The sequence below is a fragment of the Miscanthus floridulus genome, chromosome 14 (genome assembly GCF_019320115.1).
Source record: "Miscanthus floridulus cultivar M001 chromosome 14, ASM1932011v1, whole genome shotgun sequence".
NCBI classification, from domain to species: Eukaryota; Viridiplantae; Streptophyta; class Magnoliopsida; order Poales; family Poaceae; genus Miscanthus; species Miscanthus floridulus.
Window position 1 is genome coordinate 36,497,890 of NC_089593.1, and position 72,089 is coordinate 36,569,978.

The 72,089-nt window shown below is 44.6% G+C and overlaps 1 non-coding gene and 1 pseudogene across 1 annotated transcript; both read right to left on the reverse strand.

Moving 5' to 3' along the window:
• Positions 1-14,937: 14,937 nt before the first annotated feature.
• Positions 14,938-46,452, reverse strand: LOC136505397 (4-hydroxy-7-methoxy-3-oxo-3,4-dihydro-2H-1,4-benzoxazin-2-yl glucoside beta-D-glucosidase 2, chloroplastic-like; annotated as a pseudogene).
• LOC136506293 (small nucleolar RNA R64/Z200 family) lies at positions 26,103-26,198 on the reverse strand. Its single transcript, XR_010771508.1, has one exon. It is a non-coding gene; the product is annotated as a small nucleolar RNA R64/Z200 family (small nucleolar RNA).
• Positions 46,453-72,089: the final 25,637 nt, after the last annotated feature.

Below are 72,089 nucleotides of genomic sequence, written 5' to 3' on the forward strand. Positions count from 1 at the left end.
GAAGCCTACATCCTTGGGACCACAAATACTCGAGAGGAGAGGCCCAAGGTCACAAGATGACCTCGCTGCCCCATGCGGTGAGTGGTCAATGACCCACTCAAAGCCTACATCCCTAGATCCACAAATCCAACCCCAACCAAACAGTTTGAGACTCAACGGCACCTCACAATGGGTCATGAGATCGCAAAAAAGAGGACCTTAAAGCTTGCATTCGGAAATCACGATTGCAAGGCGAATGCGGCCTAGATGAATGTAAAGAAAAAGTCGAGTACCCAACCAACCACGGCCAAGGTGCTCAGGCACAAAGGCCCAAGGTCACCAAACGATCTCGTTCCCCCATGTAATGAAAGGTCGATGACACGCCAAAGAGACCTTGATGAGCCCAAACCCGACCAAATAGCCTAGGGGCTCGCCATGGTTTCGCAAGAAACCGCAAAAACTCCAGAAGGAGGATTCCTTGGTCTTGTATTCATGATTCGTGATTACAAAGCAAAGTGTGGTAGATCCATACACAAGGAATAAAAATCGATACCACCCTAGTGGTGGTATCACTAAAAGGTCTTCTGGGAGCACACTATAGGGGGAGGTGAGGTGAAGTAAAAAGCGACTAGCAAGCCCTCCTGCAGCGTCGCAACACCCAAGGGATAGAGCGTGGGGAGGAAGAAAATGATAGAACTGCCTAGCTCCAACAAGCGTCTTGGCAACCACTCTGGTGCCAAGAAGGAGCAAAAGGGAGGCCAAAGTGCAGCCATGTCACAAAGGCTGCATGACCCCCTACATGGCAGCCATGCTATCCTATCCTTCCCACTTGCAAACTTCCTTCTAGCACCAGTTGTTGGAAAGGGCACCGCTAGCTTCTGGCCACCACAAACAGCCCCTAGTGGGTTGCTTGCTTAGAACCTCACAGTTATCTCTTGAATTCTCTCCCTTCACCTCTTTCAAACTCAGCCTTTCAAAAAAAGACTAAATATGTAGGAATGGTCGAAGGTGGTTCAAATGGCAGGATGGTCCCTATTTATAGGACCAAGGGCGGATTGAGTAGCCTGAGACCCCCGCACCACGTGCCACATAACGGGAGGCCACAACCAATGTCAGATGCCCACGTGAGGTTGGGGAAATCGAGATCCTCCTAAAGGCGGAGCCGGTACAACGTCGATAAGACCGCTCGGCCCCGCCTGGGTCATGAACCCCGATACACAACACACTGACATGGCAGGGCTCAGCAGTCGCATACCGCATCATCAAGGCATCCTAACAGGGCGGGACGTAACAACCACCTACCGCATTGAACACACTAACCCGCAAGGGGTCGAGTGACAAAGCTCGGACAGGCCATGACTATGAACCTACACTCAGCACGCGCACATCTCAGCGCTTTCACGATCACTTCATGATCGCAAAAATGCCCGGGGGCTATTGTCGGGGATATGATACCCCAGGTATCTCAAGTCACTGATTAGATAACCGCTCGGGCGGCCCATTATATGTCGGTTAGTATAAGCCTAAACGATTGAGACCTAGCTAAGCTAAGCGGACCGGGCCAAATGCTAAGGTCGGGGTCTGCCACGACCCTCCATCTGCCTCAACCACATGCCTCACGAGGACACACGACCACTCCATCGTCCTGGCCCTTGGGAGAAACGGTGAGAGACTGGGTCTAGCCAAGCATGCCTGCTCTAACAGGAGCAGGCATGCCGTACTGACCCTGCAAGGACCGAGGGGATAGTGGTCACCTTGGTCTGGTTAGACACCATCCCTATGCTACGCAGCAGAGACAAGACAACACCGCCAAGCAGTGACGGCCAGTACGGTGACCCACTATCCAAATACAGCCTGACGAGACACACGTATTACTCCACCCACTATAGGATGGGATCCATAATGGTGGCCTTGACTTAGAGGCCATCCAAGCCAATAGGGGCCACGACCCTAGAGCCTGGGATCATGGCCACCAACTCCACAGGCTAACAAAACGACTAACGACCAGGGGGCGGCTACCAACTCCTGTACGACGCCCCCGAGAGATCAGGAAGCGATGATGAAGGCCATGACAAGGATCACATCGTGTAGGATAGCTGGCGAAACACCAACATGCCAATAGTGCCACCATGAATGGCACTATGGCGCCACATCACACCATGCCGCGACGTGGACACAAGATCATGACGACAACCACGTCAAGACGTGCACCACAAGATGGCATTACTTGCAAGCCATGTTAGCTAGGTTCTCTCCCTTAGGATCATAACCTCTTGGTCAGGAGAACCTCCTTCTTTATATGTGACCTGGCCCCGGTGAAAGGTCCTAATGGCTAGAGGGGGGTGGATAGTCTATTAAAAATTTCTACAACAACACTTAACAAACTAGTTAGACAATTATGAGGCGAAGCAAGTGTTGCGCTAGCCTACTAAAATAGCAAGCCACCTACTACAATTCTAGTTTATATAGTTTCTATCCACACAATAGCTATGACACTACACTAAGTTAGTGTGCTCTCAAAAGCTAACTAAAGAGCCACACTAACCAAACTAACAAGCTCTCACAACTAGCTACACTAAAGAGCTTGATAACTAGTTTGCGGTAATGTAAAGAGAGTGAGAAAGATGGTTATACCGCTGAGTCGAGGAAGGAGCCAATCAATCACAAGAATGAATAACAATGAAGACCAATCACCTCGGAATCAAATGATGACACAATGATTTTTTACCGAGGTTCACTTGCTTGCCGGCAAGCTAGTCCTCGTTGTGGTGATTCACTCACTTGGAGGTTCATGCGCTAGTTGGCACCACACAGCAAACCCTCAATAGGGTGCCGCACAACCAACACAAGATGAGAATCACACAAGCCACGAGCAATCCACTAGAGTACCTTTTGGCTCTCCACCGGGGAAAGGTCAAGAACCCCTCACAATCACCATGATTGGAGCCGAAGACAATCACCACCCTCTGCTCGACGATCCTCGCTACTCCAAGCTATCTAGGTGGTGGCAACCACCAAGAGTAACAAGCGAATCCCATAGCAAAACACGAACACCAAGTGTCTCTAGATGCAAACACTCAAGCAATGCACTTGGATTCTCTCCCAATCTCACAAAGATGATGAATCAATGATGGAGATGAGTGGGAGGGTTTTGGCTAAGCTCACAAGGTTGCTATGTCAATTCAAATGGCCAAGAGAGTGAGCTTGAGCCAGCCATGGGGCTTAAATAGAAGCCCCCATGAAATATAGCCATTGTACCCCTTCACTAGGCAAAACACGGGGTGATCGGACACTCCAGTCATATCGTCCGAACGTAGGACCCCAGCGTCCGGCCGTGCAATGCACGCCACGTGTCCCCTCTCTTCAAATACTGAGCGCCCGATCCCAACAGTCAAGTGATGACTGGAGGCGTTGCTGCAAAGTGACCGGACGTTGGAACTCAGCATCCGATCGTTTCCAGTAAGCATCCAGAGATGACTTTTCATGACGCTCGATCGGACGCACCCAGCGTCTAGTCACTCAACGTCATCATACGTCAGACTGACCGGACTCAGGCCCTGAGCATCCGATCATAAGACCGAAACTACGCGCCCTCTGCTGCCACTGACCGGATGCGCCGGTCCAACCGAGACCAGCGTCTGGTCACTTACAATGACCTCCGTCTTTTCTGTATAGAGCGTCGATGGCACCGTCGGACTGTCCGCACTCTACAGGCGGACACTCCGCTGGTGAAGTTCCTAACCCTTGCTCAAATGTGCCAACCACCAAGTGTATCACCTTGTGCACATGTGTGTTAGCATATTTTCACAAATATTTTCAAGGGTGTTAGCACTCCACTAGATCCTAAATGCATATGCAATGAGTTAGAGCATCTAGTGACACTTTGATAACCGCATTTCGATACGAGTTTCACCCCTCTTAATAGTATGGCTATCAATCCTAAATGCGATCACACTCACTAAGTGTCTTGATCACCAAAAACAAATTGGCTCCTATGACTTATACCTTTGCCTTGAGCCTTTTGTTTTTCTCTTTCTTCTTTTCAAGTCCAAGCACTTGATCATCACCATGGCATCACCATCATCATGTCATGATCTTTATTTGCTTCAACACTTGGAATGTGCTACCTATCTCATGATCACTTGATAAACTAGGTTAGCACTTAGGGTTTCATCAATTCACCAAAACCAAACTAGAGCTTTCAATCTCCCCCTTTTTGGTAATTGATTACAACCCTTTTACAAAGATATAAATTGAAATTCAATTGAATCCATGTTGCTTGTCCAAGCATATTTACTATGTGTAAAATGATATGGACAAGTTTCATGCACTCCATATGGTAGCAATTGCTCCCCCTACATATGTGCTAAGTGTTTGGATTGAAGCTTGCACATATGCTTAGATAGGAAATATAGGAGACAATGTCTATCAAATGATGCTAAGGTATAAAAGATGGACCTTTGAAGCATGATACCAATAGGAGTGCACCATTATATCATCCTTAGCACTATGGTTAGCTCGATACCACTTGGAAATACTTGGAAATGAAATCACTAGATAACCTATGCATGCTAGATTTTCATTTCATCATTCAAACCTACAACTAGCATACACCACACAAGCATGGATATTGAAATTTAAAACTTGTGCCATGCAAGAAAACATATGAAATGCACATTCAAATGCACCATACAAGTTCATGAGCTTGCTCTCCCTACTTGTGTGCTCAAAATTTTAATTGATCCCTTTCCTTTGTCATATCTCTCCCCCTATGTCAAGTTCTCCCCCTTTGTTGTCTTTTCACCATCTTAGTACACTAATATATTTGTTTTTCTCCCCATGTACTAATATCTTACTAATATCTTTGTTTTTCTCCCCCTTTGTCATCAATGACCACAAAGGTTCAAAATATAGATAGGTTGAGATTATCAATATCAATCAATGAGGTGAGGATCATTTTCCCAAATTTGGTCCAATCTAGATCATTTGCCAAAGATATTTAACTCGGTTTGATCCAATGACAAGCTTCTTCACACCTCCAAATAAGGGTTATCATGTACCATATTGAGTTAAACACTTATAGCTCATTTTTTAGATCAAACACTAGGTTTACAAGCCCACAAACATGTCATATGCTACCACTAGATCAAAATAAGTATAGAAGCAATAGTGGTACCATATAATCATCAAATTCATTTGATTTTCATGAATGAGCCTATTAAATATGAAAGATGTCTAGATGCACTAAACATGTCCTTAGCAAGGATGTATGCCATGCTAATCAACTTTTACCTTGGATTGCTCGAAGGAGAGGCATGTCATATAAGTGGGGGGTGCATCAACACATATTTGAGAAATCCAATATGTTTAACTCATTCCTTAGCTTGCAAACCTTTTCTCATCCAATGGCTTGGTGAATATATCGGCAAGTTGATCTTCGATGCCTACACTCTCAATGCAAATGTCCCCTTTTTGTTGGTGATCTCTTATGAAATGGTGGTGGACATCAATATGCTTTGTTCTTGCATGTTGAACCGGATTGTTGGTTAACTTGATTGCACTATCATTGTCACATAGCAATGGCACTTTCTTGAACTTGATTCCAAAATCACTCAAAGTGGCCTTCATCCAAAGTATTTGTGCACAACAACTACCGGCGGATATGTATTCGGCTTTGGCGGTTGATAATGCAACACTATTTTGCTTCTTTGATGACCATGAAACAAGTGATCTTCCTAACAATTGACATGTGCCCGAGGTGCTCTTCCTTTCAACCTTGCATCCCACATAATCCGAGTCGGAGTAACCAACTAGCTCAAACTTTGCTCCTTTGGGATACCACAAATCAATATTTGGTGTATGCTTCAAGTACCTCAATATTCTTTTTGTAGCCTTCAAATGACTTTCTCTTGGTGAGGCTTGAAATCTTGCACACATGCATACACTAAATATGACATCCAGCCTTGATGCGGTCACATAGAGTAGGCTTCCAATCATAGACCGATATAATTTTTGATCCACCATATTTCCACTTGCATCACTATCCAAGTTGCCATTTGTTCCCATTGGTGTACTAATGGCTTTACTATCACTCATGCCAAACTTCTTGATCATGTCCTTGATATACTTGCCTTGACTCACAAATGTACCATTCTTCAATTGCTTGATTTGAAGACCAAGGAAGTAACTCAACTCTCTAATCATGGACATCTCAAACTCATTTGCCATCATTTTTCCAAACTCATCATAAAAGTCTTGATTGGTTGATCCAAATATGATGTCATCAACATAGATTTGCAACACAAATAAATCTTTTCCAATCTTCTTGATGAAAAGAGTGGTGTCAACCTTGCCCATCATGAACCCATTAGAGAGTAGGAAGTCCCTCAATCTCTCATACCATGCTCTAGATGCTTGCTTCAAGCCATACAATGCCTTCTTCAACTTGTACACATGGTCGGGCTTCTTGTCATCTTCAAAACCGGGAGGTTGCTCAACATATACTTCTTCATTGATGTAACCATTAAGAAATGCACTCTTGACATCCATTTGATAGAGTTTGATGTTGTGGGCACAAGCATAGGCTAGCAAGATTTCAATTGCTTCCAATCTAGCAACCGGGGCATATGTTTCTCCAAAGTCAAGACCTTCAACTTGTGTATTGCCTTGTGCTACCAATCTTGCTTTGTTCCTTACTACTATCCCATCTTGATCTTGCTTGTTTCTAAAGACCCATTTGGTTCCAATCACATTGTGTCCCTTTGGTCTCTCTACTAATTCCCATACTTGATTTCTTATGAAGTTATTCAATTCTTCATGCATAGCATTCACCCAATGAACATCCTTCAATGCTTCATATATCTTCTTTGGTTCAATGGATGATACAGATGAAAAATGCTCACAAAATGAAGCCAATCTTGATCTTGTTTGTACACCTCTAGAAATATCTCTAATTATAGTGTCCAATGGATGATCTCTTGCAATATTTGTTGGTTGGAGCATTGGAACTTGATTGCTTGCACTTGCTTGATCATTGGGTTGAGATGATGTACTAGCCACTTGATCTTGTTCATTATCATGAGAGCCACTTGTATTAGCTTGATTTGTATCATCTTGCACATTTGAGTTAGAGAGCACTTGTACTTGATCATCTTCATCATCATTCACATGTCTAGGCCTCAATTCACCAACATCCATGTTCTTCATGGCATTTGAAAGTTGAATGCCTCTAACATCTTCTAAGTTCTCATTCTCTACTTGTGAACCCTTGGTTTCATCAAATTCAACATCATGAACTTCCTCAAGAGTACCACTATCCAAATTCCAAACTCTATATGCTTTGCTTGTAGTGGAATAACCAAGTAGAAATCCTTCATCACATTTCTTGTCAAACTTGCCTAATCTAGTGCCTTTCTTCAAGATATAGCATTTGCAACCAAAGACCTAAAAATATGCAATGTTGGGCTTTCTACCATTCAAGAGCTCATATGGTGTCTTCTCTTTCAATGGGTGACAATAGAGGCGGTTGCTACAATAGCAAGCCGTGTTGATAGCTTCGGCCCAAAAGGATTGACTCACATTATACTCACTAAGCATAGACCTTGCCATATCAATAAGTGTTCTATTCTTCCTCTCAACAAGGCCATTTCATTGTGGAGTATACTTGGCCGAGAATTGATGCCTAATTCCAAATTCATCACATAACTCATCAATTCTAGTGTTCTTGAACTCACTACCATTGTCACTTCTAACTCTCTTGATGGTTGTTTCATACTCATTGTGAATGCCCTTGATAAATGATTTGAATGTTGCAAACACATCACTTTTGTCCACTAGAAAGAATACCCATGTGTATCTAGTATAATCATCTACTATCACAAAGCCATATTTGTTACCACCAATGCTAGTGTATTGTGTTGGCCCAAACAAATCCATGTGCAATAACTCAAATGCTTTACTAGTACTCATCATGCTTTTCTTAGGATGGGTGTTTCCAACTTATTTGCCGGCTTGACAAGAGCTACGAAGCTTATCCTTCTCAAACACAGCATCTTTCAAGCCTCTAACCAAGTCATGCTTAACCAATCTATTCAATTGTTTCATTCCAACATGACCAAGCCTTCTATGCCATAACCAACCCATGTAGACTTAGTGAACAAGCATGTAGATAATTTAGCTTCACTAGCATTAAAATCAACCAAGTATAGATTCTCGTATTAAAAGCCTTTGAAGATCAAATTAGAGCCATCTACACTTATGATTTCTACATCATCTACCCCAAATATGCATTTGAATCCAAGATCACATAATTGAGCCATAGATAGCAAATTAAAGTTCAAGCTCTCTAGTAGCAACACATTGGATATGCTCATGTCATTGGATATTGCAATCTTACCAGGCCCCTTGATCTTGCCTTTTCCATTGTCACCAAATGTGATACTATCATAACCATCATTGGTATTGGTGTTGATTGAGTTGAACATTCTTGCATCACCAGTTATGTGTTGAGTGCATCCACTATCAAGAACCCAATGCCTTCCTCTGGCTTTGTAATTGACCTACAAAAGAAGATAAATTCTTTTTAGGTACCCAAACTTTCTTGGGTCCTTCAAGGTTAGTCACTAAGCTCTTTGGTACCCAAATGACTTTCTTCTTTGAGCCCATCCATGGTTTACCAATGAACTTAGCCTTTGCACCATTTGCATCCTTTGTAAGCATATAAAAAGAATCAAGTTTAATGGAGAATACATTAGCGTTTTTGCTCTTATTTTTGCATTCATGCTCATTATGACCAACTTGCTTGCAACTAGTGCAAAACTAACCATTGTTCTTTACAAAACTAATCTTGTGAGGAGCAAAGGCCGCCTTGCCTTTCTTGGGGGTATAGCCTAATCCCTCTTTGTAGAGAGAAGCTCTTTGGCTACCCAAGCACATAAGCAAGCGGTCCTCACCACCATAGGCCTTAGCCAAGGTGTGAGTGAGCTTATTGACCTCCTTCTTGAGGGTCTCATTCTCAACCATTAGTGAGGCATCACAAGTGAAACCATCAGTACTACATGAGGTGGAAGTAGAAGTACTACAAGAAGGATTAGTGGGAGCAACAATGATAGGCATAGATAATGATTCATCAATTATATCACAAGTTAAGCCTATATTGCAAGTTTCAACATGCTTCTTTTTATTTTGCTCATCAAGCAAAGAGGAATGAGCCTTTTTAAGCTTTTTTGAGCCTTTCCAAGCCTCTCATGGGCTTCCTCTAGCCTCTCATGAGATGCATTGAGCTCATCAAAGGCTTTCTTAAGGGCTTTTAGTTCCTTACGCAAGCTTTTGCATTCCCTTCTCTTGATGTCAAAGTGTTCTTTAGCATCTTCTAGCATGTCAAATAGTTCATCCTTAGTGGGTTCATCATCATCACTATCACTTTCATTTTTATTTTCATTATCATGTTCCTCATCACTTCCATCATCACAAATTTGTACCTTTGTGGCCTTAGCCATGAAGCATGATGGAGTGTCGAAGAGAGAAGGCTTCTCATTGATTGCAATACTTGCAAGTGCCTTCTTCTTGGTGGTCTTGTCATCATCACTATCATCATCATCACTTGAGGAAGCATCACTATTCCAAGTGACCACATATGAACCACCCTTCTTCTTTTTGAAGGTCATCTTGTCCTTCTTCTCTTTCTTTTCCTTTTTATCCTTCTTGTTCTTCTTGTTGTCATCATCATTATCGCTATTGTATGGACATTGAGCAACAAGATGATCTTTGCTTCCACATTTGAAGCTCCTTCTTGACTCTTCCTTGTTCTTGCATGAAGATTTCTTTCTTCTAGCATGGTACCCTTTCTTCATCATGAACTTGCCAAATTTCTTGACAAAGAGAGCCATCTTCTCATCATCATCATCATCATCCCATGAGCCATCATCTTTACTTGATGTATCTTGCTTTGCCTTGCCCTTGGATGATGTGGCCTTAAATGCCACGCTCTACTTCTTCTCATCTTTCATCTCCTTCTTTTCTTCCTTCTCATCATCATCTGTATATGTATCATCGGTCATTATATCTCCTAACACTTGGTTTGGTGTCATGGTGTCCAAACCACTCCTCACTAGAATAGTGACCAATGTGCCAAATCTTGAAGGCAAACATCTCAAGAACTTATGGGAGAAGTCCTTGTCCTTCACCTCTTCTCCAAGTGCTTTGAGATCATAGACAAGCACTTGAAGCCTATGGAACATCTCTGGCACACTCTCATCCTCCTTCATCTTGAAGCTTGCAAACTTCTCTTTGAGAATATATGCCTTTGCACCCTTCACGGCTTGAGTGCCTTCAAATGATTCCTCCAATTTCTTCCATGCCTCATGAGCTCTCTCAATATTCTTGATTTGCTCTAATGTTCTTTCATCCAAAGCATCATGGATGTCACTAAGAGCAATGTCATTATTTTGGAGTAGTATTTCTTTGGCGGCGGTGGGAGCCTCTTCATCTTCAATCCAATCTTTTTCTCTACCACCTTCCAAACCTTCCTATTGATTGACTTGATATAAGTTGTCATCTTAGCTTTCCAATAGGGATAATTTGAGCCATCAAATTGGGGTGGCTTCTTAGTGTTGTTGATTTGAGCTATTTTTACACCGAAGGTTGTTAAGCCTCAAATCACGCTGACCTCGGCTTTGATACCACTTGAAAGGTCCTAATGGCTAGAGGGGGGTGAATAGCCTATTAAAAAAATTCTACAATAACACTTAACAAACCGGTTAGACAATTATGAGGCGAAGCAAGTATTGCGCTAGCCTACTAAAATAGCAAGACACCTACCACAATTTTGGTTTATATAGTTTCTATCCACACAATAGCTATGACACTACACTAAGTTAGTGTGCTTTCAAAAGCTAACTAAAGAGCCACACTAACCAAACTAACAAGCTCTCACAACTAGCTACACTAAAGAGCTTGACAACTAGTTTATGGTAATGTATAGAGAGTGAGCAAGAAGGATATACCGCCGTGTCGAGGAAGGAGCCAATCAATCATAAGAATGAATAACAATGAAGACCAATCACCTCGGAATCAAATGATGACAAAATGATTTTTTACCGAGGTTCACTTGCTTGCTGGCAAGCTAGTCCTCGTTGTGGCGATTCACTCACTTAGAGGTTCACGCGCTAGTTGGCATCACACGCCAAACCCTCAATAGGGTGCCGCACAACCAACACAAGATGAGGATCACATAAGCCACGAGCAATCCACTAGAGTACCTTTTGGCTCTCCACCGGGGAATGGTCAAGAACCCCTCACAATCACCACGATCGGAGCCGGAGACAATCACCACCCTCTGCTCGACGATCCTCGCTGCTCCAAGCCGTCTCGGTGATGGCAACCACTAAGAGTAACAAGCGAATCCCGTAGCAAAACACGAACACCAAGTGCCTCTAGATGTAAACACTCAAGCAATGCACTTGGATTCTCTCACAATCTCACAAAGATGATGAATCAATGATGGAGATGAGTGGGAGGGCTTTGGCTAAGCTTACAAGGTAGCTATGTCAATGCAAATGGCCAAGAGAGTGAGCTTGAGCCGGCCATGGGGCTTAAATAGAAGCCCCCACGAAATATAGCCGTTATACCCCTTCACTGGGCACAACACGAGGTGACCGGACACTCCAGTCATATCGACCGAACGTAGGACCCCAGCGTCCGGTCGTGCGATGCATGCCATGTGTCCCCTCTCTTCAAATACTGAGCGCCCGATCCCAACGGTCAAGTGATGACCGGACGCGTTGCTGCAAAGTGACCGAACGTTGGACCTCAGCGTCTGGTCGTTTCCAGTAAGCATCTAGAGACGACTTTTCACGACCGGACGCGTCCGGTCATGCTCGACTGGACACACCCAGCGTCCGGTCACTCAATGTCATCATACGTCAGACTGACCGGACTCATGCCCTGAGCGTCTGGTCAGTTTTCGCGCCAGCGTCCGTTCATAAGACCAAAACTGCGCGCCCTTTGCTGCCACTGACTGGACGTGTCGGTCCAACCGAGACCAGCGTCCGGTCACTTACCGTGACCTCCGTCTTTTCTGTATAGAGCATCGGTGGCACCATCGGACTGTCCGCACTCTACGGGCGGACACTCCACCGGTGAAGTTCCTAACCCTTGCTCAAATGTGCCAACCACCAAGTGTATCACCTTGTGCACATGTGTGTTAGCATATTTTCATAAATATTTTCAAGGGTGTTAGCACTCCACTAGATCCTAAATGCATATGCAATGAGTTAGAGCATCTAGTGGCACTTTGATAACCGTATTTCGATACGAGTTTTACCCCTTTTAATAGTATGGCTATCAATCCTAAATGTGATCACACTCACTAAGTGTCTTGATCACCAAAAATAAATTGGCTCCTATGACTTAGGGGGTGTTTGGTTACTACAGGGAAATTTTAGTCCCTGTCCCATCGGATGTTTGGACACATGCATGAAGTATTAAATATAGACGAAAAAAATAACTAATTGCACAGATTGTGGCTAATTTGTGAGACGAATTTTTTAAGCCTAATTAGTCCATGATTTGACAATGTGGTGCTACAGTAAATATGTGCTAATGACGGATTAATTAGGCTTAATAAATTCGTCTCGTAAATTAGTCTCCATCTATGTAATTAGTTTTATAATTAACTCATATTTAGTTCTATTAAATAGCATCCGAACGTCCGATGTGACATGGACTAAAATTTAGTCCATGGAACCAAACACCCCCTTATACCTTTGCCTTGAGCCTTTTGTTTTTCTCTTTCTTCTTTTCAAGTTCAAGCACTTGATCATCACCATCATCATGTCATGATCTTCATTTGCTTCAACACTTAGAATGTGCTACCTATCTCATGATCACTTGATAAACTAGGTTAGCACTTAGAGTTTCATCAATTCACCAAAACTAAACTAGAGCTTTCATCCGGACTCTATATAAGGACAGCCAGGGCACCCTTCTAGAGATCTCTTCATCATCTTCACCATTCCTGGACTCTAAAAGCTCTCATTCGAACAGTCCATCTTCTAGCAACTTCAGAGCATTCAAGCGAGGAACACGCACTCGATCATCCTTGAGAAAGGACGTAGGGCTCCGGCCTGAACCAGTATAAATCCTCGTGTTTTTTTAGATGCTACCATCGTCTTTTTAGAGCAGCGCGGCAATCGTATAAATTCACTAGTCTGGTTTATAAAACACCAACAGGAATATACCCCGCATGATGATATGCTAAACCACATATGGATCATGTTAGTTCATCCAGTGAGAACAGAGTTAGCAGCTTTTGTTCCCAATGTCTAGGAGCTTTTGGGGTCTGTATATATGCGTTTGGACGGCGGCCATTTGGAGGTTGTTGGAGACTGTAGAAGCTAGAGGGACTTGCTACATGCAGTGGCGGAGCCACCGCCCGGCGGCCGGCCGGGCTCCTCGGCAAACTTTAAAAGAAAATTTTCTATATATCAAAGAAAAATGTTATAATTTGCTAGGTAAATATTCTTGCGCAATGAGGATCGTTCGGGCTTCGAAAAACTTCTGGCTCCGCCACTGGCTACACGTGAAGATACACAGCAACCTTGCTGACAGCTTAGTGATTAGTTCTCTGGATCGAGAGTTGAGTTGATCTCTTATATGTTTAGGCTACCAAGACCATGGGGCCGTTGTGGCTGACCCGTAACGGTGTTAATGACCATCAGAACTTGGTGTGGAGCAGCAATATAATGACTTCATGTGTGCATGAGATGAGTAGACCGTGGCCCTTCCATGATAGAGAAACTCTGTAGTGAAGATGGCGCCAAGGTGATTGGAAGAGTTGAGCAGCAGTGGTTAGCTTAGGTGGATTATGACACTTGCCTTGATTGGTGGGAGCCTATGTGGCGAAGCGAACACCATGGCCAGGGAAAGCTTGGTGACCGGGAGGGTACCATGGTGGAACCTCAACATGAATTAGGGGGTGCATTTTGAAACTGATATTGTGGGATGAATCACCTTGTATCCAGGAGTTTGCCCTCTCTAATTCTTGTTCATTACTCACTGCATTTATTGATTTCGCTTGTGCATGCTTTGTGTAACCTTTACCTTGATATTAATTAGCTTGAGGTAGTTGATAGAATTGGGCCTATGTTACTAACGCTTCGTCAGTCAAAGGTTAAGTTAGAGCATACTTCCTCCATCCCAAAATAAGCGCACATCTCGCTTCCCTATCACTGCCGATTAACCTCTACTGACATGGATACCGCCTGTGATGATTACTTACGACGCGGCAGTGGTTCTGGCGTAGTATCCGACCCTAACAAAAATAAGAGATCGCCCATAATAATAATTCAACATTACAGATATTGTCGACATCGCCCATAATAATAATTCAACATTACAGATATTGTCGACATGGCCTATAATAATAATTCAACATTATAGATATTGAAACGGACAAATCGATCACTTCATTTTATTGCATAGTAATAAGGTAACACTGAACTGGAACAGAGCATTATATTATTAGCCACGCGCGGCGGTGGAGAATATGGCTCCACTACCTCTAGCGCGCGGTGCAAAGAAAAATGTGCATGGGTTTCAATCCACACAGGCATGCACACAGCACACAGCAAGTTTTCCATGCTACGTGCATGCGTGCCATTTAGGGATGAAAACGGTACGGATATTTTCCGACCGTATTCGAAACCAAATCCATTTAGAGGGGTTGAGATCTGTCCGTATCTGAGTCCGGATATCCAACATCCGATACCTTATCCGTATCCGAATACTCAAATCACATATTTATGATGTCGATATCCAATCGTATCCTATCCGACATAGTTGACACTATCCGTATTCGAATCCGAATCCGGACGGAAATATGAAAACAAATGTAATATCGGTGATATCCGTCCGTATCCGATCCGTTTTCATCCCTAGTGCCACCATACTGTACGTGTTCTAATTAATTAAGCTAGCCGGCGTAAGGATCTTGTTATTTTGAACCTTCTTGGCAGCTCCATATTGAACTCCTGCAACCACCTGGCTGATCGCTTCATGGTGCGCTCGCAGCCATTCTGACGATCGACGTAGACGATGCCAAAACGTTCAGTGTAGCCGCTGGACCATTCAAAGTTGTCCAGCAGAGACCATGCGAAGTAGCCGCGCACGTCTGCTCCCAAGCTGCACGCACGTAGGAACGAACAACGGATGCAACCGTGCATGCATTTGGGTATATATGTACGAATGTGGAAAAGTAGAGGTAGGTAGGTTGATATATACATAGGCATTGTTTAGATTGAGGTTAGCAATCAGTATTTGACACTGTAGCACTTTCGTTTGTATTTGACAATTATTGTCCAATCATGGCCTAACTAGGCTCAAAAGATTCGTCTCGTAATTTACAATCAAGCTGTGTAATTAGTTATTTTTTTATCTATATTTAATACTCCATACATGTGTCCAAAGATTTGATGTGATGAAGAGAAAGTGAAAAAACTTGCAATCTAAACAAGGCCATACTCTATTGATTGTTTAGGAACTGAGAGGTGGCGCTGGATGAAATCTAGCCTCGTGTGGTCTTCCAACGCAACTGCTTTGGGTACATCGCCCTTGTCAATGTCCCCCATCCCTGCAAAATCAAATTTTATTAACTCCGTCTCCATGAGAAGACAAGTGCATGCACCTCTCACAAATGATTAATTTATCACCATTATGTTCATCAGCGCCTCATTCCATCGTGGGTATAATCTTCCCAAGTCGCCTCAGTCAGCTAAAATGTTTTAATTAAGGGACTGACTACACATCTCATGGAAGATTTTGCTGTTTGTTATCTTCCACATTTTCAACAGATCAGTAGTTGACGCGTCACATGATACAACTAAACAAATTAAAAAAGCAGCACATGTACTGTCACATGACACAAAATCCGAAAGATTTTTATAGTTGTTATCTTCTGGAAGATTTTTACGGCTGTTATCTTCCAGAAAATAATAAACTGCCCCATGACAGCCGAATGACAACACATATCCAGCATACATACAGCACAGGTACACCACCTGACGGACAAGAAAGAAAGAAAACCAGCGTCCAAGACAGACCACATTCACACCAACGTAGATGACGGTGGCGACGGCTTGGGCGTAGAAGACAAGAGTAAGCCGATGAAGACCAAAGGTAAAGGACATCAACATCAGAAGAAAAACAAGACGCAGAGGTAATCCATGAAACTAGTCCACCCCCAAGCACCTGCATCTAATTTTTTTTAATAGATTTGCATTTACTTTTGCTAGGAAATACTAATAACACAAAAACATAACAACTCTCCAAAAACAGGCATCAAGATGTGCAGGTTCGCTGGATCCAAATGTGTCACCAAAGCTTGATATGGTTGCGCTGTAGTTGTAACATCAGTCTTTTTGAAATATACCAATCTCTTCTAATAAAATTGTAACAGCTTTTGTTATCAACAACAACAAAGCATTTAAGTCCCAAACAAGTTGGATAGGCTAGAGTTGAAACCTAGCAGAAACAATCAAGGTTCAGGCACGTGAACAAATGTTTTCCAAGCACTCCTATCTAAGGCTAAGTCTTTAGGTATATTCCATCCTTTCAAGTTTCTTTTTATTGTCTCTACCCAAGTCAACTTCGATCTTCCTCTGCCTCTCTTCATGTTACTATCCTGGCTTAGGATTCCACTACGCATCGGTGCCTCTGGAGGTCTCCGTTGGACATGTCCAAACCATCTCAACCGGTTTTAGACAAGCTTTTCTTCAATTGGTGCTACCCCTAATCTATCACGTATATCATCGTTCCAAACTTGATCCCTTCTTGTATGACCGCAAATCCAACGCAACATACGCATTTCCGCGACACTTATCTGTTGAATATGTCATCTTTTCGTAGGCCAACATTCTGCACCATACAACATAGCAGGTATAATCGCCGTCCTATAAAACTTACCTTTTAGCTTCTGTGGTACCATTTTGTCACATAGGACACCAGATGTTTGGCACCACTTCATCCACACTGCTTTGATTCTATGGCTAACATCTTCATCAATATCCCCGTCTCTCTGTAGCATTGATCCTAAATATCGAAAGGTATCCTTCCAAGGCACTACTTGACCTTCCAAACTAATATCTTCCTCCTCCCGAGTAGTAGTGCCGAAGTCGCATCTTATATACTCAGTTTTAGTTCTACTGAGTCTAAAACCTTTGGACTCCAAAGTCTTCCGCCGTAACTCCAGTTTCTGATTCACTCATGTCCGGCTTTTATCAACTAGCACTACATCATCCGCGAAAAGCATACACCAAGTGATGTCCCCTTATATGTCCCTTGTGACCTCATCCATCACTAAGGCAAACAGATAAGGGCTCAAAGTTGACCCTTGATGTAGTCCTATCCTAATCGGGAAGTCATCCATGTCTTCATCACTTGTTCGAACACTAGTCACAACATTGTTGTACATGTTAATGAGCCCGACGTACTTCGTTGGGATTTTATGTTTGTCCAAAGCCCACCACATAACATTTATTGGTATTTTATCATAAGCCTTCTCCAAGTCAATAAAAACCATGTGTTGGTCATTCTTCTTCTTCTCCCTATATCGCTCCATAACTTGTCTTATTAAGAAAATGGCTTCCATGGTTGACCTTCCGGGCATGAAACCAAATTAGTTCATAGAGACCCGCGTTATTGCTCTCAAGCGATGCTTGATAACTCTCTCCCATAGCTTCTTAGTATGGCTCATCAACTTAATTCCCCAGTAATTAGTACAACTTTGAATATCCCCTTTATTCTTTTAGATCGGTACCAATATACTTCTCCTCCACTCGTCAGGCATCTTGTTCGATCGAAAAATATGGTTGAACAGCTTGGTTAGCCATACTATAGCTATGTCCCCGAAGCATCTCCACACCTCGATTGGGATACCATCCGGTCCCATCGTCTTATCTCCTTTCATCCTTTTCAACGCCTCTCTGACCTCAGATTATTGGATTCTCCGCACAAAGCGCCTATTGGTGTCATCAAAAGAGTCATCCATAACTCAATGCGCACTTCAAATCTTCATCATGCATAGGGGGCTCGATGGTTTCTGTGGCTCCACTATCAGGGGTGAACGGCGTTCCACCCCCGCCTCCTCCGCATGATGATCCTGGCCATGGTAGGCGACGTCGCCGGCAGTGCGAACCTGATCCACCGGAGTCCTCAGCTCATGATTCCGGTGCCTCCATGGATGGTGCTACACGGGTCCCTGTGCATCGGCGGCTGGGCCCAGTCTGCGTTGAGCCGGTTGATGGCTCGCTTCGCTTTGTGCCCGAGGCGATGCAGGCGCCTTCAATTCTCTCGCCCGCCTCATTTCTGCTGGCTGTAATTGATGATATGGCGGCCCTGGTCATTATGCCATGGTTTGGCGAAGAGGCAGTGATCCCAGGCATGCCGGGATTTTAGATGTGGATGTCGGGTGCGGCACAGATCAGTGGGGATGACTACGTGGAGTTCGGCTCTTGGGTTGTGGGCTCTGTCTCGGCCCAAGTACCTGAAAGGATATCTTTCAGTCTCATGCATTCAGGCCCAGAATCACCTCTGGTTGCTGATGGCCAATTGGAGCAGTCCGATCTCCTGGCTTCTCCATCGCCGGACATCATCCCTATTGATGCCCCGGTCCTGGCAGCTCTGCGCTCCTCGCCGATGGTCACCCCCACTGGAGTTTCTTTGGAACCCAACGTTCCCTCCGTTATCAAGACTTATTCCAGGCGACGAATGCGTGTTGCTGAAGGGGACGACGTGGATGTGGCTCCGCTCCCTGATCTTCGACGGAACGTGGTAGCCGAGGCCGAGGAGGTGGACGTTGATGGCGTGGCCGTGTCTCCGCACGAGACCCCTCAGGAGCTTGGGTGCGTTGATGGCGTGGTCATGTCTCCATCTATTTCTACACGTTTGATTCCTGTCACCATGGTTCCTCCTATCACCTTGGTGGACGATAATGTGCAGTCCTCTTCTTTTGCCTCACAACAGCCACGTCCTGCAGGTGTGGAAGGCGAGGCCCCATTTCACTTACTGAACTTCCTCTCGTTCAGTCAGGCGTTGTAGCGAGGCCTGTGTCTCCGCCCGTCAGGGAAGCTCTTTAAGTTCCTGTTGGTGGCGTTTAGGGGGGCGTGTTAGTCTCCGATGCTGCGGTTCCCTACTCCACCTTGTTTTCAAGGTGGTTAAACTAGTGGACGCTATCCTGCCGCCCCCCCAGTTCCTAAGAGAAGGAAGAAGATCCTGCCATCCAACTTTGTGCCAAGACAGAGCTGCCGTGTTGCTAATCTTCCTCCAACAACAGCTGATCATAGTGCGGCAGTATCAGTTTGCCGTCAATTAGGCTTTGCTGATGGTGAAGAAAGGGTTTCTATTGTCGCCATGGAACACTACGCCACCTTGTTTGACCAACCTCTATCCAGGGAACATCTGAAGGCATTGGCTGCCCTGTTCGGGTGGGATGCACCTCTTGGCGATGAAGTGCGGGCTGCAGATGACATTCTTGTTGTTTGATTTCCTGTAGTTGGTCGATCCAATCTTGTTATCTATGGATTCTTCTAGTATTTTAATTTGGAATGTTCGTGGACTCAATGACAAAAGCCACCGGGATATGGTTCACCAAGTAGTGCAGTCTTGTCAGCCGATGATAGTATGTTTGCAAGAGACCAAATTATCTCATATTTCCCAGCGTGATGTGTTATCTATTTTGGGGCAGAACTATAGTTCCTTCGTCGCTCTGCCAGCTCAAGGAACAAGAGGAGGGATTCTGGTAGCTTGGCGGGATGGATCATCCAATGTTGAACACTATCGAGTGCATAGGCATTCAGTTTCGGTCTTATTCCAGGATCATGGACAGCATCCATAGTGGTTCTCTGGAATTTATGGTCCTCATGAAAATGCAGAGAAACCTGCTTTCCTGGATGAGTTGCGTGAAGTTAGGAGTTTTTGTGTTGGACCTTGGATGCTTGCTGGGGATTTTAATATGGCTTACAGTTCGGAAGATAAAAACAACGATAATATCAATAGGGCACTAATGGGAAGATTTCATCGCTTTGTGAATGAGATGGAACTGAAAGAGATACCTCTGTTGGGTCGTCGTTATACTTGGTCAAATGAAAGAGCCTCCCCCACTCTTGTCAAGTTGGATAGAGTGTTGTGTACTACAGATTGGGAAGACTTATACCCTAACTGTATATTACAAAGCCATGCGACTGAAATGTCTGATCACTGTCCTCTTGTCCATGGTCTTAAAGTTGGTGTCAAGGGTAGGAGGTGTTTTCATTTTGAAAGTTTCTGGACACGCCTTCCTAGATTCCTTGACATGGTAAAGAGTTCTTGGGATGAACCAGTTCAGACATCTTGCCCTCTGGAATGTTTCTCCATCAAGCTGAAGCGATTAACTCGTGCTTTGCAATCCTAGGGTGCAAAAAGAGTTGGACACATAAAAACTCAACTTGCTCTAGCTCATGAAGTGTTGCATAGGCTGGAAGTGGCCCAAGATAGGAGGACTCTATCCATTGGAGAGGACTGGCTGCGAAAGGAATTGAAGCGACTTTGCCTGAAGTTAGCGTCTTTAGAACGAACTGTTGCTAGACTTCGTTCTCGGGTCAGGTATCTAAATGAGGGTGATGCTAATACATCCTTCTTCCACAAGCAGGCTGCTTTTCGGAAGAGAAAAAATTTTATCTCCAAAATCATAGATGGTGATCGGACTGTCACTTCCTAGGAGGATAAACATAGGATATTGTATGATTTTTATGATAATCTGATAGGTTCAGCCCCGATCCGAACTGCGTCCTTAGACCTGCAATTCTTTCATCGGAATTCTATGGATTTGTCAGCTCTTGATAATCCAATCATGGAGGAAGAAGTTTGGGAAACTATCAAGTCTATGCCATCAGATAGAGCCCTAGGTCCAGATGGGTATACTGGCAGATTTTACAAGGCATGTTGGCAGGTAATTAGAGCAGATCTCATGGCGGCAATTATCACGGTTCAGCAAGGTCAAGCAAGGAGGCTTGGACTGTTAAATGCAGCTTATATTACTCTGATTCAGAAGAAGAATGATGCGGTGGCTGCGAAAGATTTTCGCCCCATTAGCCTAGTGCACAGCTTCGGTAAACTTTTAACTAAGATTCTTGCTAATTGGCTGGCCCCCTTATTGGACTCGTTAGTCTCTTCTAATCAAAGTGCATTTGTACGGGGAAGATGCATTCATGATAACTTCATTCTAGTATAGCAAACAGTTAAGGTGCTACATCGACAAAAGGTGCCTAGCCTCTTTCTTAAATTGGATATCTCCAAAGCTTTTGATTCGGTGTTGTGGCCGTTTCTCTTAGAAGTGCTGCAACATTTGGGTTTTGGAAATTCTTGGCGTAATTTGGTGGCCAATCTGTTATCCTCTTCATCAACTCAAATCTTGTTGAATGGAGAACCAGGAGATCTAATACATCATCAGCGAGGTCTTCGACAAGGGGACCCTTTATCCCCCATGCTCTTTATTTTAGTGATGGATGTGCTGAACAGTTTATTTGTAAAGGCAGCAAGTGAGGGGCTATTGCAGCTGCTATCCCCAAGGGTGGTTGGACAAAGACTTTCTCTGTATGCTGATGATGTTGCCATATTTATTAAGCCAATCGAAGAGGAGTTGCTGGTCACTAGAGATATTCTCAAGGTATTTGGTGATGCTTTAGGGTTGCATACCAATATTCAAAAAAGTAACATCATCCCCATCGATTGTGCAGGAGAGTCCTTGACAGCTATTCATGATATTCTGCCATGTACTATCTCGGTGTTCCCATGCAAGTATTTGGGCTTACAACTGTCAAACAAAAAGTTTCTTAAGAGGGACCTTATGCCATGGATTGAGAAAATAGCTGATAAACTCCCGTGCTAGAAGGCAGCTCTCATGAACAGGGCTGGTCGTGCCACATTAGTCCGGTGTGTTCTTTCTGCCATGCCTATTCATTTGTTAATTGCCATCAGCGTCCCAAAACGGTTCATCAAGGCAGTAGACAAAATCAGAAGGGGCTTCTTATGGCAAGGAAAGGATAAGGCTAATGGAGGTTATTGTCTAGTGGCTTGGGAGAAGGTCATGAGACCATTGGATCTTGGTGGCTTGGGCATACCCAACTTGGAGGTGATGGCCTGGGCTTTACAAATTAGGTGGCAATGGTTTAAAAAGACTAAAGCTGATCGTCCATGGTCTGATCTAGAACTGCCTTCGCACTCTAACTCGCTAGCCCTTTTTGCCATTGCAGTCATGACTGAGGTTGGGAATGGTCAGAATACTCTTTTCTGGACTGATCGGTGGCTTCACGGGTGTTCGATTGAAAACCTTGCGCCATCTGTATATGCTTGTGTTTCTCATAGAATTCACAATAGCCGGACTGTGGCTGCAGCTCTCACCAATGTGCAATGGCCAAGTGATATTCAAGGAGGCCTTTCCTAGACTGGTATTAGAGAATTCTTGCAGCTATGGGATTGTCTCTTGGGATTTATCTTAACTGACCAAGAGGATCGTCACACATGGAGGCTAGATTCAAGTGGTTGCTACTTTTCCAAATCTGCCTATAAAGCATTTTTTCTGTGGTGCTGTGACCTTTGAACCTTGGCATCGGTTATGGAAGTCCTAGGCCCCAAGCAATTGCAAAATGTTTCTGTGGTTGGCAATCCGTAATAGATGTTGGACAGCAGACATGCTCGCTAAGAGGGGCCTCTCATCCGGATAAATGCCCCCTATGCGATCAAGAAGATGACAATACAACATCTGTTAACATCTTGTGTGGTGGCAAGACAAGTTTGGTTTAGATTATTTTCTATTTTGAACCTAGCAGTTTGTGTCCCCCACCATAACGAACTAAGCTTTGCTGATTGGTGGCGCAAGACTATTAACAGAGTTAACAAGGAGCACAGGAAAGGAGTGAATTCTCTAATTATTCTTGGGGCCTGGATTATTTGGAAACATAGAAATGCATGTGTTTTTGAGGGGGCCTCACCTTCGATTAACTTGATTTGGAGTGAGCTGAAGAATGAGCACAGCCTTTGGTGTTTGGCTGGTGCGAAAAAGCTAGAAGGGCTAGGTTTGTTTAGACTAGGTCCTTCTAGTTAAGGTCATGTCGGGTTTGTTTTTATGGGTCTTATTCTTGTGTATGTGTAATCGCCTCATTCATATTTGGTCCCCGTATGAGTGAGGATCCTATTGGGGACCCCCCTTTTCATTCTCTATAATACAATGAAACGCAGTTCTCCTACGTTTTCAAAAAAAAGAGTCATCCAACTGAAAGGTTGTGTCTGTATTCTCACCATTGAACAATTTGTCAAAATACTCTTGCCATCGATGTCGGATCTCATCCTCCACCAAGAGATGCTCCCTTTCATCCTTAATGCACTTAACTTGGTTGAAGTCCCTTATCTTTCTCTCACGAACCCTAGCCATCCTATAAATATCCTTCTCTCCTTCCTTTGTACTCAAATGTTGGTAAAGATCCTCGTACGCTCTACCCTTTGCCACACTTATAGCTCGCCTTGCAGTCTTCTTTGCCACCTTGTACTTCTCTATGTTATCCACACTCCTGTCATGGTACAAGCGTCTATAATATTCTTTCTTCTCCTTAATAGCCCTTTGGACTTCCTCGTTCCACCACCAAGTATCTTTAGCCTCGCCTCCGCTTCCTTTGGTTACTCCACACACCTCTAAGGCCACCTTCTAAATGTTGGTTGCCATCTTCTCCCACATATTGTTTATGTCCTCTTCTTCCTTCCAAGAGCCCTCTTTGATAACCCTTTCGCTGAATACCTCTGACGTCTCTCCTTTCACTTTCCACCACTTTGTTCTTTCAATCTTAGCTTGTTTATCCCTACGGGCACGCACCTAAAAATAAAAGTTTGCTACCAAAAGCTTATGTTGAGAAACAACACACTGCCTTGGTATCACCTTGCAACCCAAGCATGCTCGTTTGTCCTTTCTTCTTACGAGGTCAAAGTCAATCTAGCTAGAGTGTTGTCCGCTACTGAAGGTTACTAGATGAGATTCTCTTTCTAAAGAAAGTGTTGGCTATCATCAGGTCAAAAGCTATCGCGAAGTCCAGAACTTCCTCCCCTCCTGATTCCTACTACCATACCCAAACCTCCATGGACTGCTTCGAAACCTGCGCTTGTAGTACCTACATGCCCATTAAGATCTCCTCCTATAAAAAACTTCTCACTACTAAGTACAGCTCTAATCAGGCCATCTAAGTCTTTCCAGAACTGTCTCTTAGCACTCTCGTCGAGGCCTACTTGGGGGGCATACGCACTAATTACGTTCAAGACCATATCACCAACGACAAACTTGACTAAGATAATCCTATCTCCTTACCTTCTCACTCCTACCACACCATTCTTGAGGCTCTTATCAATCAAAACTCTTACTCCATTTCTATTCGCGACTGTCCCTGTGTACCAAAGCTTGAAACCTGTATTGTCCACCTCCTTCGCCTTCTGACCCTTCCATTTAGTCTCTTGAACGCATAATATATTTACATGAAACTATTTAGAGTAGTCATTCTAAACTATTGCATGAGTACATGACACTGCTGACATACCCCCGTTATGGCCTCATCACTGCAAGAACTCGTTACTGAACTTCCTTCTTACTTTGTATGGGACTCACCATATTGTGTTCCTAAAAATATAATAAAGTGTGTCACTGTGACGTTTATCCTATATTGAGAAGATTTGGACTGGAATATCAAAGGTGTAGTCTCCAATATATAACAGGCTTGGGAATGTTCAGTGGCTCTAACCGTATCTACCCAGCAACTTCTCCAGTGCTAACATTCTCCACCACCAGCAGGCATCTCGCGGCAGGACTATTTCAAGGTGAACAGAATTTAGAACAAAAAAAATCAGGAGATATCAGATATGCAGGACTATTTCAAGGTGAACAGAATTTAGAACACATAATAAGAGTTTCCTATGCACACATAATCAGATATTATTGTCACTTACAATTTAGACTTATCAGTGGAAATCAGAGGCTAATCTTCCTTAGAAATGACATGATAAACTGAATTGAAACACCTGAACTAACATCAAATACTCACTCAGGTTCTGTAGTGAATCTGTTTCAGTGTCACATACCTGAAAAAAAACATGAAGTTCAAGTTTAAAATAAAAAGAAAGCTACTGATACTTTAACAAATGATAAGTGTCATTTTAAAACTAGAAATGACCCACTATGTATGCATCAGGGTGTTAATGTATCTCTATGATTATTTGTACATATTTGAAATAGAGGTAACTCTGTATATAAGCAATCTTCTTCCAGTTTCACAGAGCAGAACACATATTAATTAAGTACAATTACTTTTCCAACAATATTAGATCTAGGAATTAGGAAATTTGCAAAAAAATAATAATAATAGTAAGCTTAAATGAGTAGAGATATCGGCGTGGTCAGGGCTTCAAATGTGTTGTAGCACTTTCTTCTTTGGAAAACTGCGTATAAGATACAACAATTTATATGGACCAACAGAATTAGATTTTCAAAACATAACACAGGGATCAAGGTTAACAAATGTACTGAATTTCAAATACCATACAGGTACAAGTGATAAATTATTTTTGAAACAATTATGAGAAAGAACTTCTAATACAACTTATATATACTCATGGAACATTTTTGTAGGAAGAAAATCGACAAACAAACACCAATGAACTGCTAATGTATTTAGAGGAGCTAGTGCAACGGTCATAGTCTGGTTTAGCGTATTCACGATTAGCCTTAGGACCATATATCACTGCAAGCTGCATAGTGAGATTTCGCGTCATTCTTCTGTCTGTGTAACTAACTACTCCCTTTTGTTACCCTACACATAGAGCTTTTGGGTCTAGGAATTACAATAGGACACTGCTGTGCAATTCAAGCTTACAGTGTAATCTGGAATGGAAGTCAGTGTGCGCGGCCATGCAAGACATAACAAAACAGTTTAGAAGTTCAACCCAATTTTCGTTTGTTTAATACTATAGCTACAAATATTCAAATTCAGTGCGAATACTATATTATTACACTAAAGACACCCAGAAAATAGTTCAGATTATTTTTGCGAGCAAGATCGCCTTTGCTCAGTAGTATGAAAGATCTTCTCATGGATGCCAGAAGCATCTCCGAACTCTGACATGCTAAGTTAATTCATAATTCATCACCGCAATTCGAAATGAGGTAAACATTCAAAGAGAAACACTTATCAACTCAAAGGGCAAGTACTTCTGCTTAGGATCAGAAGGAAAATAGAGATGGTTGTCAGTAACTGAAAAATCAAGAACACGGACCAATCTTCTCTTCATCACATCCAACGTTCCTCTAGGACACCATTACCAAAACAACATTTGCTCCTAGCAGCCATGAGTCCTAAATGAGTAAATGTACAACAAAAACTGAGAAACTGGATCACAGAAAACAAACAGAAAATCACAGAGAACACTGAAATACTGATATCTGAAACCTCAAAGGGAAAACTGAAAAACTCAAGCTCAAACTGTAAACTAACAAAACTGAAATCTGAATCACTGAACCTTGAAGGAAAAACTGAATAACTGAACCTCAAACTCTAAACTAACATAAACTGAATAAGTGGGGCCCATCAAAGGGGAACAACAACGAAAACCTATAAAGACTGATGAGCAAGGAGGGTCATATATTTTATTGTGCAGGCATACAGTACGAACAACGAAGCAAGGACAACACTAATTAGCACGAATAATAATTCTAATTAACTGTGACCTCACAGAAGGAGCAGGCATAAACAAAGACATACATGCAGTAGAAGGAAAGGAACCATGGACCTGATGCGTGATAAACAAATGAGCATGAAGCACACCGAGCAGACCATCAAAAAGGACCGTGAGCGACTGAGCACGTAATAGCAGAACATGAACCTGTAGCCCCCTAGGAAACCAGGGCAACATGTTTAAAACATCAAGAGCTGCCATGTCTATAAATATATATTTATAGAACTAGCTAATATATGAGACTATCCTATATTGTAAAATATGGTGTCTGTACAGCGCTAGTAGCAGCAGAGGTGGTACAGTACAGATCAAACAAACGTGAACCGGCCGGGTTGAAGGATCAGCTGAGAGAATAATTAGAAGCTAAGAACAGGAACAGGAAGTAAACATGGTGCGACACTATGAGCTGAGAGAAGCGCCTCCTGGAACTGGAAGGAATGACAGGTCACAACAACCACCAAATAATGTAGCTGATTACAAAAAGTAACGAATTTGTAAACAGGACAATAGGAAGAGACAGTAAACAGGCATGGCAATGCAGTTGAAAAAAAATGTGGTAGACCTGGATAGGAGGCCGAATCAGAGCACATAAATCCCATCCCACATAACATAGTAATAACGAACCAAAAATGAAGGGAAGCATGGCCTCAGAAGCCGCTACACCGCAGGCAACTAATACGCAGAAGAGACACAGCCCAATCCCATTAAAAGGTAGACATTGACTAAAGCACACATGGAAGCAGATGAAATTGTCGCCATAATAGATATACTGTAACACAAAGCAACGAACAAAGGCACGTAACAGACCAAACATCACCTAAAACACAAAAAAAAAACAGTGTTGAAGCCCACATGCATGAGGTCAATGATATATCAAAACAAGACGCTAACAGCCAAGCAAACTCTTTGCCACTAACAAACAAGCAGGCAGGAACAAATCTTTCTCAAACCAAACAAACAATCACCATGCACTGAAACTGAATACAGGCAATATAATAGTAATGAAGTAGATTTTCTGAAAACTGAACTAACTAAACAAAATTCAGAAAACTCTGAATATTGCTGAAACACAGGTGCAAGCACAAAATTAAATATTCAGGAATAAAAATTGAAACAATAAAATTATGAAATCAAAAACACTGAACCTTGAAGGGAAAACTGAAACACTAAACATCAAACTCTAAACCCAGTGCGCCGACTGACTCGGAGATTCTTTCTGAAGCACATTCCACACAATCACAATGTCCGTCGACACTCAACGGCATATGGAAGACCTCACCTACAACAACGAACCGCATCACACACGACAAACCCCCATTTCAACTCAATTAGCACAAAGCCCATCAGAATCGACTCCACTTGGGAATTGTGGGGGTATTAACCCCTATACCCTTACGGCTAGGCTTGGGCCGGCCCGGATCAGAGGGTCCGGTCCACCAAAAGACGACGCGCGGCTCGGCCAACCTGTTCGGAGTCCCGTGCAAGGAGTCAAGACAGATTTGGTGATCAAGCAAGATCTTGGTCAGTTAGAATAGGAAACCTTATCCGGCCACCTATGGCAATTGTAACTGGCTAGGATTAGTTTTCAGATCTGTAACCCTGCCCCCCGGACTATATAAGGCGGGCAGGGGACCCCTCTAAAAAACATCTCTCATTGACATACAACAATACAATCAGACGCAGGACGTAGGTATTACGCCTTCTTGGCGGCCGAACCTGGATAAAACCTCATGTCTGTCTTGCGTCACCGTCTTGTTTGTGGCTTGCGCATCTGTCTGCCGACAATCTACTACCTTGGGCATACCCCTAGATAGACTGCCGACCATATTTCGTCGACAGTGGCGCGCTAGGTAGGGGGTGTGCGTACTGCTCTCCAAGCGAACAAGATGGTCATCATCCTCGGCTCCATGGCTACACTGAACGGCCTCACATTCACCGTCGGTCAGATCACCTAGACCACCGGCTCCGACGACTTCATCGCCATGACCACGGAGGAGACGCGGATTCAATCTGCGTCGACCGCTGCTTCACCTGCATCGGCTACGGCTCCGACCACGGTGGATACGGCTCCGACCATGGTGGATACGGCTCCGACCACGGTGGATCTGACTCCGACCACGATACATCTGGCTCCGACCACGCCTGCATCATCTTCAGCCACGCCGACAACCCGTCGTCCGCTTCCCCGCTACGAAGGGAAGCAGATCGACAACACCGACCTGCTCGACTCCATGATCGGGTCGACACCAAACTCGCTGAAACCCTAGCTCTGGTAAGTTCAATTCAAAGTCAACCTAATGAGCAGGTAACCGCTCCCCACAACAGATCTACCCGACCAGCTCGGGCCAGTCATCCTGCAAGACTCGGTACAGATCTCGTGGTCATATCTACTCCTGAAGGGCGCTCCGCTCGTCGCCGGCCAGCCTCCGCGACGGGTTTCCAGCTCTCCGAGTACGAAGCCTCGACGGAGAACTACCAGGCCTAGCCCTACGGCCTATGAAACGCTGCCTCCAACTACGCGTATAATATACAACGCCGCTCGGATCTGTGTTTTATACATCAACCTCGGCCGAAGCCACGCAACTTCATCAACATGATCCGGATTGAGGATTATCAAGAAGGATCCGTCGACACAGTCCAAGAGGGTGACTCCAGCTCCTCGTCTGGCATCACATCTAATGCCTCCGTCCACACTGAGCTCCAGCATCACGACGATGAAGGCGTCGAATACGATCTGGATATACCAGACCACGCCTTGGGGTTCCCACAATTCTCGTCTTTCCCACCAAGGCGAGGGGATTTGATCAATGTTGTCAGTAATGACAAACCACCAGCAGTCGACGAAACAGAACAAGAAAGGATTGCACGCGAAGCACGCAATATTGACCGGTTTAATCGCCGACAAATCAAAGCTGAAGTAGAAGAGGAGGCACGACGCATAAGGGTCCAGCCACGCGACCTCAACAATGCCTTCGACAGGGTGGGGGACAAACAGGTCTTTAGGACTCCAAGTGCCAACGTAGCCGTTGCTATGGCGACAATGCAACGGCTACCCAATACCCCGCAAACCCAGACAGTTCGCGATGAAATACAAGCTTATCTGACGGCTGCTATGGCCCAGACCGCAGAGATTGTAAATCAAGCCCGGGCTCCATCCGTCTCAGTCGAGTCAAGCCACAGCCGCTAGTACTCAAGTCGCTCACAGCCACCCAACCAATGTGGCTCGCGCAATAACGACCCATCAGACAACCATCAAGGCAAAAACGGTGGCCATGATGGTGGTCGGGATGACAACTGCCGTCGGGAGGACAACCGTCGCGACGTCCAAGACGACAACCTCCGAGACAACCACGATAATCGCCGCGATAACCACGGTCGCAGGGCTAATCTAGATGGCAACCGAGATCGCCACGATGGCAATAACGATCTCCGCCATTACCTCGGAGGACGTGATCTGCGTGATCGCATCAACCAGAGAGCCAACGATCGTGCATCCCACGAAAGCTATCGCCGTATGGAATATGATACCGCCCACGGCCCATCGGGTTTGAAGCAGTTTACTCCGCACCTTCGTCAAGTCATATGGCCCAAGAACTTCAAGCTCGAAAAACTTTAGAAGTACGACGATAAGGAGAACCCCGAATTATGGGTCATGCTCTACGAAACTACGTGCAAATTAGCCATGGCTAACGAGCACGTCATGTCTAACTACTTCCCAGTTGCTGTTGGCCATGTAGGTCACCAATGGCTAGTCAGCTTGTCGGCGAACTACTTTGATTCTTAGCAAGAGCTCAAGCAAGCCTTCATCAACAACTTCATTGCTACTTGCGAGCAACCCAGCAACAAATATGATCTGTAGCGGATCCGAGATCGGAAGGATGAGCCACTGCGAGAGTACGTCCGGCGTTTCTCGGAGATGCGCATCAAGGTCCCGTCAATCTCCGACAATGAGGCAATCGAGGCTTTCATCATTGGCCTACGCTTCCATGATGCCTTAAGGGATAAGCTCCTCCGCAAGAGACCTGAATCAGCTACAGCGCTCCTGGCCACTACTAAGAAATATGTGGACGCCGACGACACTAAAAAGATAATTATCGAAGAAGCAGCAAGGGTTCCACGCTCCGACCACCCCCACACCGCGATGACTACCGTGGTAACCGTGGTCGGAACGACAATTTTGACCGCCGCAACCAGTGCAATGACTCTCGCGATCACCGCGACCAACGTAATCAGCGGCGTAACCACCGTGATGATTACAGGGGCAAGCGTGCTCAGGAAGACGACGGCGAGGTCAACACCGTTAAAAAAGGTGGCGGGCATCGTAACTATGAAGAAGACTACGCTAAAGCATTGAAAGGGCCCTACCAGCTCCATCCCAAGTCAAACCACACCATGGAGAATTGTCGCGTTCTCAAGTCTATCTACACACATCAACAGGCTCCGGATACATCCGATAAGCCTAACGACACAGGGGAACAGCGCAACGAGGACAACGACGATGAAGACGCAGATCCCCGTCACAAGTACGTTAAGCCAACCGATCGCGTGCACACCATCATTGGAGGCAAAGTGTCCATCGAGACCAAACGAGAACGCAAGCTGCTCGCCCGCGCTTGCTTGAATGTGGCCAACACCGACAACCTCATCGCCGATCCACGGCTCCCTCCTTGGTCTCACCACGAGATATCCTTCAGCAGAAAAGACCAATGGGCCGCAATACCTAAACCAGGATGTTTTCCCCTGGTCCTCGACCCTTGTATCAACAAAGTTCAATTCGACAGAGTGCTGATTGACGGCGGCAGCTCCATCGATATACTGTTCAAGAATAGTCTGCCGGCCCTGAAGATAACCCAGGCGGATCTCAAGCCATACGAGGCACAGTTCTGAGGTGTTCTCCCTAGACAGAGCTCTACACCTCTCGGACAGATCACGCTGCCTGTGCAGTTTGGGACCCTAGACCACTTCCGCACAGACTACATCAACTTCGTGGTCGCTAACTTCGATGGCACCTACCATGCTATCCTTGGTCGACCATCGCTCACCAAGTTCATGGCCATACCTCATTACAGGTATCTGGTGCTCAAGATGCCTACCGAGAAAGGAGTTCTAACCCTTAGGGGTAACATATACGCAACTTATACCTACGAAGACGACAACTTTAAAATAGACCTCTCTATTCGCATGGCCGAGACCATGCTCGATGCCAAAAAGACCTCGGCCGACCACCTGGAGATCCCAGAGCTCGAGGCTCCACGCAAGAACGTCAAGTCCAAGGAGCACAAGGTGATCCAGCTGGTCGACGGTGATCCCAGCAAAACGGCCCTTATCGGGGCCAACCTGGATCCTAAATAGGAAGACGCGCTCGTTAGGTTCTTGAGGAGCAACGTGGATGTGTTTGCATGGAAACCTACTGACATGCCCAGTGTACCTTGGAACTTGATCGAGCACTCCTTGAATGTCAACGGCAAGGCCAAACCTATCAAGTAGAAGCTATGATGGTTCGCTCGCGACAAAAAGGAGGCGATTAGGGTAGAAGTTACACGGCTTTTGGCAGCCAGATTTATCAAAGAAGTGTACCATCCGGAGTGGTTAGCTAACCCGGTTCTTGTACGCAAAAAGAATAATGAATGGAGAATGTGCGTTGATTACACTGATCTTAACAAACACTGCCCTAAGGACCACTTCGGCTTACCTCGCATAGACGAGGTCGTAGATTCAACCGCCGGTTGCGAGCTACTTTCCTTTCTCGATTGCTACTCTGGTTATCACCAGATTGCTCTAAAAAAGGATGACCAGATCAAGACATCTTTTATCACGCCTTTCGGCGCCTACTGCTACATGACCATGTCGTTCGGGCTCAAGAACGCCGGGGCTACCTACCAACGCGCTATACAGGCCTGCCTCAAAGATGAGATAAAAGATGACCTCGTCGAGGCTTATGTTGATGATGTAGTTTTCAAAACTAAGAAAGCACATACCCTTGTTGACAACCTGGAACGCACCTTTGTAGCCCTTAACACATTCCAATGGAAATTAAACCCAAAGAAGTGCATCTTTGGTGTTCCTTCTGGCATACTACTTGGCAACGTCGTCAGTCATGATGGCATACGCCCTAACCCGGAGAAAGTCAAAGCTGTCTTGGACATGAAGCCGCCCAAAAAGGTGAAGGATGTTCAGAAGCTTACTGGATGCATGGCCGCTCTCAGCCATTTCATATCAAGATTAGGCGAAAAGGGACTACCGTTCTTTAAACTGCTCAAAGCATCTGAGAAGTTTGAGTGGTCGGAGGAAGTAGACGCTGCCTTCACACAGCTAAAACAATACCTTACGTCACCTCTAGTCCTCACTGCTCCCAGAGAAGACGAAACACTCCTGCTTTACATTGTGGTGACTAATCGAGTGGTCTCCACTGCCGTGGTGGTCGAGCGCGACGAGCCCGGCCACGTCTACAAGGTATAGCGACCAATCTATTTCATCAGTGAGGTGCTCAATGAATCCAAGACCAGGTACCCACAGATTCAGAAATTGATCTATGCCATACTGATAACATCCCGAAAGTTGAAACATTACTTCGACGGATATCGTGTGGTGGTCATGACTGAGTATCCTCTACGAGACATCATTAGCAACAAGGATGCAAATGGGCGCATCATCAAATGGGCAATGGAACTATGCCCCTTCTCCTTGGAATTTGCAAGCTGTACTACAATCAAGTCTTAGGCACTCGTCGATTTCATCGTCGAGTGGACAGACTTAAGCACGCCTACCTCTCAGGGGCCCGACGAGTATTGGAAGATGTACTTCGATGGCTCTCTCAACATCGACGGCGTAGGAGCAGGAGTCCTTTTTGTGTCACCATCCAAGGAGCAGCTCCAGTACGTCCTCAGGATTTATTTCCCAGCATCTAATAATGCCGCCGAATACGAAGCATGCCTACATGGTTTGCGCATTGCGGTCGAGCTCGGTGTTAAATGTCTCTATGTCTATGGAGACTCGGCTCTGGTCATCAACCAACTCAACAAGGACTGGGACATGACCAGTGAAAGGATGGATGCATACTGCAAATCGATCAGAAAGCTGGAAGGTAGGTTTTATGGCATCGAGTACACACACATGGTCCGGGACAAAAATCAAGCAGCAGATGCGCTGTCAAAGTTAGGATCATCTCGAGCCAAAGTCCCACATGGCGTATTCGTCCAAGACCTGCTCACGCCTTCCATCAAGGAGGAAGATCCCACGGCCGACAAGCCTCTAGACAAGCAATTGGTGGCTACGGTTCTGGCGTCGAGCACCACTGAGCCACCTCCAACCACTCATGAGCCCAACTAGAGAGTACCTTTCATCAACTACTTGACAGATGGCAGCGGTTACACTGATCGGATAGAAAACGAGCGCCTGATGTGTCACAGTAAGTAGTATCTGCTCGTCGATGGCAAGTTATGGCGCAAGAATGCAAAGTAGGAAATCTTGATGAAGTGTATAACCTGGGAGGATGGCGAACATCTCCTGGACCAAATCCACTCTGGCTCCTGCGGCAACCATGCGGCCTCGAGAACGCTAGTCGGCAAGGCTTTCCGAGCCGGGTTCTATTGTCCATCGGCGGTAGCTGATGCAGAGAAGCTAGTCCAGCACTATGAGGGTTGTCAGTTCTTCGCCAAGAGAATCCACGTACCAACACATGAGATCTAGACAATACCAGCCTCTTGTCCTTCGCATGCTGGGGACTGGATATGATCGGGCCCTTCAAACCAGCTCTTGGGAAATTTATATGTGTCTTTGTCCTGATCGACAAATTTTCTAAGTGGATAGAGTACATGCCTCTAGTACAGGCATCCTTAGAAAAGGCTATCACGTTCCTTGACTAGGTCATCCACCTCTTCGGCATACCCAATAGCATCATCATTGATCTGGGTACTCAGTTCACCAGGAACGCTTTTTGAGACTTCTACGATGAAAGGAGCATAGTAGTAAAATGCGTCTCGATGGCGCACGCTAGAGCTAATGGACAGGTCGAGCAGGCAAACGGTATGATTTTGGATGCATTGAAGAAGAGGATGTACAGAGAAAATGACAAAGCTCCCAGAAGATGGCTCAAAGAGTTACCAGCCATGGTCTGGGGCCTCAGAACCCAGCCCAGTCGTAACACCGGCGTCTCACCATACTTTATGGTTTACGGCACTGAGGCAGTCCTCCTAGCAGATATAGCTTTCAGATTAGCACGGGTCAAGAACTTCGACGAAGGCAAGGTCAACAAAGTGCGGGAGCTAGAAGTGAATAGTGTAGAAGAGAAGCGGCTCAATTCTTGCATACGTACAGCCAAATACCTTGATGTTTTGCGCAGGTACTACAACAAGAACGTTAAAGAGCGGTTCTTCGTGGTCGGGGACTTGGTCCTGAAGTGGAAGATGAATCAGGCTGGTGTCCATAAACTCGCAACTCCATGGGAAGGGCCCTTCATGATCAAGGAAGTCACACGACCAACATCTTACAGGTTAGCTCACTTGGACGGTATGGATGTACCAAATTCATGGCACATCGACAAGCTTAGGCATTTCTATGCTTAACTACTGAGATATGTACTCCTCTTGTACTTTCGATTTAATTCAATAAAGCTATTATGATTTCTCCGACCACTATGATTGTGTCACTTCGAATTTTACGGTTATTCTAACTTAGCCAGTCAAAGCCGACCACCATTCCTCCCCGGGTTTTCAGAGTAGGCCCTATCTCTGGTTCCTCCCAACGCGTGCATGGGATCCGCTCTCTATGCTACGGGTGATCGGTAGGTCCCCCCTGGTTTGACTTGTTCGCGTCTATGTGTGCATAGGTCATGCACCTCACACTCTGACCACATGCCAAATCAGGGTCGTACAAACTTTTCAGGATGACGTGTCGAGTAAACTGGTACAACTAAACAGAACACTAACATGTTCTCACTTAGTTACACCAACATGAGTTTCAAGCTTAAATACGTTTTATACAAAACAAATAAGCTTATAATGATATATAGTTACGTTATTACAAGCTTGCCTGAAGAGGTACAAGTTTACAATAACACAACTACATCCTTCTTCTATAGCTCTAGCCTATCCTATTGGCTGGTCGGGGCATGCGACACCTGCTGCTCGCTACTTCCGACATCCCACTCGAGTCTCGAGGACTCTTGTACTGGTCGAGCTAAAGAGGATGGCCCCATCGATGCCTGGCTGGTCGAGACCGCAGGCTTCGCTGGTTGGCTCACAACTGATGGCGTTTCTAGCTGGCTTGTTGATGGCGTACCCTGTATAGGTGTTGTCCCACCTCCACATAGGTTAATGTCACCAATTATCTTTGAAGATAGGTCCAGCTAGGTCATCCAAAGCTCCTCAGCCTTGTCTGGATCTACCTCCTTCGGGTACCTAGCCTCCAGGCGCTTGAGATCGATCAGGGGGTAGTGGGCACGCACCATGCTTAGCACATGTGCGCCTGTGTACTCACTCGCCTCCTTCACAAACTCTTGGAACCATTCCCATGCCTTTCGGCATCTCTCGACCAGTCTGAGCTACGGCGTCCTTAGCACTTCCTCTGTAAGTGCTGGCTCGATAAGGTTGAGGACGGGCAAAATGCCAGTTGCCACTTCCTAGCACCAGTTCTTCCATGTGTCCTGATCCTCGATGATTTCTAGGCATCGCGCCTTCCAGCCATCACAATCTTTCATCACGGTTTCCAGATGCTTCTTGGCATTGACTTTCAAAACTGCAAACCACACAAGATATTAAAATGTCATGCCACGACAAGATAACATGGGCAACAGAATGAGCAAGGTGGTCTAGAATACTTACTTTTCAGTTCCTCCTTCATCTTGGTTGTGCGGTCTCGGAGTTGCGACTGGTCGTGCGCCAGTTTCTTGTTCTCCTCCGTCAGGCGACCACACTCTATGGCCGCACGGCTATTCTCCTCTTGGAGACAGACTACTTCGGCTTCTAAGCCTGCACTACAGCTATTACTACCAACAATGCAACAACACGTGTCATGCACTTGTGATAAAGTGACAACTTACTTGTTTTTTCCTGCTCTTTGTTATTGAGCTGGACGACCAGGTTCTGGTTCTGTGCCTCTTGTTCCATCCTCTCCTGGTTGGCGGCTTCAAGTTGGTGGTGCAAGCGTTCCACCTCAGCCGCCAGCTCTCTATTGCTTGTTGTGATCCCCTCAATCTGGTCGAAGCACTTCTTTTGGTACCTTGCGGTCTTCATTAAGTCCTGCATGTACAAAAGCTAAGTCAGACAAGTTTGACTGGATAGCAGGATCAAGTGGTCATGCAAAACATACCTGGACTTCCGTCACCTGACGTTTTGCCGCTCGTTCAACTTTCATGGTCTCTTCGACCTCTGGGATTTCTTCATGAACAACCCATTGGTCGTTCCGCCAGCGTGACACATATACATGTTGTCGTTTGTCCTAGGGATGGCCGAGGACCTCCTCTACTTCGTCCTCTTTGGCCTCTTGTTCGGGTAGCGGCGCTGGTCTGGAGTTTGCAGCCTCTGCGATCACTATAGCTTTCCCACGGGCCGTAGCATCGGCAAATGTGCTCTGTGCCACCTCCGGCTGCTGCTCCACGGTTTGGTCTGTTACCCTTGGCGCTGACGTGTCCCCCTCAGTAGGGTTAGTGCTCGGAGCACCTATACTTGGCTTGGCTCTCCCCTCGACCACCTGCTCGGGGACTGTTGTCTGGCCGCTCGTCTGCTGAGGCTCTAGCGGACTTTCTACTATAGGTTCCTCCATAGCCGGCTGCTGGGCAGTTTTCTCTGGGATTGCTGGCGGAGCCATGCCGCACCCGGCTAGTTGGTCAGGATTTTCGGTGGACGCCGACCTAATATATCAGAGATAAGTTCAGAAGACAATAGTATTCAATATAAATTGTAAGCTTACATTCAGGTTACAAATACTTACAGCTTGGAAGCACAGAATGGTGTGGCGAAGGCGCGTCTCTTCGGTCGTGCTTGCTCCACGTGCTCTGCGGGTGCTACCGGGTCTCTTTCTACGACCAGTACCGGCGCTGGGGCTTGATGCTCGACCCCTTTGCCACTTGTCCTCTACATTGCAGTGGTCGGCGATGCGAGCCCCACTAGCACGGAGGAGCCACCCTACTCCATCGACTCCAGTTGTCTCCTCCTCTTTCGAGGAACGAGTCGAAAGATGTTTGCATCCTCTGTTTCATCATCTGACAATGTAAAGATGGCCTGACGACGCTTGCTGGCCGCCGGCCGCTTACTAGCAGCCCTGGCCGTTGCCTCCTCCCCAACTTCGAGTATGGCCCAGTCGACGTCTTCGATCCCAGCGCTGGTCTAGGCAGTTGGGCCGGCAACTTGTGGCCAATCCACACTAGGGGGTGGAGACACGAACACTGCTGCTCTGTCACGACCATTAATCTAGGAAACATAAAGGCGATAACACAGTAAGTTTCTATTACAACATAACTCTACGGGTACAAGGCAGCATAATTTACCTTTGGGGGAGGTCGGGCCAGCTTGAAAGCGTGCTCGATGTCGCTCAACCTGACATAATTTGGATCAGCTAAGTTGAATAGCTCTCCAATCCTGGCTTTGACTTCTATCTTGTCAAGCGCCTCTTGCCTGGTCCTCGTTGGGTCTGTGCTACCTTGGTACTCATAGCCGGGATGTACCCTCCTCTGGCAGGGATGGATCCTTCGGCTGATGAAGTTCCCGACCACGCTCAGACCATCCAGTTTCTTCCACGGGATCATCCCAAGAAGTTCTGAGATCTGTTCTAAGTGCTCGGGCTTCTCCGACCAGCTGTTCTTCTTCTTAGGAATGAACCCCACGTCGCACAATGTGATCGTGTTCGGCTCTTCGCGGATGTAGAACCACTTCTTGTACCAGTCGTCCAACGATGTGTTCCAAGGGTAGTGCAAGTACTGGGCCTTCATCCCGTCACACAGATTGAGGTACACACCTCCAGCTATCTTCGAGCCACCGCTTCCTTTCTTCCGCAGACAGAAAAGATGGCGAAAGAAGTCGAAATGGGGCTGGAAGCCACCATATGCTTCGCAAAGATGGATGAAGGTGGAGACAAGAAGAATCGAGTTGGGATGCAGATTGCAAATCCCAATCTTGTAATACAAACAGAGCCCCTGAAAGAAAGGGTGCACTGGAACCCCAAAACCCCGCTTGAAGAAATCTTCAAAAACCACAATCTCACCTGGTTGTGGATCGGGGTACCCTTCTCCTTCCGGCGCGCGCCATCCTGCGAGTGCCTTGTTGTGGAGTACTCTCATGATGATGAGGTCTTCGATGGTCTGCTCGTTGCTTCTTGACTTCCACCACTCCTTTGCCATGACTCCGGCTTTCTTCTAGGCGTCACTCTTCGCCATGAATCCGCCCTTGCTAAGGAGGTGGATACGGTGGAGGGGTGATTGGTGATGACATTGGAGGTATTAGGGTTGGCAAGAGGAAGAAGAAGGCTGGGGCGGCGAATGGTAATGGGGATCGGTAAAAAGTAACTTACCAGTTCTATATTATAAATAACCAAGAGTTCCTCCGTTTCGTCTGCCCAAGATTCTAGGGAGACGTGCGCACGCGCCGTAGACGGTTGTTTTCACAACCTCGAGATCTATGCCAATATATGCGCCCTTTCATTACCAGTGTACGTGCCTCTTCGTTGCTAGTGTGAGAGGGCCCACACTGACGCACCTCCTTATAGGTGCCAAGTGACTGTTTGCTTGAAAGGACAAGAAGGCAGTATGACGTGCTATACCCGTCTGCTTTTTTGACCAGACGTGTCAGATTGGACTTGACAGAGTAAGAAGATAAATAAATACACTAAATAATAGTATAAGCGGTATTCGTTTCTTCGCTGCATGTCTCGTGCTCAGGGATGGTCCAGACCACTACCGTGCTCGGGGACTGCTCCGACCACTGTCGTGCTCGGGGACTGCTCCGACCACTACTGTGCTCGGGGACTGCCCCGACCACTATCTTGCTCGGGAACTGTCCCGACCACTGCTCGGAGACCGCTCTCCTCGGCTACATGTGATTTGTACTCACATACAGTTGAGAGACATTTACTTAGACCTTGCTACAAGGCTCATACCTCGCCTTCCAGCAAGCTCGGGGACTACATCGGTACGATGCACCTGCCGGTGCATCTCGTATCGCCTGTACGACGATTGGATTCTCAACTTAACTGGAAATTCTTTTTAGACCCTGGCACCACGTGCCTGCGTCACCTACTACCAGGCTCGGGGACTAAGTGGGCACACTTCACCTTGCGGTGAATGTGTTTATTTAATCGACCCCTACGCTTTGATTGATTGTCAGGATTACTATCGTGCTCGGGAACTGTCCCGACCACTGCTCAGAGACCGCTCTCCTCGGCTACATGTGATTTGTACTCACATACAGTTGAGAGACATTTACTTAGACCTTGCTACAAGGCTCATACCTCGCCTTCCAGCAAGCTTGGGGACTACATCAGTACGATGCACCTGCCGGTGCATTTCGTATCGCCTATACGGCGATTGGATTCTCAACTTAACTGGGAATTCTTTTTAGACCCTGGCACCACGTGCCTACGTCACCTACTACCAGGCTCGGGGACTAAGTGGGCACACTTCACCTTGCGGTGAATGTGTTTGTTTTTCGACCCCTACGCCTCTGATGATCAAGGACGCTACGCTTCAAGACGCACTTACATTTCTTTTCAGAAATACAAGTGGGCACACTTCCTAGGACGGAAATCTTTTTCTTTCTTCTTAAGAGCACCATACATTCTTCGGACAACCTACTTCTCCGGCGACAACGGTGGTCAGAGATGTCAAGAATTCAAGCCTCACTGTCCAGAGAAGGTTAAAATGGCGTGTCGCAGCATAATACATGGTGCTCGGGGACTAGCTGTGGGGGTATTAACCCCTATACCCTTACGGCTAGGCTTGGGCCGGCCCGGATCAGAGGGTCCGGTCCACCAAAAGATGACGCGCGGCTCAACCAACCTATTCGGAGTCCCGCGCAAGGAGTCAAGATAGATTTGGCGATCAAGCAAGATCTTGGTCGGTTAGAATAGGAATCCTTATCCAGCCACCTATGGCAATTGTAACTGGCTAGGATTAGTTTCCAGATCTATAACCCTGCCCCCCGGACTATATAAGGCGGGCAGGGGACCACTCTAAAAAACATCTCTCATTGACATACAGCAATAAAATCAGATGCAGGACGTAGGTATTACGCCTTCTTGGCGGCCGAACCTAGATAAAACCTCGTGTCTGTCTTGCATCACCGTCTTGTTTGTGGCTTGCGCATCTGTCTACCGACAATCTACTACCTTGGGCATACCCCTAGGTAGACTGCCGACCATATTTCGTCGACAAGAATAAAACCACAACAGCAGCAGCAGCATCTGCTGAACTTCATCGAGACCTGCAACGGCGTCAGAGGGGAGGGGCTCTCGGAATATCCCTGGTGGTGACAGGAGGAGAAGATGGCTTATAGGAGTCGAGTCCATGGTTCGCGGTGGGGGCTGCGGAAGGAGTGGTTTGGGGAAGACATATGCGATATAGGGAAGGGAGGAAAAGAAGGAGACTAACCTATATCACACAGCCTGTGCGGCGGACAAGGTTGGCGGGCCAGAGTGACCGCGGCACGCGACGACGGCGGCGGCGGACGAGGACGGAGGAGAGCCAACTGCAGCGCAGGAGGGAGAGGGCGAGAGCAGTGTGTCGTGCGAGCGGAGCAGGGAGGACCGGGCAGCTGCGAGAGCTGGCTGCACACGTCTTCTCTCTCTCCTGTCCTCCCGTTGGATGCGGAGCCACAGAGGGCGCGGCCGCCGCCGCTGCCGCCGGCAAGGCCACGGCCACAGTCGACGACTCCCAGAACAACAAATTGAAAATGAAGACATATCGAACGACAACCACACAACTTAGATAGGCCAACAGAAAGCAAAGAGAAATTGTTATGTAAGTGAGCACGAATCTTAAAAAATCTGGACCATACAAAAGTGGAAGAAAACAGAAACAAAAATCTGCTGGCAGATATTTAGAAATCCCGTTTAATTAATAGCGTACCTAGCCTGCCAGAGCCTAACATGCCCAGATCCGCGCGCTCAGGCTATGGGCCGAGCTCGCATTTCGGCAGAACAGGGTCTTGAGTTAGAAGCCTATGGGCCTGTTTGTTTCCGCTCGTAAGCGTGTTGGCGACCGAGATGCGCGGAAAACGACGCCGAACGGTCTGTGGCGCTCGCGCGTTTCACGGCAGAAAATGAACGCGGCTCGGCGATTCCCGAAATGCGGCCTTGGAGCCGCGTTCGCTCAAACGCGAACGCGTGATACGGCATCCCGGAAACAAACAGGCCCTATACCGTGTGATTTTGAGGCAAGCTCAGACTAGTTTTCATAAGAAGAAATATGAGCTTCTATGGTGATTAATTACCTCATGACAATGCAACCGAGTTATTTGTCACTACATCACTCTTTTTGTGACCTTCCAGAGGAGCTGATCGATGTAGTTCAATCCATTTACATTTACGACATATTGCAGGAGCTGACGTAGCTTAATGACTTTAAGCTGATATAGATTAATGTCAATGCAACTGATTCCTCTCTGTCTCTGTTTTGTTATTGTTGTTGCTGCGGCTGCTGCTGGACCTTCCAGGGTAGGCCAGATACACCACTGGACCCAGCCTTTGTGTTAGTGATGCAGCTACCCTCAGGTGTGTGTGCGTGTGTATTAAAACCCTCATCTAGCAATGCTTAAGTTAGCCTCAGATGTGTATATATATAGGAGCTATGCTCATCTTTCAAAAATAAAACAGAGCCGTTCTTGCAAAAACTCTTTGTGATCATGAAAAGTTTAGTTACTGTTCGTGTTTTGCTTCATTAAAAAGTATTAAAACCCTCTATTGACAAAAGACCCATGACAAGAATGAAAAGATATAATTGTTGGTAGTTAGCAAAAATTTAGTACAACCTAGGATTGAAATTGTAACAAAATGCAAAAGTATATATAGCACCAAACTACTTACCGTTCTCAGTGATGTACATGGGTGGGTTTCCGTACTTGTTCTTCATGATCGTAAGGATATCGTGTAGGCCTTTAGGGTACATATTGATCCACGCATTTCCAGTCTGCAAATTAAAGTCATCAAGATTAACTAATTATTACCAATATGCATATTTCAAGGAAAAAAACTACATATATATTTGTTCCGCTTTATAAGCTAACATAAGACATTTGCATGTCTAAGCAACTTCCCTTGTTTACGTATAAAAGTTTAACCATGAGCATTCTGTGATTACATTTTTGGACGAATTTTTTACATTATCACTTTCAGTATAAAAAAATGTAAAAATATAATATTAAATGTTAGGAAGATATATATACGTACAGGAGGACCAATAGCATTCCCCTCAGGCCCTATGGCTGGTTGAACAGAACAATAGAAATGCATGATTAGCATGAGGGCGTCAAATTTCTTTATTGGAACTGTGAAGCAGTAGATATTAATCAGTCCTCAACTGTATATAATTTCTTACTTTCTTGAGTGGCATAGGCGTCGTCAGTGTTGAGCACTGGCGAGTAGTTCAGTGAGATGTCGATGTGCTTGGAGAACCATGAGGTGTAGTAGTTTATCCCGATCATGTCATAAGAACACACTAGCTTCTCTTGCTCTTTTTCTTTGAAGTAGGGTATCCGATCCCTCGCCGACGCCCTCATGGAGAAGGGGTAATCACCACGAACTTCCCTGTTGGTCCATGGACCTTTCTTGGGCCTGTTGATCGAGAAACGTACTTGCGTACGTCACACGACCAAATACGTTTAACGCCATCCCTATGCGGCCGTCCGCACCCTGCAATTGATTCATCAGTACTCAATACTGGAGTATATATATTGATATTGTATCCCTACCTACCTATTAATTTAGAAGAGAGTGTGTGTGAGAGTCTTTAATTTCTTTGTACATATGTACCTTGTGATACTTGTTGTAAAGATCAACAGCCTTAGCATAAGCTCGGAGAAGGTTGTGGGCAACAATGTATGGCTCGGTGAGTGAGTTTCCAGTTGGGACGGCACAACTTACTCCTGGTGAGCACCGCCCTGGGGCAAGGACTCCAGTTCCGTAGGAAACAGAACAAAATGTCTCCGGCTCGTTAAAGGTCAACCAGTTTTTCACCTTACCGAAGTTTTCAAAGCACACTCTAGCGAAGTCTGTGTAATCTTTTCTGAAAAATTTGCAAACCGGAATGATGTTCATCAATAAACAGTTATGCTATCAGTTGATTGACACTTAGTTGAAATAACAATAGAGCATTGTTTGTGATCTGCAGGCAAATTTTTTTAGTATTGGTCATTGATGTTTCTCTAATACTTAGATATGAACCATGAAGTTAAATCATATAAAGTCAGTGTCCAAAATGTATGTAACAATAATATTTTAGTTAGTTCATATATAGTTTTTAAACATATCCTTATTGTAACTGCACATATTGATCAAATTAAACTTTAGAATCCATCTCTTCTTGTCGGTATTCTTTTGTTTGTGGAAGGACTGAGAGCAACTAGTAGATTAAATAAGGATAGATCGGCGCATATCATTTGAACTGCATACTTACATAATCCTCTCATCTAAGAAGCCGCCGTACGTGTCTACCAGCGCTTGAGGCGTGTCCCAGTGGAAAATTGTTACATATGGCTCTATGCCTGATCGAGTTGCAAAGAATACAGAATGATTTGTGAAAACTTTTGCACCTTGGATTACCTTCTTCCTTAATTAATTAAGCTGCCAATCGAACCAGGAGAAAATGGTTTCTTTTTTACCGTTCTATAGCGACAAGTCGATCAAGTTGTTGTAGTACTCAATGCCTTTGTTGTTAATACCTCCATCGAGCGTCCCCTCTGAATGCCGTAACATATTTGGATATTAGCACCCTAAAAATCCAACAACTCTGATCGGATGCTTGATGATGCCTTCGTTGTAGTCATCATCTTTACATTTCGTTCCTAACTTATTCACTGCAAAAAACATATTTGGATATTTTCGTATATACTTACTCGGCAGTATTCTGGGCCAAGAGATGGAGAACCTATAGGCGTCCATGCCCATTTCCTTCAGCAACCGGACATCCTCCTGACAGCCAAATATATTGATATAAATAATGATAACAATATATATTGTATTAATAGGCATACTTAGTATTTTGCAGTTCATAACAAATTAACATAAATATTTCAAATTTCCATGAAAAATTGTTAAATGTGTTCGGTGTTCCAATAGTATTTTTCTCTTCATAGTCTCAGAGAGAAGATATACTGCATTTAACCTCCACATTCACTTTAGGAATATAGCTAGTCAATGGCATATCTCATTACTTACAGCGTACATATGGTAGGAATTCGCTGCAACATTCCCATTGCTCCTGTCCACTATCCATTCTGTTCATATACACATGAAAGGAAAGGAAGAATTAAGGAAAGAAGGACATCTTTTGATGGTTATACTGAAAACTACATCTTATATATTGTTACTACATAAAAAACCCGCTTATTATAAACAAAGAAATGTTGCAGTATATATCAGCTGCAGATCAGTAGTTCTATATATAGGGTAAGGCTATTCTGCAGCTGGCCATAGAATAACTTATTCTATAGCCACCTTGATTTACGATAATGTTTGTACCAATTTACGATAACATGAATATGCATTTACAATACTCATGTTACTACAACTCACGGTGATATTTACCATAATGTTATAATAAATCACTTAGTAAGGAGTTATTGTAGTCTAGTAAATTAGCATAGTAACTATCGTAACTCAAAGTGGCCACGGAATAAGTTATTCTATGGCCAGCTGTAGATCAGTAGTTCTATATGGAAATTATTTCCTACTCCTAGGAAGTAGTTATTTCCATGTGTATATCTCTAGATTTATGGTGTATATGGCCCGACGAAGTGTATGCAGACGGAGTATATCAACATACTAGACCATTTAGGGTACTATATATGACAAGTATGTATGTATACTTAGAGTATATAGTTATACTTATTTTATATGCTATTATCATAGTATTATATAATATATTAAAAAATATGTGCTCTTTTGAAAAAAAAAATTCACATAGTAAAGATCGGAGTATCTTAATATTAGTATGTCAACATACTCGAATTGATAAATATATGTTACCCGGAAAATTGTGGCAGAGTGATCCCAAGTGCTTGGCCCCTTTCCATCTTCATTCCAACCACCTTCAATCTACGCAATCTACGCAAACATGACATGTATATTACTTTGTGCATATATATCAAAGAAATTGTTAAAATGCATTCACAAATAATATTTTTCTTTTAGGTATTAGTTATCATTGTAACAGTTAACACTACTTTCCTTTCAACAAACAAAGAGACATTGGTGCTAGAAATCAGTACTTGGTATGCTGAAGTACGTGGCGGCACCGAAGAGAAAGCTAGGGGGGAACCAGTCCCTTCTAGGGATTTCCCAGGGGCTCAGCTTTTGGCTTCCAAGCTGACTGCTTATCCTTTGAGCTCGTGACCTAAGGCTAAGGTTTGACCCTCGCTTCCTATTTTGTGATGAAGAAGAAGAAAGGTGCCGTGCGAAATTCTCATTATTGTGTAGCCTTCTAAGGCCTGGATGGGCAGTGTGATTCATGGCAGAAGCAAGAAGTGGAGCCATGTCTTGCTAGCTGTGACTAAAGGTTTGAGATGCTTGCGTAGTGAGTTGGCCTTAAGATAGGCTGATGCTTCTATTTATAGACGAGGATGCCAAGTCGGTAAGAGGGTTGCCAAATAGAGTAGTTCAGTACGAAGCTGAATGCATATGCATGTGTGTTGGTGTACAGTAAACCAGAATGAGGCTTCCTGGAAGCTTAACTAAGAAATAAAATATTGGTGGTAGTTTTTGGAGTTAAATACACTATAGGCTCATTAACTTATGCGGGGGTTTCTATTAGGTCCATAAAAGGTTGATTTTTAGGTCCATAAACTTTAAGTAATTCACTGCAGGCTATACCATTTTATATTTGGCCCTTAGATTCAACTTTTGGGTAGATAATTTTTTTAAGTGGTTCACCGTACGTGCATACCCCTTAGATATAACCCGGAGTCATCAGCTAGCAAGACATAAAATTTGCAATTAGCCCCTTCTCCCTCCCTTGTCCTTCATTGCTCTGTCCCTGAGCGGTAGTGTGCGGCATGCAAGGTGGTGACTGCAAGCGGCATGAGCGCAGGGGACAGTGGCACGCGACGAAGGCCTGGTTGGCAATGTGATGGCCTACACCAACGGGATCAACCACGCATGGGTTTGAAGCACAAAGATGTATAGATGAAAATATATCGTAACTTTAATTTATTCAATCGTGCCTTCAATTTAGATATCTGTAATTTTTCTTTCATAGCAATCACTTTTCTTTCGTAGCAAGCAACATATCATCAACGTAAAGAAACAAATAAATAGTTGAGCCATGAAGATTCTTCAAGTAAACATCGCTATCATAATCAAACCTTTTAAAGCCATGACAGACCATAAATGGGTGAAATCTCCTATACAATTGCATAGGAGATTCCTTTAACCTCTAAACAAGGTTTTCTTTTCCGGCAACAACAAAACCTTTATGTTAATCCATCATGTAAATGTCTTCTTCTAACTTTCATGTAAGAAAGCGATTTTTGGTGAGAATCACTCCTTCACTGCCAAATAGCAAAATTGCACACAGATTCTCATGGAGAGAAAACAAGAATCTCTCTCCATTTTCACTAAGAGCTAGAAGCTAATAAAACACGCTCCTCATTGCTCCCTATTCAATCTCCACAATCACTCCAGAATCAATTCTCACATACTCCAAGAAGTTGGCGTGGACTATCATCACCAATTCTAATAGAACCTCCACCTTGAAGAGAAATAAATGCATATATGAAAAGCAGCAACATAATCAATAATCCATTTATCATCACTATTTGCACATCCAACAAAAGTATCAAGAACTTCACCATCAGAATTATCTTCCTTAGAAGTAGCAACAGAAGCATTACCTTCATCATTGGGTTTACCTTTCTCGATATATGTGTATGTTCCCTTCTCAATGTTCTTCAATTTATAATGCTTAGTTATATCTGATTATCTTTCTTGCAATACCTACAAAATATCTCCCTTGCATATCCTTTGTAATTTTTGCCTCTATAGCCATTATTTGATTTCATTTCTTTCCTCCCACGAATGGACAAAATTTCTCAAAGTAGAACCTCAGAAGACACCATGTTTTTCATCTTTTTCTTAGTGTGCAAAGCCTTAGAAACTTTATCAATGTCGGTGCGGGACCTACGGGATACCGCTCAAGAAAGGGAGATGATCTAGTCTAACTAGGATTCCTCCCATGTAATCTTAGTAGTAGTATTATTCTATAATCCTACTAGGGTTCTCTCATTATAAACCGACTAGGATTCTGACCTCCTGACTATATAAAGGAGGGTAGGGTTCCTAGAGAGGCGACTTTTACAACACAACACTTGACAATCAATCCAACGTAAAGGCTAACGTCGACTGGACGTAAGGCTATTACTCGATCAACGATCGAGGGTCCGAACTAGGATAAATCGACTGTCTCTTGCATTAACCGTCAAGTTCCGCATACGCTGAAGCCCGAACATACTACCCCGGGTACCCCCATGGTAGGCTATCGGTGGTCAAGCATCGATAGCTGGCGCGCTAGGTAGGGGCTTTCGGTGAATTTGCACCCGAGAGCTCGATGGACCTCGACAACATGATCTTTTCAATGGGATCAACCTTCATCTTTGGTTCATGGATCTACGAGGCAGGTGACAATGGCAAGCTCCAAAGCCGTCTCCTAAAAAATTCAGATCACCATGAGGACCTTTCTATTTCGGTGACTACGACAGATCAACTTGCTGGAAGATTCGCGCAGCTCACGACGTCCGATCCAACTCAGATTTTGCAGCTTCACGCATCCGATTCAGACTCAGGCTCCGCTTCCGAGACGGCGTCTTATCTGAGTTCTTTCAGAAAACCGAGTTCTTTTCCGACCAGGCTCCAGAACACGACATCAACCTATCAAGAATACAACTCAGAGTACACTCAGAGTACTCTAAAGAAGACGGGTCCTTTTCCGTTCGGTCTCGGCAACATGGCAACGTCTTACCAGGCACAGCTCAAAAGATCTCTTAATCCAGTGCTTAGAATACCACTGACAGGAGCTCAGAAAGGTCTCATACTAACCGTAACATCTCAAGACTACATCATCCACTGGCCAGGTTCTGTTCCCGAGGACAGCAGTACCCGGCTAGTTGACACAACAACGACAACAGCTCTACCCTACCAAGAAGGAGACTCGATCTGTGACCTTGAAGCCTCTACTGAAGTTATCAACAACTCTGACAGTATGGAAACCAACGCTGATGACAGAACAACTCACGCACGAGAAGTATTCATGATTCGCCGTCCTCGATCACCATTGGTCCCCCCTGAAGCGCCCGACGTCAGGTCTTCAGATGAATCCGAATCCAACATATCACCATTTACCCAGGGGCACGATGGTGAGACCGAGAGTCAGAGGCAAGCCAGAGAGAGAAAGGACAAATTAAAACAAGGACGTCAATGCCGTGCTAAGCAGCGCAAGGAAGCTTGGATCAAATATGAGTCAGACCTAGCTGAGTACAATAGAAGAAAATCAGAGCGAGAGGTCGAAGAAGGACAAGCAGCGAATACACCCTATGATAAGATCCGAGAAGCACTAGAAGAACTCAGGGCGACTTCACATCCCAATGAAAAACAAGAACAGCTCCAGGACTTCCTCCGATCAACAGTCTTAAGGACGCACGACGGAAGGGCCCGCTCAAGACTACCTGACAGGTCAACATCTCATGAGAAGGAAGATCAAAATCAAAGGAAGTCCGCTTTCGAGAGACTTGGACCAAGTGGAAGTCACAACAGAGAAAGTAGAAGAAATCATAGTCAAAACGACCGAGTTGAACAACCAAGAAAGGCCAGAAGCAAAGCACCTACTCGGACAGCCATGCCAAACTACTCTCACCAAGACAACAGTTGGCAAGAAGGGGGCGCTGAATTAGAATACACAAAAACCAGAACGCACGATAGATTCCCCTATTTTGCAAACAGACTTGCCTCGATACGACTGCCTCACAAGTTCAAGCCGTCCAACCACTCCAAGTATGATGGCAAGACCGAACCAAGGCAGTGGCTCAGGATTTACTTGCAATCGATTGAATTGGCCGGAGGAGACGATGACATCAAGACCTTGTTCTTTCCCATGGTCCTAGAAACCATGCCTCTTCAATGGTTTGACAAATTGAATCTAGGATCAATCAGAAATTGGGAGGACTTGCAAAGAGCTTTATGTGAAAATTTCGCGGGTATCATTACACACCCAATCACCCACGCAGAGTTAAAATGACTCAAGCAGAAAGGAGGTGAAAGTCTCAGAAATTACTATCGACGATTTGGTGTACTACGAGCTCAAGTACATGACATCACCCAACGAGAAGTAATGGAAGCTTTCTCTCACGGAATCATGGCTAGGTGGCAATTTCAAGACTTCTGCAAAGAAAACCCAAGAAATAATGAAGAATTTAGATGAACAGTGGAAAAGATGATTACTGCAAAGGAAAAGACACGAGAAAGATTCCCGGATAGAAACAACCGAGACAACCCGGACAGGCAAAATCTTCGAAACAACAGACATCAGGAAAGAAAACATGGACCAGACAACACCATAGCAGTGATTGGCAAATCAAGGAAGTTTTACAAGCCCAGAAGGTATGACGACATTGAAAACATGCGTTGCATCTTGCACCCCAAAGGAAATCACAACATCGGAGATTGCTACACCTTCAAAGATCAATACACAAGGAAAGATAGTAAGGAGAATACCAAAGAAGGCAATCAGAAAAAAGAAGAAGACAACCACGAAGACAAGGGATTCCAAAAATCCAGGGGGACAGTAGCAGTAATCTTTGCCGGGGTTTCAGATTCCAGAAGCAACATTCAAGAAAAGCTAGCGTTATGAACCATCATGGCAGCAGAACCGGCTACACCAAGATATCTCAATTGGTCACAGTATCCAATCCAATTTTCAAGAGAAGACCAATGGACTAGCGTAGGAAATGCAGGCCATTACCCACTGGTTCTAGATCCAACTATTGTCGGTATGACTATTACGAAAGTACTAATCGACGGGGGAGCCGGACTCAACATCATTTTTTTGAGAAACTCTAAGGAAGATGGGACTACAACTCACTGGGATGATTACACCAACAAGCATGCCTTTTTATGGCATAGTACCCAGCAAGGCAACAATGCCACTTGGACAAATCACTCTACCGGTTACTTTTGGGACTCCCTCGAACTACCGTACAGAGTTCATCAAGTTTGAAGTTGCGGACTTTGATTCATCATATCACGCAATCCTCGGGCGCCCGGCACTAGCAAAATTCATGGCAATACCGCATTATCCATACCTGTTGCTTAAGATGCCAGGGCCTAACGGTGTCCTTTCTCTTCGGAGTGATTTGAAGCGTGCTTTTGACTGCGATGTTCAGGCAATCCAAATTGCAGCAAAAGCACAGGACGCAGATGGAAGAAAAGAAATAGCCACTGTTGCAGCAGAAATGAGCCCAGAAGAGCTAGTGATATCAGCTAAAAAACCCAGCATCCTAGCACCACCAAAAGAAGCCGACATCAAGCAAATCGACCTAGGCACCGGTGATCCCTCCAAAATGGCAACCATCAGCGCTCACCTCTCGGCAAAATAGGAACTCGCGCTCACCAACTTTCTTCGCGACAATAAAGATATCTTCGCTTGGAAGCCAGCCGACATGCCAGGGGTCCCAAGAGAGTTGGCTGAGCATAGAATTGATATCAATGAAGGCTCCAAGCCAGTGAAGCAACGACTATGGCGATTCTCACCCGACAAGAAGGCAACAATTAAAAAAGAAATTACAAAACTAATGGCAGTCGGATTCATCAGAGAAATCCTCCATCTAGATTGGCTAGCAAACCCAGTTCTGGTACAGAAAAAGAATACAGACGAGTGGCGCATGTGTGTCGACTACATAGATCTCAACAAACACTGCCTGAAAGATCCGTTCGGGCTACCACGCATTGATCAGATAGTTGATTCAACAGCAGGATTTGCCCTATTATCCTTTCTTGATTGCTATTCAGGATATCACTAGATTGCATTAAAGGAACAAGACCAGAGCAAGACATCTTTCATCACTCCATTCGGTGCTTAATGCAACAAAACCATATCATTTGGACTCAAGAATCTGGTGCCACTTACCAAAGAGCTATCCAAACGTGCCTCGGTGATCAGATCGGCGAAAACATAGAAGTATACGTGGATGACGTAGTAGTTAAGACAAAGAACCTAGACACACTAATTAAGGACTTAAAGAAAACCTTCAAAAACCTGAAAAGATGGAGGTGGAAATTGAACCCAAACAAGTGTGTATTCGGAGTTCCTTCAGGACAACTACTCGGATTCTTGGTCAGTCATCGCGGAATCGAAGCAAGCGCCAAGCAAATTCAAGCCATAACAGAGATGGGCCTGCCTTGAAGTGTCAAAGATGTGCAGAAGCTAATAGGCTGCATGGCGGCCCTAAATCATTTCATATCAAGACTTGGCAAAAAAGGGTTACATTTCTTTGAACTGCTAAAGAAGACAGACAAATTCGAGTGGACAGAAGAAGCCAATGAAACTTTCAAGAAGCTCAAAGCATACCTAACTTCCTTGCCCATTCTCACACCTCCAAAGAAATACGAAGACATGATGCTGTACATTGCGGCAACTTCTACTGTGATCAGCACAATGATTGTCGTAGAAAGAGAAGAAGAAGGGCGTGTATATAAAGTACAACGCCCTGTATACTACATCAGCGAAGTACTGTCAGAATCAAAAATTTGGTACCTGCATGTACAAAAACTACTCTACGCCCTACTGATCACTTCACGCAAGCTTCGCCACTTTGAAAGCCACAAGATTACCGTGGTGACAGATTTCCCACTCGGAGACATCCTACACAACAAAGACGCAACATGGCGTATATCTAAGTGGGTAGTTGAACTTGGTGCTCTCAATATCGATTTCACCCCACGGAAGGCAATTAAATCTCAAGCCCTGGCTGATTTTGTTGCCGAGTGGATAGAAATTCAACAACCTATGTCAAATACCATCCTTGATCATTGGAAGATGTACTTTGATGGATCACTCAAGCTAGGCGGAGCCGGTGCAGGCGTCCTCCTCATTTCTCCAGACGGAAAACAACTCAAGTACATCCTTTAGATATTATGGCAAGCTACAAACAATGAAGCAGAATACGAAGCCCTCATCCATGGGCTACGAGTGGCAATTACCCTCGAAATCAAGCGTTTACTCGTATACGGCGATTCAGCAGTAGTCATCAATCAAGTCAACAAAGATTGGGACTGCACCAAAGAAAACATGGGCGCTTACTGTGCTGAAATACGAAAGCTCGAAAAACATTTTCAAGGATTAGAAATTCTACACGTCCTGCATGATTCTAATATTGTGGCAGACATCCTCGCCAAGCTTGGATCAGACAGGGTGAAGGTCCCACCCGGTGTATTCATAGAGGAGTTATCAGCTCCCTCTATCAAACAACCCGGTGAGATAACCCCTAAAATCTCAACTAAAGGTACCTAGATCTTGGTAATCACCACCTCATGGACCTAGGTTTTTATTGATTACATCAAAGAGAATAAGTTGCCAGCGGAAAAAGAGGAAGCTACCTGAGTTGTTCGCAGAAGCAAGAACTACGTCCTAGTGGGAGACAAGCTCTACAGAAGAGCCGCATCATCAGGAGTACTCCTAAAATGTGTCTCATTTGATGAGGGCAAAGAGATCCTAGACGAAATACACTCAGGTTGCTATGGAAATCACGCCGCTTCAAGAACACTAGTCAGCAAAGCATTCTGCATCGGATTCTTCTGGCCAACCGCTTTGAAAGACGCAGAAGAACTTGTCAGAAGATGCAAAGATTGTCAAATGTTCGCAAGACAAGCTCATGTGCCAGCTCACAATCTCATCTGCATCCCACCCACTTGGCCTTTCTCCTACTGGGGGCTAGATCAAGTAGGACCTCTCAAGAAAGCAAAAGGTGGTTTCAAGTACTTCTCCGTAGCAATTGACAAGTTCACCAAGTGGATTGAATACAAACCACTCGCAAAATACAGCGTAGCCAAAGCAGTCGAGTTCATCCAAGACATTATGCACCATTTCGGCATGCCCAATCGAATCATCATAGATTTGGGTTCTCCCTTCACAGCCGTAGAATTCCAAAGTTGGGCACAGGACTGCGGCTTCAGAATAGATTACGCATCAATCGCACATCTAGAGGCCAATGGACAGGTAGAAAGGGCTAATGGACTCATACTAGCTGGATTAAAACCAAGATTGTATGAAGAACTAGTGGACTATGGATCAAAATGGATTGAAGAATTACCCAAGGTCGTATGGGGGCTACGGACTCAAATAAGCAGAGCCACCGGATACTCACCTTTCTTCATGGTTTACGGATCAGAAGCCATACTACTTGCCGACTTGATCTGGACATCACCAAGGATAGAACAATATGACAAAGGAGAAGTAGAACACACCCGAAGATTAGAGCTCGACTATACAGAAGAAATCAGAATAAACGCTACCCTTCAATCAGCAAGATACCTCCAAGGATTAAGGCACCACTACAACAGGAATACCCAGTCTTGATCATTACAAGTCAGAGACCTAGTACTAAGAAGAATACAAAAAACTGACGAACGCCATAAACTACTCAGTCCATGGGAAGGTCCTTTTATCATCAAAAAAGTCACCGGACTAGGCACATACAAGTTGGTAACTGAAGACGGAAAAGAAGTCAACAATACATGGCACATCAGCCAGCTAAGAAGATTCTATGCATGAAAACAACTCAAGGGAAAATATATACACAAGCCACAAGAGATCAATGTTCATGATCAATAAAGATGGTGCTCATCAACAACATATGTACTATTATGACTTATCAATGTTCATGATCAATAATGATGGTTCTTTCTCGACAACATATGTCTTATTATGGCTCTCCCCGAGTTGTTTCCAATGAGCATACTGGGCGAGAGCAAAAGAGCTAAAAAGATGCTTGAGCCCACCGATGAGGGTAGCTAATAAGCTAACACCCTAACCAAAAAGCAAAATGGCTGAAAAGGCGCCTAAGCATACTGGCCGAGAGCAAAAGAGCTAAAAAGATGCTTGAGCCCACCAATGAGGGTAGCTAAGAAGCTAACACCTGAACCAAAAAGCAAAATGGCTGAAAATATGCCTGAGCATACCGGCCGAGAGCAAAAGAGCTGAAAAGATGCTCGAGCCCGCCGATGAGGGTAGCTAATAAGCTAACACCCGAACCAAAAAGCAAAACAACTGAAACTAAGCCTAAGCATAAATCAGAGCAATTTCAAGACAAGGCCCTCTAGCTCCTTGTTCCAAATAGCAAGAGGCTCGGGGGCTATACTCAGAATATCCCAAGAAGCACTACACGGTTTCGCGCAAGAAAGCACTCGGACGACGCTTGTACCTACTCGGCAGCACCTAAAGGAACAAGACGAGGCTTCCAGAGCTCTACCATGAAGTGCTCGAGGGCTTGTCGATCCTAAGATGTTTTTGCAACTAGAGATAGGACCAGATGCTGACTACACTCCGAGTTAAGCCGATAAGAAGAAGCTAGAGATGTCCTAAGTCTTTTCAGTACTAACAAGAACACAAAGTTTGTTGAGACAACAATCTATACCGAGTTGTTTACATGTCACAGACGAAAGCCAGACAAGCACTCGACAAATCAAGGAAGTATGTCAAGACATCAATCTACATATACCGAGTTGTTTACAAGGCACAAACGAAAGCCAAAAAAGCACTCGACAGATCAAGAAAGTTTGTCAAGACAATGATTTACCTAAGCTGGGTTATTTATGAGACAAAGAAATACAGACAAAGAAGACATCAACAAAAAATAAAGAATCTCCATTCAGTCTTCAAGTATAGTGTTTTATTACAGAAGCTAGAATACAAAGGTCGATTACATCAAGCATTGTCATCAGGAGAAGAAACATCAATGTTAAGATTATCTACAATCTTCCTGGCTAAATCATCAACCTCAGGCTCAAACTTCTCAACAGCATCCAGATACTCTTGACTCTTGGCTTCATCAGCAACCTTGGACAAAGGAAACTCCAGAGAAAGAACCCAGACCTAGGCAAGAACATTCCTGGGACACAGATGGGCACACCTCTTCACGAACTCCTAGAAATAGGTCGGCACTTGGGGAATGAACTGAGCCCAAGAATGACCATCATCTGCTAGAGTCTGGAGAAGGTCGGCTACTGACTGAAAAGACTTCCACAAAGCTTTCCAGTTCTCAGTAGCCGTTGCCAACTTGCCAGTCAAGTCCTCAATGGTTTTTGGGCCTGCACAAGATCTCTGTCAGCTCCATGCCTAATCAACTTAGCAAGCGTGAGTTCTTCTTTAGCTCAAGTAATTACCTCCTCAGCCTTATTGTGGCTAGTACGAACGAGTGTCTTCATCTCCTCAATACCCTCCGAGAGCTTCTGCTTTTCAACTCAAAGAGCTAGACCAAGCAACAAAAGACAAGTCAGCAGAAAAGCAAATTTGAATACAAAGGGAAACAAAAAAGAACTCGCGATACCACGGCACTCTTTCTTCATGACCTCCACATTTTTCATGGTCTCCTGGGCAGCTGCATCCCTATGCTTTTCTACCTCAACTACCAGGGCACGGAGAGCCTTCTCCTCCTTCTGATGTGTCTGACACTCGGCCTCTAACTCGACCCAACAAAGGTCAAGCTCTGCCTTTAGGGTACTCACCTCAGAAGACAACTTTTTCTCAGTTTCAGACAAGAAAAAGAAGCCGGTATGATCATGAGAAAAAGACTGAGCAAAAAGAGAGAGAGAAACAAGACATAAGGACAGAAGAAAAACGAACATCCAAAGAAAGAACCACAGAAAAACTTACCTAGAGCTTTTCCCCAAAAGAAGTCGCAAGGGTCGATAGGCTTCCCCAGGCAGCGGTTAGCTCCGACAATCGATGAGTGGCTTCAAATTGCTGCACCACGTCATCAGCCAAAAGCAGACCACCAGAAGCAAGAAGTGGAGAGGGAGAAGCTGGCCGAGGCAAAGAAGGCACGACTGGGGCAATCTCCTAGGAAGCCACGGCCAATCCCTCAGATGAACTCACCGCCATGGCCATGGTCACCTCAGGAGTCAACAACTCAGCAGCTGCGTACTCTGTCCCCCTCATAGCCACCTCGACGACCGTGCGTTCTGAGTCCTGAGACTCAGTACACAAGGGCGCACTAGAGGGCTGACAAGAAGTCAACTGAGGGTTCAGAGAAGACGAAGGCCTAAAAGTTGACAATGAAACTCGCCGATAAGAATAAGAAAAAAGGGGAATAGAAGCAAAGAAATAAAACTAGAATTCACTCACTCAGCTATCTTCTTCTTCATAAAACCAAAAGAAGACCTCACAGGGGGAACCACAGCGGCAAAAACATCACCGCCACCCTATGACAGGAGTGGTGCGGCAGGTACTGGAGCCCCAGAAGAACTCGAACCCGATGACCGCTTACTACAAGAGAACAAAACCAAAGTCAAAACAAAAAGAGGGGTTCAATAATAGGAAAACAAGAGAAGAACTAACCGACGAGTAACAAGGGCAGCATCATCATCCTCTTCTTCCTCACTCGCGACCAAGGCCACCATAGCACTAGCTAAAAAAGGACAATAGTACTCGGTCAAAGATAAAAACAAACAACAAAAGGACAGAGCGTATTAATATGCTCACCTAAGAGCATGCTACCTACAACTGGAGTACCTGGATGAGTACTTGACTGGCGAGACTTATTGACAGCAGATGGAGCAGAAGAAGAACTATCCGCTCGCCCCCTCTTTCCAAAAGTACGAGGAGCTCGAGGAACTAGATGAGGAACATACTCTACATATACATCAAGGTTTGCGGAAGAAACACCAAGAAATATTGTGATGGTCTGAAACTTACTGGTCAAGGACGCCCCAGCAAGACTACCCCCAGCCCCCACATTTGCAGGGAGATCATCAAGGGGAATTGGATATGTGAAATTACGCCCCAATTCCTATAAAAGAGTAAAACAACAAGACAAGGAAGATTAAGCAAAAAGTGGATACGACAAAAGACATTCAAAAGTACTCGCATAAGAAAAGAACAACTCACAGCAGGGGGTGGGTTGTTAGCACTGTACTCAAGGACAGCAAGCGGGACGATGCTTACTCCTTTTAGCATCTTCTAAAGACGCTCAAGCACCTCCTCATCAGTGAACTCAAGGGTAGGGAACATACGAGAAGGGTCCTCCGCCCCAGAGTACTCAAAACCGTAATGTTCTCGCTCCTTCAAAGCTTGAACTCGGCGGTGAAGAAAACTAGAAATAATCCCAAAGCCGGTCAAGCCTTGCTGTTTTAGAGTGCAAATCCTCTCAAGAAAAGGCTTGATCATCTAGAGCTCAGCAGTCGTCACATGGTTCTTTTCCCATCGGTCACTAACCAAGGGACTAGATCTAGAATGAACGGAAAGAGGAGGAATCAAATTGACAGCATAAAACCAGTCAGCACGCCATTCCCTCATAGAATCAACCAGGTCATTGTCAAAGAATTTGCTCTTAAGACCTTGGCAAAACTAAATCCCGCAGCCACCAAGAACATTGGTGTCATCGCGGTGGGGTTGTGGCTTCAGGCGAAAGAAGTAACGAAAGAGAGAAAGAGAAGGAGGAATTCCAAGGAAGGTTTCACAAAGATGAACAAAAATAGAAAGATGAAGGACAGCATTGGGAGCAAGATGGTTAAGGCTAATCCCAAAATAGTTGAGAAATCGGTGAAGAAAAGCAGAAGCAGGAAGGCAGAGATCGGCACGGATAAAGGAGACGAAAAGAATAATCTCACTAGGGCCTGGGGCAGGGACCCGATGCTCGCCTGGAGCTCTCCAATCAGCAATATCCTTGCTCTAAATCAAACCATCGCTAACGAGCTTGCGAAGCTGATCTTTAGTTGTTGTTGGAGCCGGCCAGATCTTCTGAGCAGCCCTCATCACCATGAATTCTTGATTTTCGATAACGGAGAGCGATGCTTCCTCGTCGACAAAGGTCACCTGGGACTTACTTGCCGACTTCTTCCTACCCATATACTACCAAAGGCAATGAGGCACTAAGAATCGAGAAGGCTAAGACGGAAGCACTCAGACGACGGCGGCAATGGCGGCGGCGGAGTTTCGAAGGCTAGGGTTTCAAGGCAAAGGCAGGGTACCAAAGAAAAGGAGGAGAAAGGCCTTTAAATAGATTTTACACTGGTAAAAATGCGGCCCACTAGGCCCGCTTTAACACGGCATGAGGACACAACGGTCCATTTACTGGCACAGCTAAAATGACGGACGACACAAATCCACACAACGGTACAGTTCAACAGGCAGATTTCAGACTTATCCATCCAGTACCACGGCGGAGTATTCATATTGCTACAGAAAGAACTCATCAGCCATGAAGTAAAGAAGGGTTAACTCACAAGGAACACAACAACCCGGTCCTCATAAAAAGAACTCAGGAATCTCACAAACAACAGGGACATCAAGAGAATAAAGAATGACAACTCAAAAGATAAGATTCTTTCCATTATAAATGGTTTCAAAAAATAGAAGATTACACATCTTACAAGACCCAACGAACTCGGTACTACGACAAGCAAGGTAGCAAAGAGGAACCCAGACACAGCTAGGCTCTGGAACGACTACGTGTTCCAAATTGCTACTCGATAGAACAAACCGCACTCAGCTACACTGTTTTCTTTAAAGGACGGACGCAGTGCATTCAAGGCGGAAATCAATAGCACGGTGGGACAACATGGAGCAGAGAAGGCTGGCAGGCATCTATCTACCCAAGTCCGATGTGATGCTAGATATGGTGTTGATCTGCACTGGACAATCTTAGGGTAGGCGACGAGGATCAACCCAGAACTGCCAGATGAAGGATCGCATCCCACATCACAAGACTCCCTACAACTACCGCCACATACTTCCAAGTACAATGCTGCTGCGGGATTAGCCTACCTCTAATCCCTATCACAAGACTCCCTCCAGCTATGGCAAAATACGCCCAGAGGCTACTCTACTTCACAAACTACCATATTCATGACTATGGAGATTTTAGACCACGCAACAGAATGCTCGATGAATCAAAATAGCACACAAGGAGGATATTTATAGGCCAAAGAAGAGGTGCACATGGACCGGGAGCACCAATGGAACAAACCTAACAAAGGACATAGTGAAAAGACATAATTCAATGAAAGAGGACTTAGGCGTGAAGGAGTAGTATTCAGGAACGAGTATATTCGGAAGAATATACCAACACTGTACAACTTGTGAACAAACAGTATTTACTATCACCAACCACCATACAACTACATCTGACAATAGCGGACTATGAGAGAACATGCCAAGAATATGTATCCAAGTTCTTTTTGGACAAAAGAACCTAGCAAGAGGCTCGGGGGCTAAACTCAGTGATTGCATTTTTTCCTTCAAAAAGAGCACATCACACAGAAGACTTCCTCAAGACAGTAGTTTTTCAAACAACATAAGATTCAAGACCCTCCAACTTTTTGTTCCAAATAGCAAGAGGCTCGGGGGCTACACTCAGTGAGTGCACTTTTTCCTTCAAAAAAGCGCACATCACTCAGAAGACTTCTTCAATACAGACCACTTCAAGGCCACAGGACAAAAAGAACACAGACATAGCTACATCACTCGAGTTCCGCATACGCTGAAGCCCAAACATACTACCCCGGGTACCCCTGTGGCAGGTGACCACCGATAGCCTACCATGGGGGTACCCGGGGCAGTATGTTCGGGCTTCAGCGTATGCGGAACTCGACGGTTAACGCAAGAGACAGTCGATTTATCCTGGTTCGGACCCTCGATCGTTGATCGAGTAATACCCCTACATCCAGTTGGCGTTAGCCTTTGCGTTGGATTGATTATCAAGTGTTGTGTTGTAAAAGTCATCTCTCTAGGAACCCTGCCCTCCTTTATATAGTCAGGAGGTCAGAATCCTAGTCGGTTTACAATGAGAGAACCCTAGTAGGATTACAGAATAATACTACTACTAAGATTACATGGGAGGAATCCTAGTTAGACTAGATCTTCTCCCTTCCTTGCGCAGTATCCCGTAGGTCCCGCACCGGCAATCAAGTGTTAAAGAATCATGACTATATTAATATAGTATCTGTGTACAAAAGAACTAGGCCAAGAGTACAGACAAATTAGACCTAAATCCTCGTCATTGCTTTCTACCTCCATAGATTGTACATTAGAGATGATTTCCTTCAAGACCAAACGATGTCTAACTATAGAACCACCCTCTTGCAACTCATGCATATATAATTTTATCTTTAGATGCATCTTACTTATCAAATCTTTAAGCGTGCCTCTAATGGGGTGTTTAAATCTAGGGGCCAAAGTTTAGGGGTGTCACATCGGGTGCCACGTGGGGGTGTCACATCGAGTGTTCGGATAGTAATAATAAAATAAATTATAGAAGTCATCGGTAATCCATGAGACGAATTTATTAAGCCTCATTAATCTGTCATTAGCACATGTTTACTATAGCACAATATTGTCAAATCATGGACTAATTTGGCTTAAAAAATTATCTAACAAAATAGTCACAATCTATGCAATTAGTTATTTTTAATCTATATTTAATACTCTATGTATGTGCAAACTTCCGATGTGACAGGGACTAAACTTTAGGAAAGGAACTGTAACTTTAGCCACATGTCACACCCAATTTTAAGGATAAAATAGGATGCAAAATCTTATGTGCGCCCAGAGATCAGTCACACACATAAGCCAACAAATTAAGAATAGTATCATCACAAGTGTTTATTACATCATGAATAAGACAGAGTTATCACATAAATATAGCGAAACTATAACAAAAAGATCTCTCATGGAAGCTCCATTTTACAGGGACATCGACTGGTTGACCACAAGTCTAGAAGTCCTCAGAAAAACTATCATATCCATAGCCATCTGTTACCCATCTAGGATTTTTATCCAAATAATGAAAATAAACAAGCGTAAGTACAAGTCGTACTCAACAAGTGTAACATGGGGTTCATGAGGCTCAAAAGGCTTGACACAGGTTTAACAACAATCAGCTTTTAGTTGTCACAATTTTAGCTTAAGAGTAGCAACAAGTTGTTTCAATTCCCAAATGCGAAACACATGATCAATGTAAACATGAATAATGAATAGCATAAACAGATAATTCTTAGTGTTCATCTATTTCGTAAGGGTTCCAAGGCTGCTCGTGACCGTGAGCATGACTGATATACCAGTTTTGCACTCTACAGAGGTTGTACACTTTCACTGTGAGTCGTGATACCCATATGCCTGGATTAATTACTCCCAAAATACTTCCAAGGTGAGCAGGCTGGGGTCACTATGAAGCCTTTCAAAGGTTTGTCTAATAAGTTAGGGCCATTAGATTCACTCGGCAAAAAGATATAGGAACCCCCCTATCAAATGGCACAAATCACTCACGGCTATACACATAAGAGTAGAGGCTGTCCTATACCCGATTCGTTAAGCCATTCTTACGCCAATAAAGGTAACCACTAACAAGCTAGAAAAGGTCCTCATACTAAGCTAAAGCTAGAGCCATGTAGCCCTCATAGCTGTATTGTAAGTCCTAGATGATCACTTACAGATAAGTCCTTAGGGAGAGGAATCTAAAGCATTTAGAAAGTAGCTAAACACTCCAACCCCCTGTCTCCAAGTTGCTATAAAGTCATATTTTAATGTTTATTGCATGTACCATTAGTCAGGTTACAAGATCATGGTTTAATTGAGCACTAGCAAAGCTACCCAATGCATATCCCGTAGGTGACAAGGTATAAGTTCAATTCTAGGGAATCCCTATCAAGGTGACACACGCAACATGAATTTAAAGAATTAACATGAATAGGAAACAAGGATGGTCCCATGCTATACTTGCCTTGAGCACAATACTCCTGCTGATCCTGCTCATCAAAGTAATACCCTTGATCTCCTATGAATTGCTCACCGTCTATACTCGTTAATCATAGCAACATACAAGCATCCAGGAGCAATCATGCATTGCAAACAAAAGCTATAGATTAGAACAGTACACCAACAACATAAAATCAAGATGAAAAGTTTGGAAAACGAATCTACGTCTCGCTACGAACACACAAACATGAAGATCACAAAAATCAGAGCTAAAATGAAGAAGTTATGAATTAAACAAGATTTCCTATAGTAAAATAATAGATTAAAGCTAACCTCAAATTTTAAAAGTTGAAAACCTACTTAACAGTAGTATGAACATGTAGATTATGAAATTATGAACCTAACGCAACTCGAACAGATCAAATCGGAGTTAAAACGTAGATTTTATGTCTAAAACAAATCTAGTGGTAAAACTGTAAATAACTGAAAACATATTTTCAATCAAACCGAACAAAAATACGCTTTCAGAAGAAGAAAACGGAATCTGAAAACATGCTAGGGACGGCGGGTTAATACTAAAGTAATTATAAGGGATCTTATGCAAAATTCCAGAACGAAGGGGTAACTTGGATTTGGGACCGTTAGATTAGAATTGGACGGCCAAGATTGGATCTGGCGGGTGGAAAAAAAACGCTGCCGGCCAAAATAGGACCGGCGGCAGGTTAACGGCAGTGGCGCCATGGATGGCTCACCGGAGCTTTGGGTTCTCGATCTATGATGCTCGGTTCGACGAAAGAAGTCTGGGAGAGAGAGGAGGGAGTGGGGAACTCATCGGACCAAAGAGTAATGAGCGGGAAGCAATAGAAGCGCCTGACCTGTGGGCCAGGGCGGTCAGCGGCCGGAGAGGACACGCGGGCATGGTGTCTGGTTGGGCCAGGAGCGCGTTGATGGGCCTTGCGGAGTGGGCGCAGGAACAACCACGAGCAAGGCAGACCGACATGCTGGGTTCGGCCTGAGCGGGCGGGGGGGGGGGGGGGACCAAATGGCCAGCTAGGCCGAAAGGAGAAGGGAGGAAGAGAAATCCATTTTTACTTTTTCTAATTTTCCAAAGCAAATTCAAATCGATTTAGAATCTGACTTCAAACCAAGCAATACAAAATGATATGCAGCGACATGAATGCACATACATGATTGTGAACCTACATTTGATTTTAATTTAATAAAATTTATTATTTTTCTCTAACTCAAATTCCCACAAAATGCATAATTAATCATTTTCACCTATTTAAAAAATATGCAAATTTTAGGGTGTTACAATTCTACCCCCCTTAAAATAAATCTCATCCTCGAGATTCAGACGATGCTTACTCAAATAACTTCAGGTATATTTTCCTCAAATCCTCTTCTCTTTCCCAAGTAGCCTCATTTTTGTATACTGATTCCACCGAACCTTACACATCTTTATAACTTGGCTCCTGGTAACTCTTTCTGCCGTCTCCAAAATCCTTACCGAAAACTCCTCATAAGTGAGATCTTCCTTAACTATAAGCTCTTCTAACGGTATCTGCTCCTCGGGTACACGCAAACACTTCTTTAGTTGAGACACATGGAACACATCGTGCACACCTGACAAATTCTTAGGCAATTCTAACTGATAAGCTACTTCACCACGTCTCTCTAAAATCTTAAAAAGTCCAATATACCTTGGTGCTAACTTTCCTTTCATGTTAAACCTTCTCACACTTCTCATAGGTGACACTTTCAAGTAAACATAATCACCTACTTCGAAAACCAATTCTCTTCTCCTAGTGTCTGCATAACTCTTCTGTCGAGACTGAGCCACTCTCAAATTATCTCTGATCATCCTTACTTGCTCTTCTACGTCTCTTAAAACATCTGGTCCGAACACTTGTGTTTCTCCCATTTGATTCCAAAACAACAGGATTCTACACTTTTGTCCATACAAAGCTTCGAAAGGTGCATATTGAGACTCTTGTAATAACTGTTGTTATATGAGAACTCTGCATAAGGCAAACTCTTGTCCCAACTTGTACCATACTGCAACGCACAAGCTCTCAATATATCCTCTAATATCTGATTAATTCTCTCAGTTTGCCCATCTGTCTGAGGATGATATGTTGTACTAAAATTCAGCTTTGTTCCCAACGAACTATGTACTTGCTGCCAAAAATAAGATGTAAATTGAGTACCTCGATCAGACACAATTTTCTTGGGAACTCCATGTAGACACACTATTCTTTCCATATATAATTAGGCTAACCTTAGTCCATTATAAGTAGTCTTGACTGGTATAAAGTGAGCAACTTTAGTTAACCAATCTACTACCGCCCATATTGAATCATAACCTCTCTGAGTACGTGGTAACCTAACTATAAAATCCATACCAACTTCTTCCCACTTCCACTCAGGTATCTTCATTGGTTGTAGCAATCCTGCAGGTCTTTGATGTTCAGCTTTGACTCTCTGACATGTGTCACACAAAGCAACATATTCAGCAACATCTCTCTTCAGTCCATACCACCAATACTTCTCTTTCAGATCTAAATACATCTTAGTACTCCTAGGATGAGTAGAGTAAGCAGACTCATGTGCCTCACAAAGAATTGCCTCTCGTATAGCCTTATCCTCAGGCACACATAGTCTTTTCCCAAACCATAGAGTTCCATTGTCATCCATACGGAAACCTGGTGACTTACCAATCACTATGTTTTCCGCTATCTCTTTCAACTTCGCATTCTGTAACTGTCCCTTACATATTTCTTGCTCTAGTTTAGGCTCCAACACCAACTCCACTGAATTAATGACAAAGCCCAAATTTAGTCAATCGAATTTAGCACATAATTCACTTGACATCGGTGTCACTTGCACCTCATTGTCATAACTCTTCCTGCTAAGAGCATTGACAACAACATTCGCCTTTTCAGGATGATAGTGTACCTCTAGATCATAATCTTTGATCAACTCTAACCATCGATGCTGTCTCATATTCAGATCTGTCTGAGTAAAATATACTTTAGACTCTTATGATCAGTATAGATGTCACTCTTATGCCCAATAAGATAGTGCCTCCAAATCTTCAGAGCATGAACCACTGCTGCTAACTGCAAGTCATGAGTAGGATAATTTAACTCATGCTTTCTCAACTATCGGGATGGATAAGCCACTACTCTGCCTTCTTAAATAAGAACACATCCAAGACCTTGACGAGATGCATCACAATAGATCGAAAAACTCTTGTTCAAATCTGGCAAAACCAATACTGGGGCTGTAGTCAATCTCTTCTTCAATTCTTCAAAGTTAGCCTGGCACTTCTCGGACCACACAAACTTAGCATTTTTCTCCAATAGAGCTGTCATAGGCTTGGCAAGTTTAGAGAAACCTTCTATGAACCTTCTATAGTATCCAGCTAATCCCAAGAAACTATGAATCTCTCCCACATCGGTTGGTGGTTTCAAATTCAATATATCTTTCACCTTGCTTGGATCTACTACAATTCCACCATTAGAGACAACATGGCCTAGGAAAGAAACTTCCTTCAACCAGAATTCACACTTGCTTCGCTTAGCATACAACTTGTGTTCTCTGAGCTTTTGTAGGACCAACCTTAGATGTTCAACATGCTCTTCTTTTGTTTTGGATAATGCCAATATATCATCGATAAATACCACCACAAACTTATCCAAAAACTCCATGAATACCTTATTCATCAAGTACATAAAGTAGACAGGTGCATTGGTCAAATGAAAGGACATAACAATGTACTCGTACAAACCATACCTCATAGTAAAAGCTGTCTTGGGTATGTCTGTGGCTCGAATCTTCAACTGATGATAGCCAGAACGAAGATCAATCTTAGAGAAAACACAAGCACCTCTCAATTGATCAAACAAATCATCAATTATAGGTAATGGGTACTTGTTCTTGATAGTAACCTCATTGAGTGACCGATAATCAACACACATCCTCTGAGTACCATCCTTCTTGTCAACAAATAAAACCGGTGCTCCCCAAGGTGATGAACTAGGATGCATAAAACCTTTCTCCTGTAACTCCTTAATTGGTTTCTTAAGTTCCTCTAGTTCATTAACCCCCATTCTATATGGATGCTTAGCTATAGGTGCAGTTCTAGGTAATAATTCAATAATAAACTCAATGTCACGGTCAGGTGGCATACCTGGCAAGTCATCGGGGAACACATCTAGAAACTCATCTACCACTGGGTCCTCCTTGTTGACGCTATCATCAAGCTAGTTCACTATAGCTGTTGGTTGTGCTCGTATTACAACATCAACACTGATCCTTTCCCCATTCAGTGTGGTCACAACAACTACCTTCTCCTTACACTAAATCACTGCTTGTTGTTGCATCATCTAGTCCATACCTAGAATCACATCAATACCAGATGCTCTCAACACAATGGGGCTCACTTTAAACTCTACCCCCTTAAGAATAGACTAGTCGGAAGGCAACGGTAGGAAACTTGCATACTACCTCCTGGTGAGTTTACCAATATGGGATTTTGCATGGCACATAATGGTATGCTATGGTTTCTAACAAATGCTTGTGATATGAATGAATACGAAGCTCCAGAATCAAAAAGAATAGTGGCAGGGGTTGAGTTGACATTGAATGTACCGAGCATGACTTCTGGTTCCGCAAGCGCCATCTCGGTAGACACATGGTTCACCTTTCCTGTGTTGGGTGCTGGCTTCTGCGGCCTTCCCTTCTGATTACTCTGCTAACCCTAGGGTGTCTGTTGATTCTGCTTCCTAGGGCAATGGTTAGCATAATGCCTAACTTCTCCACAGCGATAGCATATGTTGGGAGTACTAGGTGCACTGGTCTTCATGGGAGTGTTGTTGGGTGTACCCTATCATGGTGTCTGCTGACCACTCTACTGCTAAGGATGTTGATTACCAATCTGTTGTTGGTTCGGGTTGTGATTCCATTGATTGGGTGGTCCCTGGTACCTCTGCTAGAAACCTTGCAGAGGATTAGTACGCAGACGAGTATTGCTTCTAGAGGCCTGTCCCTGAAGCCTCCTCTTCTTGGCCTCCATCTCCTTGCGCTTGTTGTTAATAACAATAGCGCGATTCACCTGTGTCTGAAAATTAGGGTAGGTATTGGACATAAGCTGGAGTTACAGACCATCATACAGACCCTTGAGAAAGCAACATTGCCTGTTAGCATCATCAGCAAACTCATTCGGAGCATAACGTGACAGCTGGGCAAACTTGTCATGATACTCCGCAATGGACATGGATCCCTGCTTAAGAGCTTTGAATTCCTCCTGCTTCAGCTCTATCAATCCTTCAGGTATATGGTAGAATCTGAAATTCTCTCTAAATTCCTACCAGGTGATAGGAGGAGCATTGGCGGAACGTCCATACTCGAATGTCTCCCACCAGTCTTGGGCTTCTCCCTAAAGTTGTCCTGACGCATACAACACCTTTTGCTGGTCATCGCACTGCGCTATGTTGAGTTGCTTTTTCACTGCACAAACCAATCATCTGCTTTCAATGGATCAGTAGCATGAGAAAACACTAGGGGATGGGCCTTCAAGAATTCACTGCGCTTGTCACGTGGTGCTCCACCAACTGGATGATTCTGCTGATTCTGCATCAGAGCTTGTATAATCTGTGTCTGTGCTGCCAAGAGTTGCTCAATAGTCGGTGGTGGTGGTGGTGGTGGATGTGGGGGAACACCTCCATGACCTCGGCCTCTTCCTCTTCCAGACATCTGCTATTTAACACAAATATTCAAAATTTAAAAATTTCCATGTTAGAATAGATTCTGAAAATTTTCTGGACGAGTCTCAACATCAGTAGCTTGGTAAAACAGTCATATCTCGAGTTCCATAAATCCAAATGTTGCGTACTTTATATGGTTACAAAGCTTAAGAAATTATCTACAACTTTTATTCAGACCACATTCCCAGATTCTGTCGTTAGATTATTCCAAAATAGGATACAACCAAAACTGTTTCTAGATTCCAGATTGTGCAGAAACTTTATCTTGAAACAGCGATATCTCACAAACCAGATCATATATAGGGGTAATTCCAGAGGAATTGGAAAGATACTTAAGTCTAGTTATTCTCATAAATGTTTTATAATTTTTGGTTGAGTAGATTTTAATTGGCTTTGAGATAAGGGAAGACTGCTCCGAAAAACAGATCCCGGAGAACATGATGTACCAAACCCAAATATTTATTTATTGACCCAAGCTTTAATATTCTTAACTATGAAACTTGCGGACATGCCCACAAATTTTCAGCATTCATTACAAAAATTCAACTCACACATAAACATAATAACAAATCAAATAGGCACACCAATGTTCACACCACACTTCTAGACTCATCTTAACTCAACTTGACCCGTGCTACTAACGTCTTTATTACATAAGGGACTCTAAACTCTTATGGTGACGAACTCTGGGTAGCTTCTCATAGATCTTGGGCATCTTGAGCTGGGTCCTATACTCATCAAGCTGCCTTGCAACCCGTTTGCGAGCCTTCTTTTCCTTTTCCAATTCTTCCTTAAGGACATCATTCTTCTGGAGTATCTCCCTAGCAAAACGGACTATCACCTTTGTAGTCATATCAAGACCTTGAGGCTCCATCATCTCCCATCCTTCTTTTTCAGGGTCACAACAAGGAAGAAACCTAAATGGATCTTCCTTCATTTTCTCAAATCGTCGGGCACGGTATATCATACAAGCTTCATAGGCTGCATCCTCCAAACTTTCCTCCATAGTGGCATGACTCACCAGGTGAGTGTGACTGGTTTCCACCCTACGAGCCTTCCTAGATTCATTCCAACTAGTGACAAACAAGTCTATCTTCCAATATGTAGCTTCATGGGGGTGCTGGTACTCGGTGCAATGATATTGCACATAGGGACACAAGTTGGGGTAGTAGCATACAAGCACTGTCATGAGTAGGGAATGGAAGTAGGCCGTGTCATCCCCATGCTTGAAATAGAACTCCTTGGTCCACCCCACACCTGGGGATGATTTCCTTCAGTGAAGCATGGTCCTCTATAGCTAATGTGGACGGTCTTGTTGGAACGAGGCATCTATAGAATCAGATTTAGTTAGAATAGAAGCAAAATTTTCATAACAGAGTGAGGCAAAAGAAGCATAAAACTTGCAAATAACAAGGGTGAGATACAAAGCATGAAATGAGTGAAGCAAAAGAAGCTAAAATGACCATTGCTAACTAGGCTTGCGTCCTACAGTCAACACAACTTTGATACCAATCTGTCACACCCAATTTTAAGGATAAAATAGGATACAAAATCTTATGTGCGCCCAGAGATCAGTCACACACATAAGCCGACAAATTAAGAATAGTATCATCACAAGTGTTTATTACATCACGAATAAGATAGAGTTATCACATAAATGTAGCGAAAGTATAACAAAAAGATCTCTCGTGGAAGCTCCATTTCACAGGGACATCGACTGGTTGACCACAAGTCTAGAAGTCCTCAGAAAAATCATCATACCCATAGCCATCTGTTACCCATCCAGGATTTTTATCCAAATAATGAAAATAAAGAAGCGTAAGTACATGTCATACTCAACAAGTGTAACATGGGGTTCATGAGGCTCAAAAGGCTTGGCACTAGTTTAACAACAATAAGCTTTTAGTTGTCACAATTTTAGCTTAAGAGTCGCAACAAGTTGTTTCAATTCCCAAATGCGAAACACATGATCAATGTGTCGGGTACCATAAAAAGGGGTACCCAGAGCGTACACCAAAAGGGTCACTTAAATCCCATCAACAAAGCTAGAAGGTAAGCCATGGGTTCACCACCAGCCCCGACCAAGCCTGCCAGCTCTTCGCCTCGCCTCAGGCCTCGCACGGGAGGTCTCGGCGCCCTAACGCAATCTCCGCCTCGCGCGAGGCCTCTCACAGGAAGCCTCGGCAAGGAGCCCAATCTTTGTCTCGCCCGAGGCCCCGTGCGTACAGCCTCGAATGAGACAGCTATTCTCCGTATCGCTCAAGGCTGGCTTGTCAATAACCCGTTGCTCCCGCCTCGACCGGTCTTTCCGACAGCATGTCATGTCCCATTAATGCATCAACCACTCCCGCAATCTTAGCTGGGCGATGGCTCGACACCGCGGAGCGGCCGACAAGACAAGGAGTCACATCAACGCCATACTGGCTGGGATAAGGCGCGGCGGGGATTACTGGCCACTGTGTTCTAGCGCTGTGCCCACGATCGGCGCCTGAACTGCACTGTGCCCTGTAACCCCCGCCCCGAGGACAACACAGCATGGGAAGTCTGGTCCGGGTCATCATCGCCTCCGAACTAGGGTACCAGATTGACCGCTCCCTCTGGGCCTCGTCACTCTACGTTAGGGTCTTGGCTATCTCAGGATTCACGTCTATCGAGACCCCCCACCGTGGTTCGGCCTCGGCACCAACCGAGCCTCGACCTCACGCGCAGTCAATCCACAGTGACCCGCACGCTGACCGCTGCGCCCGCTCAGAGGCAGCCCTAGAGCTCCCATGAAGCACAGGATCGGATGTGACTAGCACGTTGCCCCAGCGCTCCAAGGACGGACCGCTCCGACGACCATACCACCACAGGAATAGGCTACAGGGCTTGGACACGCCGCCTCTATTCACATGACGTCGTATAGTTAGCACATGTACTACCCTTGTCCTCCCTTCAAACTATAAAAGGAAAGGACTTGGGCCATTTCTAAGGGGGGAGGGGCACCCACTAAAGCAACATTCTATAACACGCACACTTCCCTGCCACCTGAGAGCAACGTCTTAGGTGGTCCACATCACTCCACGCCGAGACCTGGGACTAGCTCCCTCTCTCACCCAGCTTGAAGTACGGCATCCCGAGGGAGGATTAGCCCAAGCTGCAGCCGCTTCTAGAGGGGCTGGAGAGGCTACGGGGCCGTGGCCTTACCGCGGCTGTGGTCGTGGCTGCCTTCCACCATCGGATGGTGCTACCGCTGATGGCTCGGCGGCGGCGGCTGTTCAAGATGAGGCCGGGTGAGCCCAATGAGGGCATCCGGATGTCCTCCTCCACCCTTTCCTATGAGGAAATTCTTCGTCGGGTGGGGGAAACGGAGGAGGCTCAGGGGCTATAGCGGCGCATGACTTACCAACGAGAGGAACCCCCGCGACGGGCGCATCGTGATGGGGGTCAAGTTGCTGCCCCTCAGC